Source organism: Zingiber officinale, chromosome 3B (assembly GCF_018446385.1).
Source record: "Zingiber officinale cultivar Zhangliang chromosome 3B, Zo_v1.1, whole genome shotgun sequence".
Classification (NCBI taxonomy): domain Eukaryota; kingdom Viridiplantae; phylum Streptophyta; class Magnoliopsida; order Zingiberales; family Zingiberaceae; genus Zingiber; species Zingiber officinale.
The window spans coordinates 100,419,657-100,491,745 of record NC_055991.1 but is presented as its reverse complement, the minus strand read 5'-3'; the positions used below and the strand labels follow the sequence as shown (position 1 = coordinate 100,491,745).

The following is a 72,089-nucleotide window of genomic DNA, read 5'->3' as shown; positions in this document are numbered from 1 at the left end:
AGGGCTCGGTAGCTCATTCTCCGGACTAGGTCAGAGAGGGCTCGGTAGCTCGTTCTCTAGATCAGGAAGGCTTTAGGTTTAAGGCTGGGTAATTGGATCGGTCTGCTGATCGATCCAGTGAAACACTGGATTATCTGATCGGTCTGTGGACCGATTAGTAACCACACAGAAAGCTTCTGTGAGTTATCTGATCGGTCTGGGGACCGATCAGTAAGAAGGTTGATCGGTCCACAGACCGATCAGGGATCGCAACCAACTCTCTGTGAGAGTTGGGATCAGTCTGGGGACCGATCAGCGTAGGGCCTGATCGGTCCCCTGACCGATCAGATCCACCCTGGACCGATCAGGGTGGAGCCTGATCGGTCCAGGTCTAGCCGTTGAGTCACAACGGCTAGATTTCTTCTTTGTCTTCTTCGCAGGTTCATATAAGAAGGCCACTACAGGGAAGCTGACCTACTTCTTGGTTGTTGCTCTTGCTCCTTCTTGTTCCCTGTAATCAGAGCTTTGCTGAGCTCTCCATTACTGAAGCTTCGTGTGAGCTTCCCTCGGCTGGACTTCAACTGATCAGTTGCTGCTGTTGTTGGCGTGAAGTGGTTGCTTCATCACCAGTCGATGAGAAGGTAAGCAAACTAGTGTTTTTACATTCATATTGTTCTTGGCCTCTTGCTGTATTTCTTGTACACTGATCTTGCTGTTGCAAGAGAGATTGTGGCGAGGTTTCTCCACCCAGAAGGAGTTTTTATTAGCCGGTTTTCTGGGGTCTCATCCACCGACGGATTGATAGGATTCGTCCACCTTACGGACACGCCGAGGAGTAGGAGTATCATCTCTGAACCTCGTTATATCGTCGCGTTTGAGGTTTGATCTTCTCCATTTTCGTTTCTACTCTTTATTTCCGCTGCGCTAACTCAAATTGTAGGAAGAAACGAGAATTTAGGGTCGGCTATTCACACCCCCCTCTCTAGCTGCTATCCGAAGGTCCTAACAAGTGGTATCAGAGCAAGGTCGCTCTTCGTCGGATTAACACCCGGGGGAGCACGAGCTAGAGAATGGATCAACTTGGAGAAGACGTCACGATTCCACCCTTCTACGATCGCGACGACTTCGCATTTTGGAAGGTAAGAATGAAGTATTTTCTTATGACTAACCTAGTAAATTGGAATTGTGTACAAGTAGGTTTTATTCCTCCGGTGGATAAAGAAGGAGAACCTCTCGAAAAGAAGAAGTGGACGAAGGAACAAATCCACTAATCCATAATCAACGACGAGGTAACGAAAATCTTTGAATTTTCATTACCTAATGATATCTTGTGTAAGATAGGTAGATACAACAATGCCAAGGAGTTGTGGAACAACTTGGCTAAGTTCCATGAGGAGAGCTCCAATTCAAGTCATGAAGAGTAGTCAAGTGAGCCAAGTAGCTCACATCATGGAGGTATGGAATTAGAAGTTGAGGGCTACTCAACATCTAAGGAAGAAGAGGAGGAGAGTTCTTCTTCACGACTCGAGCAAGAAGAAGAAGCCTCTACCTTCGGAAGGGATGAAGGAGAGAGCTTATATCCATCCTCAACATTAGGTAACTCAAACAACTTAATTTCAAGTAAATTACATATAATGTGCTTTGAGTGTAGGGAATATGGGCATTACAAAAGTAAATGTCCAAAGAGGATTAGAAAGACTCCACCGGCACCAAAAGTCAAGGAAGTCAGAGTCCCGATACGCAAGGGCAAGGAGCACGTGGTGTGCTTCCAATGCAAGCAAAGGAGACATTATAGGAGTCAATGTCCAAGGGGGAGACAACCTCACAAGGAAAAGAGACCAAGCACATCTATGGCGGGAGCTAAGGCAAACCCTAAGGTATCCTTTAAGGCACATTCTTGCAATTCTAATAAGACACATGCTAGTAGTTTTATTGCAATTGTCAATAATGATAAGCATGAGAACCATAGAAACCGATACATGTGCTTAGGTGTCAAACATGTTAGCATAGATAAGGACAATGCTAGAAATGCCAACCCTAGAGTTAACTCATCTAAGGTTAAGGAAAACCTAGATAGGAATCCCAAAACAACTAGACATATGCCTAGGAATACCTCAAAGAAAAATAGAAAATTAGAGCTTGAGGTATTAAAGAAGGAAAATCAAGTCTTGATGTCAAGACTTGACACTTTAGAAAAGGCTCTTAAGAATTTGGAGAAGTCAACTCTAGGGTCTAAGGGTCAAAAATCAAAGCCCAAGGACATGAGAGGTTTGGGTCACAAACTTAAGTCTCAAGTGGTCAAGCCCACGTATCATAATGTTCCATTCGATTATGGAACAAGACCTAGGGCTAGGAAGACCATCACCAAGGTCACAAGGGGAGTCACCCCTAGAGTTGATCTTGATGTGTCCCAAATGACCAAGGCTTTAAAGCCTAGGAGGGTCATTAGGAGGGTTGCTAGGGAAGTTATCCCTAGTGAATATTTAGTGAACCCAATGAGCTCAAATAGGTATTGGGTTCCTAGGAGCGTGATTCCTTCACGCTAGATGGTTTAGGGTGTGTCAACCTTAATTGGATAGGTAGTTAACCTACTCATGGCAAAAGGTGGCATTTTAGGAATTGTCAAGGTGTAATCAAGCCTTGAAAATGAAATTAAAAAGTATTCCTAAGGTGATTAGGATTGTGCCAACCACATTTGAGGAGTTTTCTAGGCTCAATCTAATTGGCACATAGTGATCTAAAAATCTTTAGTATATGATTTTAGGTCTATTACATTTAGGAATATAGAATTTATGGTAAAATGATCAAATTATCAAAAATGGCAACTAAGGCTAGAATTAGGTATTTTCTATACCTTTATATGTTATTTGACATACATTGTTTGTCATATGCCATGTCATGACATCATATTTAATTTATTATCATTTGAAATGTCATGATAATACTTAGGTTAGTTATATGTCATGCCTTATTTAAGTTTCATACTTTATGCCATGACATCATGACATTGACACTTATTTCCACTTATGATATTATTTTATGACATGTCATCTTCTCTTGCATTTATGACCAATTAAATTGATTTAAGGATAAAAACATAATTTGATATGGAAATCTAATTGTTGTTTAGAAAATGCATGAAAACTTAGCTTAAGATGACCTAAACCCATATCTCACATCAAAATTGACTTGGATGTGTTTAATACACCTTAGATGTGTGTGAGATATTAGGATGATGAGTTAGGATCAAGGTGCATAGTTCTTGTACCTAGTTGAGCCTAATTCGAAATTGAGGATCATAGGGAAAACTTGTGTACAAGTCATGTACATTTAGTCCTAAGATTGTGGTCCTAAATTGAATGGTTTAAAATCATTTCAAAATTGATTTGAAAAACATTGATGAAGCTTTTCTAGTGATAGCATTCATCATTGAGCAAGTTGATACAAAGATGGATTAACCTTGAGCTATTTCAAAGTCTTTCGAACTTTGTATCAAGATTTAAAAATGGAAGTTATTTTCATAGAAAACTATTTTTCCATGATAATATATGTCATGAGGAATGTATCCTCAAAATTTTATAATTTTTGGAATTTTCTGTGATTTTTTAGGGGTTTCTGAATTTCGGGAGAAAAATCAGAAATCCTTATCAGAGAGTTGTCGACCGATCAGAGGGGATCCTGATCGGTCCAGGGAAGTCTGGATCGGTCACTGGACCAATCCAGGGAAGTGTGGATCGGTCTGGTGACCGATCAGAGCGTGCCAAAATGCTGATTTTCGACTGTTGTCTGAAATTTCAGCTATGAAAGTTGGTGCTTTATATTTCTAAAGGGTTGAAACTCTCCAAAGACATTGTTGGTGCAATGGTCAAGGAGGAGTTGACCTTTAGGGGGAGTTTTACCTAATGGTCAAGGGGGAGTTGACCTTTAGGGGGAGTTCTTACTCGTCAAGATTTCTGAGGATGAGTGATATGAGATTATCACTAAGTTGATTGTTGATTTTAGTATCAAGGGGGGAATTAAGGGTTTCAATGAAAGGTATGGGACTTTCATTAGGAAGAAACTCTTGACCTTGATTCAATCTTTTTGATGTGTGTCAAAAAGGGGGAGAATGTCCAGAGAATGTTCAAGGAAGAACATTGGAGTTTGAGGAGAATGTTCGAGGAAGAACATTGGAGAACTATTGGAAAACCTAAGTTAGGTTATCGGGTTAACCTAACTTGATTATGGTTTTTGTCAAACATCAAAAAGGGGGAGATTGTTGGTGCAACCTTAGGTCAAGGTTGACCTGGGTGACCCGACTCAAGTTGACCTGACTCGAGGTATATTTTGATGTTTGACAAGAATGGAGAAGTTGTATTTTGATGTTTGACAAGAATAGGAACTTGGGGGATTGTGGGTGCAACCTTTGGTCAAGGTTGATCTGGTTGACCCGACTTGAGTTGACCTGATTCGGGAAAAGTCCAAGTATGGAGACTTGGCACGGAAAAGTCCAGGGAGACTTGGCACGGAAAAGTCCAAGCAGGGAGCTTGGCACGGGAAAAGTCCAAGTATGGAGACTTGGCACGGAAAAGTCCAAGCAGGGAGCTTGGCACGAGAAAAGTCCAAGCAGGGAGCTTGGCACGGGGAAAAGTCCAAGTATGGAAGCTTGGCATGGTAGGTCAGAGAGGGCTTGGTAGCTCGTTCTCTGGACCGGACGAAGTTGGAGAGGGCTCGGTAGCTCGTTCTCCGGACTAGGTCAGAGAGGGCTCGGTAGCTCGTTCTCTGGACCGGACGAAGTTGGAGAGGGCTCGGTAGCTCGTTCTCTGGACTAGGTCAGAGAGGGCTCGATAGCTCGTTCTCTGGACCGGACGTGGAAGTCGGAGAGGGCTCGATAGCTCGTTCTCTGGACCGGACGTGGAAGTCGGAGAGGGCTCGGTAGCTCGTTCTCCGGACTAGGTCAGAGTGGGCTCGGTAGCTCGTTCTCTAGATCAGGAAGACTTTAGGTTTAAGGCTGGGTAATTGAATCGGTCTGCTGACCGATCTAGTGAAACATTGTATTATCTGATCGGTCTGTAGACCGATCAGTAACCACACAGAAAGCTTCTGTGAGTTATCTGATCGGTCTGGGGACCAATCAGTAAGAAGGCTGATCGGTCCACAGACCGATCAGGGATCGCAACCAACTCTCTGTGAGAGTTGGGATCGGTCTGGGGACCGATCAGCGTAGGGCCTGATCGGTCCCCTGACCGATCAGATCCACCCTGGACCGATCAGGGTGGAGCCTGATCGGTCCAGGTCTAGCCGTTGAGTCACAACGGCTAGATTTCTTCTTTGTCTTCTTCGCAGGTTCATATAAGAAGGCCACTACAGGGAAGCCGACCTACTTCTTGGTTGTTGCTCTTGCTCCTTCTTATTCCCTGCAATCAGAGCTTTGCTGAGCTCTCCATTACTGAAGCTTCGTGTGAACTTCCCTCGGCTGGACTCCAACTGATCAGTTGCTGCTGTTGTTGGCGTGAAGTGGTTGCTTCATCACCAGTCGACGAGAAGGCAAGCAAACTAGTGTTTTTACATTCATATTGTTCTTGGCCTCTTGCTGTATTTCTTGTACACTGATTTTGCTGTTGCAAGAGAGATTGTGGCGAGGTTTCTCCACCCAGAAGGAGTTTTTATTAGCCGATTTTCCGGGGTCTCATCCACCGACGGATTGATAGGATTCGTCCACCTTACGGACACGCCGAGGAGTAGGAGTATCATCTCCGAACCTCGCCACATTGAAGAGTCACAATCGCCTTTGCATTTGCTTGAACCTTCATTTTTTGTTCAACAGTCCACCTTGATGACTCAAGCATTTTTCCATTTTCAGTTGGCGCCATGAATCCCTCCGTGATTGAGAACCACATATCAATTTCGGTCATGAGATAGTGTTCCATGCGGCTCTTCCAATAAGCAAAATTGCTGCCTTCATAGAATGGTGGTCGTGAAGTACTATGTCCCTCCTTTATTGACATCTTGTAGCTCTTTAACTTGTGCTTTCTTGACAATAAATCCTCAAAAGCAAACCAACGCTCTGATACCACTTGTTAGGATCGGTTGAGCTAGAGGGGGGGGGTGAATGGCTCACTTCGTTTTCTTGATCTTTGATTTTGCACAGCGAAAACTTGAAGCCAATGCTAACTCCGGTATTTACTTGGTATCCACCTCCTCAAGGAGGTGACTAGTCCAAGGATCCACGCCACTCACCACACTTCCACTATCCAAAAACCCTCCTTCTCAGAATCACACCGAAGGTGGAGAAACCTTACAATACTTACAATACTTCCTCTCCAAAAGGAAATAGCTCACACTCACTACAATGAAGAAGAAAGAGATTTACAAACTTGAAATAGCTTCTTCCTTGTGGCGTGAGATTTGAAAGCTTGGAGAGATTGAGAGCTTTGATTTCCAACGCTTGAGAGATCTTGAGCACTTCAAGGATTCTTTACACCAGAGCAATAGAACAGTATTTTTCGTTAATCGGTGCTTATTCCTCTTTCTTCCAGCGTTTTAAACATCAAGAAAACTAGTCGTTTCTCACGCTGCCGTCGCCGTGAATCGATTGAGATTATGTCTCAATCGATTCACAAGTATCCGTTGGAAGCCATCGCGTCAAGATCAACGGTGCAGATTCTTTTATTTGACTTGGATCGATTGGGGCAGAGTTTGAATCGATTCAGCCGCTTGCTCATGAAATCGCAGCTTTGTGAATCGATCGGCCGATCGATTCAATACCTTGAATTGATCGGCTGATCGATTCAGAAGGGTTCTGTGCTTCACGCAGATCTTTTTCGATCGATCGGCCGATCGATTGACTTACCTTCAATCGATCGGCTGATCGATTCAAAGGCATTCTACCTCACAGCCATGTCTGAATCGATTCACCAATCGATCTCTGATAGTGAGCCTAACACACATATAATCTTGTGACCTGCAGGAGCTTCTTTTGCCAAGAATCCGGTCCCCGACCTTCTCGGACTTCTCTTGCATCTGGTCTTCTGACCTGCAAGAAACCTTTTTACCAAGAATCCAGTCCTCGACCTTCTTGGACTTCTCTTGCATCTGGTCTTCCGACCTGCAAGACTCTCCTTCTGCAAACTCACAATGCATGTTAGTTCCAACGTATTAACCTAAACTTAAATAATTGTCAACACATTGAAACTTCCAGGGCATGATTGCACCAACAAATAGAGGCAATGCGTCGAGGGGTGAAATCAACATCATCGCTGGAGGGCCGACCGGAGGCGACTCCAATAGGGCAAGGAAGGCGCACACCAGGCAGCTGACGATCCATGCGGTTGGCTGCAGCCAGGAACAGGCAAACGGGCCCGAGATCAGCTTTGGGCCTAGGGACCTCGAAGGAGTTGAAGTCCCGCATGATGACGCCCTCATCATCCGAGCGGTAATAGCTAACTATACTATTCATCGTATCTTTATTGATACAGGCAGCTTGGTCAACATAATCTTCCGGAAGGCCTTCGACCAATTACAAATCGACCGAACCGAGTTGCTGCCAATGACAACCCCCCTCTACGGGTTCACCGGTAATGAAGTTTTGCCGGTTGGACAGGTCCGGCTGGCTATCTCGCTGGGGGAGGAGTCACTCAGAAGAACGCGGACCGCCAACTTCATCGTGGTCGACGCTCCCTCCGCGTACAATGTTATCCTGGGGCGACCGGCTCTCAACGAGTTCCGAGCGGTCGTCTCCACCTTCTGCAGAAGATCAAGTTCCCGGTGGAAGACCAAGTTGGGGAGGTCCGAGGAGATCAGCTTGCCGCTCGGCGATGCTATGTAGAGATGGTCCGAGCCGAGGCTAAATCCGCTCGGAAAGTGCCACGAGTCGAGGTAAACGCTATAACCGAAAATCCACCTTCTCTAGTTTATGAAGAAAAGGAGGAGGTACAGATCCACCCTGCCCGACCAGAGGCCACGACTTTCATAGCATCCGACCTGGAAGCAAGCCAAAAAGAGAAGCTGATCAGATGCCTCTAGAAAAATTACGACGTTTTCGCTTGGTCGACCCACGAGTTGCCAGGAGTCTCGCCGAGCATAGCGCAGCACGAGCTTCACGTCCGACCGGATGCTCAGCCGGTAAAGAAAAGGAAGAGGGACTTCAGTGCTGAACAGAATATCATCATCAGAGCGGAGGTGGAGAAGCTCTTGGAGGCCGACCACATAAGGGAGGTGTAATTCCCGAGCTGGCTCGCAAACATGGTGTTGGTCTCCAAGCCAGGCAACAAATGGAGAGTCTGCATTGACTTCCGGGATTTAAACAAGGCCTGCCCGAAGGATTTCTACCCTCTGTCCCGGATCGATCAACTAGTAGACTCCACAACCGGGTGCGAGATGATATGCATGTTGGATGCTTATCAGGGCTACCATCAAGTGCCGCTCGCCTGAGAAGACCAAGAGAAGGTCAGTTTCGTCACTGCAGATGACACTTACTGTTACAACGTAATGCCGTTCGGGCTGAAGAATGCAGGAGCTACCTACCAGCGGCTGATGGACAAGGTATTCCGGGAGCAAATCGGGCGCAACTTGGAAGTATACGTAAATGATATACTTATCAAATTCTTCCGAGCGACGGACCTTTATGCGGATTTGGAAGAAACTTTCCAGACACTGAGGAGATACGGGGTCAAGCTGAACCCCCAGAAGTGCTTGTTTGGAGTAAAGGGCGGGTGTTTTTTGGGCTATATTGTGACCGAGCGGGGCATAGAGGTGAATCCCAGCAAGGTGAAAGCATTGTAAGATATGCCTCCTCCCCGAAATCTTCGAGAAGTACAGCGCCTCACCGGTCGGATAACGACGCTATCACGATTCATCTCCCGAACGGCCGACCGAAGCCTCCCTTTCTTCAAGATTCTGCGTAAAGCTACCAAGTTTCAATGGGATGAGGAATGCGATCGGGCATTCGAGGAGCTGAAGACTTATCTCAATTCTTTGCCCATGCTGGCCAAACCGGCTGTAGGAGAGCCGCTCCGTATTTACTTATCTTCGACCGAGCATGCTGTGGGCTCGGCATTAGTGAGGCCGAATAGCGAAGAGCAGCCCGTGTACTTCTTAAGCCACATTCTAAAGGATGCTGAATCTCGCTACACTGGTCTCGAGAAATTGGCTTTTGCCTTGATCCTCGCAGCGCGGAGATTGCACTCTTATTTTTTGGCGCATACAATCATCGTGATGACGAACAGCCCGCTGGGAAGGGTGCTCCTGAATCCAGAAGCATCCGGGCGGCTCATCAAGTGGACAACAGAGTTAAGTGAATTCGACATTCAGTATCAACCCCACTCGGCGATTAAGGCGCAGTCTTTGGCAGATTTTGTGACCGAGGTGCAAAATCCCGAGCCCAAAGCTATGTGGAAAGTATTTGTGGACGGATCATCCACTCGGCTCGGAAGCGGAATTGGTATCCTGTTACTTTCCCCTCAAGAAGAGCGGATGCACCTGTCCGTCCGGCTGGACTACCGAGCAACCAATAATGAAGCGGAGTATAAAGCCCTCATAGCCGGCTTGCAGGATGCACGACACGTGGGAGCTAGCCGGGTGATGCTATTCTCAGACTCCCAGTTGGCCGCTCAGCAACTCTCAGGGTCCTTCGAGATAAACAACGCGAGGCTCAGGCTCTACGCGGAGGCCTTCGAAAAGCTCAGGGCCAACTTCGTCGAAGTTGTCATACAGAAGATCCCCCGAGCCGAGAACCAATCTGCTAACCAAGCTCGCTAGTTCGATATCGCCGGTCGTCATCCAGCAACCAATCGAGCAAGTGTCCCTGGTGGCGCACATCGACCGGATGGAAGGCCTCACATTCCCGAGCGATTGGAGGACATCCATAATAGAATTTTTACGATCGGAAGCCACGCCGTCCGATCGGGAGGAAGCCCAGCTATTGAGAAGGAGAGTCGGCCGGTTCACGCTCATCGGGGATCAACTTTATAAGAAGGCATTCTCCCGACCGCTGCTAAAGTGCGTCAGCTCGGAGGACGCAAAGTACATTTTCCAAGAGGTACACCAAGGATCTTGCGGAGGTCATCCGGGCGGTCGGTCTTTGGCTAGGAAGATCTTGCTGACCGGATACTTCTGGCCAACCCTACAGGAAGATGCCGCTCGGACCGTCGCTACCTGCCTTTCTTGTCAGAGGTACCACAACTTCTCCCATAGGCCAACGGAAAAGATGAAGGCGTCTACTGTGTCCTGCCCGTTCGACCAGTGGGGTATGGATATAGTAGGACCTTTCCCCATGGCGACTGGTCAGCGGAGGTTTCTACTGGTGGCAGTCGACTACTTCTCCAAGTGGGTCGAAGTCGAACCACTAGCGAAGATAACCGCGCAGATGGTTAAGAAGTTCATCTGGCAGCATATAATTTGTCGGTTCGGCATCCTTCGTCGGCTCATTTCGGATAATGGCCGGCAGTTTGTCGATCAGCAGCTCGGAGAATGGTGCAAGGGGTATGGCATCGAACAACACTTCACCTCCGTAGCATACCCTCAAAGCAATGGTCAAGCCGAAGTGGCCAATCGAGAGATCCTATGGATACTTCGGGTTCGGCTCAACCACGTGGGAGGAAGCTGGGTGGACGAGCTGCCGGGCGCACTATGGGCTATTCGCACAACCCCAAAGGAGGGAACGGGGGTAACATCGTTCCACTTGGTGTACGGAAGCGAGGCGATCGTCCCAGTCGAGGTCGAAGTAGAGTCCGATCGGATCCAAAGCTACGATGGGGACAATGTCGAGCGAAGGCAGCTAGAGTTGGACCTAGTTGACGAAGCAAGAGCTAAAGCAGTCATCCGGCTGATGGCGTACAGGCAGAGAATGAAGCAGAATTACAACAGGCGTGTAATTCCCAGAGCATTCCAGGTCAGCGATCTTGTATGGAAGAAGGTGAAGTCGGTCGGCGATGTGAGTAAGATGGAAGCTCCCTGGGCGGGACCCTTCAAAGTCGTCGAGAAGCTCCGATCGGGTGCATACTATCTGGAAGACGAGGACGGACGGCGGCTAGAACGACCATGGAGCGCAAACCACCTCCAACCATACCGTGCTGGATGAAAGGTGCACCAGTGTAATTCATTTCATGTATGTTCCGTTCGTATGTATCCTTTGGCTGCAGGATGGAAGACAAGAAAAATTACGAAGAGTCTGAGCGTTATTCGCCGAACGACAAACTACATGAAGATCGTCTAGCGGCGACGTTAAACTCTAGAGTCGAACCGACGACTATAAACCCCCCGGCATGAAGACCGTTGAGCAGTGACGTTAAACTCTAGAGTCAAACTGGCGACTATAAACCCCCCGGCATGAAGACCGTCGAGCGGCGACGTTAAATTCTAGAGTCGATCCGGCGACTATAAACCCCCAGCCTGAAGACCGTCGAGCGACGACGTTAAACTCTAGAGTCGAACCGACGACTATAAACCCCCCGGCATGAAGATCGTCGAGCGACGACGTTAAACTCTAGAGTCGGATCGGCGACTATAAACCCCCCGGCCTAAAGACCGTCGAGCGGCGACGTTAAACTCTAGGGTCGGTTCGGCGACTATAAACCCCCCGGCCTGAAGACCGTCGAGCGGCGACGTTAAACTTCAGAGTCGGACCGGCGACTATAAATCCCCCGGACGGGACAGCGTCACGCAGATAAACTGAGGCCCAACATCTAGGGCCGATGATCAGCAAGCCTTGATCCTAAGGACAGGGAGAAAACAAAGGTGTGCGCTTATCAGCGCCGATCAATGAAAAACTAACGGAAATTCCATGCGGAGTGAAGGTCGCTTGACCGAGCGGCGCAGTTGAGAAAAACACTTCTAACAAAAAACTAACAGAAGTTCCATACGGAATGAAGGTCGTTTGACCGAGCGAGGAAGTTAAGAAATTACATGCGAAAAAAAAGGTCGAGCGACCGGTCGGCACAGTTACAAGGAGCACTCAAACGAAAGGCTAACAGAGCAAAAGTTGGCATTCCCAAGTTACATTTAAAAGTTAGCCGACCGGGGGCAAAGTTACAGATGCAATTCATTAAAATTAAGGTTCAGCCGATCGGGAGAATTACAGAAAATACTTCATTCAAGGTAGTTGAAAACATGTTTCAGGATAGTGGTGAGAAGCGCCGCATGCTCCGTAGCAGGGATGACCACGGATTCGGGGAGCTGACCCTTGGACTTCAGATAGTCCGCCGTGGTGGTGATGGCCAACTCGAAGGCGATGGCCATCCGGTCGCAAACCTTCTCCACAAATTCCGCCGAGCGGATGTATTTTTGCCTCAAGGTGGCGACGCGGCCTGGCTTCGTTTCTTGGTACTCTTTAAAGGCGGCACGGGAAGCATCAAGAGTCTCCTACAAGGCCTTCAAATCGTCCTTAAGTTTGGTCTCCTCCTCCGAGCGGCCTTTCTGCTCTCCTTCTAGCAGCTCGGCCAGCTCTTTCACACGCTGCTCCAGAGCTCGGGCTTCCACATTCTTTTTATCCAAATTAGCGATAACGGTGTTCTTCCGATTGGTGGCGAGCTCAATCTGCGGTCAAAAGTTTTGACCTGCTTGTCAAGCTGGTCCAGCATGTTTGCCTGGTCGGCCGTATTCTTCCTCTCGGCCTCTAACAGGTCCTTGATTTTTGCGAGCTCCTTCTGCAGCTCAGTATAAGAAGGGATTCAAGAAGAAGACAGGCCGCCCGGACTCTTCAGCCTTTTCAGCTCCTCCTCCACCATTGCCAAGCGGTTGGCGACAACAATGTTTTCCACCCATCTCTGATATACACCGGAATGTTAAAAGGCCGACCGGGAAGGCTATATAAAAGAGCAAAAATGAAGCTTACCCTTGTGGACTGCTGCATGTGACTGTCAGCCAGCTTGTCGAGCGGTATCATGGCCACACAGGCCCGGGCGTCCGCCCACATCTCAGCAAGGGACCCCTTGATAGTGATCATATGTTCAGGAGCCGTCGGCTGATCGGACTCGGCCATAAACGCCTCAGTGGGGAGGTGCAGGGTGGCCCTAATAGTGTGGCGCCGGCCCGGAGTCGTGTGAGCGGACGCCGAGGGATCGGAGGTCGGGCTGGACATTGTGGACAGAATGCCCGAGCGGCGAACTCGGTGGGGTACAGGAGGAAGAGAGTTGACTGGCACCGCTTCGAGGGGGTTCGTAGGCCGATCCAATTGGGAGGGGGTCTGGTCAAAGGAGAGCGCCTCGACCGATGGTGCTTTGCCGCGTTGAGATGCAATGACCGTCCGCTCGGACGCTTACACTGCGGAGGTGGCCGAACGGAGAGGCTTCTCAACGTCTTTTCCTGTCGAGCGGGAGCTCGTCCTCCGGATCAGAGTCTTCCTCCCAAACGGTCGGTTCCTTGCTAGAAGTTGCACCGCCAGCCGCATCCACAGGCGAAGCCTGAGCGGTCGACTCCCCTGCATTCGCTTCGCTCTCATTCTCGTGAGAGCTGACCGGAGCAATGCCCAACTGCTCCATTTCCTTGGCCGCTGCCGCCTCGAGCGCGGCTGCTTTCTTCTTCAAAATCCCGAACAGCACAAACTCCATTACGATGTTCGTGCAAGGAAAGGAGAAAGAAATCAGTTAGAACTCAAGGCAAATGTACAAGTGAAGTTCTTACCAAAGCTGCTCGGGTGCGGGGTCCGGCTCGGACTCAAACCAAATATATACATCACTCCTTCAGGTAGGAGCTTGTTGATGTCGAGCTTCAGACCGGCTAGCAGATTCGCTTCTTGAAGGTGGTCTGGTCGTGTCTTATATTTCTTCAGCTCGGGGGAGGTGGGTGGTCTGACCTGCCATTTAGTACGGAAAGGGAGCCGCCCGGGAATACAAAGAAAGAAGAAGTTCTATTTCCAATGTTTGTTAGAAGAGGGGAGTTTATCAAAAAAGACTAAGTTGGGCCGAGCCTGAAACAGATAAGTGTCCGGCTCGGACTGCTTGGGATAGTAGAAATAATAGAAGACTTCCAGGCAGAGGGGAATGTTGTGTATCTTAAATAATACCACAACTCCGCACAGAAGGCGAAAAGTGTTGGGAACCAACTGGGCGAGTGGAATGCCAAAGAAGTTACAAATTTCAACAATGAATGGGTGAAGAGGAAACTGTAGACCGGCTGTAAATTGTTCGCGGAAAAAACAGATAGTGTCGCGCGGAGGGTTGTGTGGCCGAGTGGAAGGAGAAGGTAAAATCAATTCGAAATTAGAGGGGATGTTAAAGGCGTTTATCAAGCTCTCGGCATCCCGCCGATCGAGCCGCGACTCCATGGTAGTATATCATGGGCCAAGAGCGAGGTTCGCGGGCTGGGAAGAGCTAGCCATCGCCGGAGCAGTGGAGGAGGCGGAAATCGGGAGAAAATACAAACGCTTGAGGGAGATGAACGGAACAGTAACCAAAAGACGAGAACGCGGCAAAGAACGTAAAGAAAACACAGAACCAAAGAGAGAAAGACAAAGAACCTTACAGAGAAGATGAGGATCGAAGGAGGAGGGAGAGGGGTCGCCGGAATGCCGGGGAACAGGGTCATCGGAGCGAGGAGCGCAGGGAGAGGCTTCTAAGCACGCGAAGGCAAAGATGTGGCGGTGGAAGGCGGCGAAAGCCTTATAAGGATGGACTCGATCCACTCGAACCGTCGGATGCAGGTCACATAATCCGAGGTCCGCATCCAACCGTCCATTTCAAACCGACGGACGTCGCATCAGGCGTGAGGCGGCGGCCGTACGATGACGTCAGCAGCGCCACGTGGCACTCGGTCATAGGAGGGCATTTAATGAGCCCCATCACGAGGCAGAACCCGCGTGCTCAACCATAAAGGCAGAGATTTGCACGCATTCCGAGAAGATCCCGCGGACATCATCACAAGCCGATTGGACAGCCCTCGGCAATCAGCCGACCGGCGCTATTTGACCCTGTAATGGCCAAGCAGAGGTACGCGCTCGGCCAAATTCATAGTCCAGTCAGTCGGACTCAGCGCCTCCTTCGACTAGACTTGAGGGGAGGCATGTGATCCAGTGGTAAGGACGGGGGACCCTCGTTGGCAGGAGGTCAACGACACGTGGAGGTCAATGGTCAAGAGGGTCAACCCCAAGGTCGGGCCGAGCAGACAGAGGTCATGCCGAGCGAAATGGCAGGCCGGCCAAACATCCGGTCGACCAAACAGCCGGCCATGGGTCTCCCAGGCTGGACAAAAGGCAGCCCGACCAGGGGTCGGGTTTCCGATGCTCAAGGTAAAAGAGTCTCTGGGCCGAGCGGACATGCCGCTCGGCCGAGCCACAGGACAATAAGGCGCAATCCCATCCGAGCACAGTAGCAGGGCTGCCCCGCCCGGTACCGGAGCACTCCCGGAGGCCATGAGCGTCGAGCGGGAACAAAAGGGACACCTGCCGGAGCACTCGGCCCGGGAACAGGCAAGTGGCGCAAAGGGACAAAAGGGACAGCTGGTAACATCATCCTCGAGACACCTGCCGCTAACAAACAGCACGGTCGGCGGCCGGAACGGACAGAGTATCGTACGGTGGAAGTTTCCACTGTCACTTCAGAGATATGCTCGGACGATTGTGGAATGACGTCAGACATGCTTTTCTGACACAACCCTACTGAGATATGTTTAGGGAAGCGTGCACACATCGAGAAGTGTGCCCGCATCTCCCCAGGGTCCTATATAAGGACCTCCAGACTTCGACGAAGGTATGCAATTCTCATCACTGTAGTCACAGTAACGTTGCCTTGTTCTTCTTCTTCTTCACTGCCTGACTTGAGCGTCGGAGGGTCGTCGCCGGGAAACCCCTCCCGGCTCGACTTCTTTGCAGGTTCGCCGGAGATCTACATCACTAGTCGGAGACAGCGGAGAGTGCCACGTCCCTAGTGTTCGTCGACTTAGCGCTCGGACAGGATCAGGAGTAATGATAAGTTAATCAAATCCACTAAAGATATGTTGAACTCAAGATTTGACATGAAAGACATGAGCCTAGTTGATGTGATTCTTGGAATTAAAATTCTTAAAACAACATAAAGTCTTGTTCTTAGTCAGTTCTATTACGTGAACAACATTCTTGAGAAATTCACCAAGGGTGATATTATGTTAGCCCGAGCACCAATAGATACAAGCCAATATTTATCAAAAAATTGAGAAGAAATTATCACTCAGATAGAGTACTCTTGAGTGATTGGAAGTCTGATATACTTGATGAATTATACATGACTAGACTTAGCCTACGTAGTAAGTAAACTTAGTAGATATACGAGTAATCCCAGTGTTGAGCGCTAGAAATGGATAATAAGAGTATTGAGGACTTGAGGTATACTCATGAACATGGACGATACTATACAAGATATCTTGCTGTGATCGAAGGATACAACGATGTGACTTAGATATCTGACATAAAAGACTCTAAGTCTACGAGTAGATATGTATTCACTTTTAGAGGTACAATCATTTCTTAGAAATCTTCTAAGCAAACTGTTATAACAAGATCCACGATGGAATCTGAGTTTGTATCTCTTGACAAATGTGGTGAAGAAGCTAAATAACTATGTCAATTCTTAGAAGATATTTCAAGATGTTAAAAATTAGCACCGATAATTTGCATAAATTGTGATAGTCAATCGGCAATTGGTTAGGCACAGAGTCATCTGTATAATGGTAAGTCTAGACATATATGTCATAAACATAATACCATTAGACAACTACTATCCACGGAAGTTATCACTATTGACCATGTGAAAGCAAAGGATAACTTGGCATATCTGTTAATCAAAGGGTTATACAGAGAGTTAGTTGCAAGCTCATTGCGAGAGATGAGCTTGATGCCGATGGAAAATGTTGGTGCAAAGGAAATCCAACCTATGCAGATTAGAGATCTCAAGAACTAGGTACAAAGGAACAACCTATTGTACCGATAAAGTTACTCACTATGGGAGAACAACCCAATAAACTAGTAAAGGATGGAGGTTGAGCACACGACTTTTAATGATCTAGTAGAGTAATGATGAATACTCTTAAGAGATCATCTATATGAGAAAGAAGTGTGACCGCTTCGAAGAGAATTAGAGACACAATTCTTAGAGCTTCTCATAGAACCAGACATGTTCATGGCCAAGAATGAACACACTCATGAAAACTAAGTTGTATCAAGAAGAGTCATTGGTAAGATATGTCAATGCTTATACAGACGGAAGAACAGTTCAAGGATATCATGTCTACTATTAGTCAGTATGTAAACAGATCTTCATAAAAGAAAGTTCAAAGGGTAAAATCTACATATCCTATGTAAGTACCCTGTGGTAGTTTTGATATAATCAACCAAATCAAGTTATGTCTTGTTGTGTTTTAACCCTTGTGTCTAAGTGTGCAGGAACTTAGGAGCACAGAAAGTTGAGCGAAAGACGCAGATAGCGAGAAGGACAGCATGGGAGAGAGTCGACGGGCTCGGTGTATCTGAGGGACGAGATGCTGCAGAAGAGTACACTGGTGGATGGGAATAAGGCACGTTACATTTTCAAGGGATGAGAAGTTGAAGCAGAAAGTTGCTCGAGAAGGACGAAAAATGGGTTTGGATGAGCCCTATTCCAGATGGCCGAAATCACTCAAACGAGCAGAGCCGGAGCGGAAGATCTGGAGGAAAAGTCAATCGGAGGTTGACTGTGCTCCGGGCTCCTAAACCACCGGGACCCAAGGTGCCCCAGGCGCGCGCCTTAGTCAAGTTGGAATAGCTCGGTTGAGCGCCTAGACCAGAAACTTTATCGAAACGTAACGTGACGTGATTCATTACAAAAGGGATAAAATTTTATCCCCTCCAGGCACCCCAATCAGGGATATAAATACAACCCTAATCGTAGTAGTTAGAATTAATCACTTATAATCAATCTCTTTGTCTGTTCTATTACTATATATGTGAGTTGTCAACGTTGTAAGAGACTTTTCCGCCGGAATAAGACTTTAATAGTGAGCTTCAATTGCCTTGGATTAACAATCATCTTATTGCAAACCAAGTAACCTCTCTGTGTCTCTTCTTTCTTTCTAATCAATTTGTTAATTTTTTTTATACAAGTGTTAGTTTTAATAAAGTTGTAAGGTTTGAGAAAGGTTTTTGTTTGTTTCATTTTTGTGCAGGGCTATTCACCCCTTTCTAGTCGGACGCTAGGGGACCAACATCCTATACTTGACTCAACTGTTAAATATTATCATATACCCTATTTTCTATTCATGTGGAGAAGAAGAGACTCTATTGAGCATGAGTTTCTAGACTCACATTGGGAGTCTCTTGGCTTTATTGTTTGTTTAAATTATGACACATGCATTGATGTTATGGACATATGCATGGAGAGAGACTCTCTCTCATGCGTAGCTGTGCAGGGGCCGAGGGGGGGTGGTATAAATCCAGATCTCAAATATGCACTGAACCAAGTTGACTCGTGTGTGAGTACAACCTATGTGCGTCGAATGTCGGATCGATTGAGGTAAAATTTATCCAAAAGAATGAACCAACGTTTTGCTATTTGTTCAAGAGTGTAACAGAAGTATTAATATGAAATTAATGGTTATTCCATAATGTCTCGACATTAATGGCATATTAAACTCATTAATGGTAATTTCGTAATATCTCGGTATTAATGACGATATTAAACCAATTAATAATGATTCTATAAGATCTTGACATTAATGAAGATATTAAACTCATTAATGACGACATTAAATCTAACGTTAAATGATCATAATTTGGTCATTCATTGCAGGCAAAGTGAGAGCTCCTATATAAGGAGGCTAGATCTTGAGCAAAGAGAAAAGTAGCGGAAGATAAGCGAAAGCGAGAGCAATAGCAAAAGAATTCCTCCATCATCGTTCTCCGATTCTTTTCTCTCAGTCTTGCATCCACTTAGCTAAACTACTCGTGATAGCACTCAGGTGTATTCTCAGTTCGCCACGAATGACCAGTGTTTGGTTGTGTGTGTGGTTCTGCCGTTGTATCCTAGAAAATAGACAACCTGAGAGAATCTCGAAGCACAGTCGGAGGTGGGGTGAATCTGTTTCAAGAAAACTGCGTTGAGTGTAGGCCTCGATCTTTCTAGACGAATTCCTTTCCTGATTCGACTATGCACTACATCAACTCTACGACTCAGATCACCAGAAGCTTGGCAGAGCCAGCCCTATTGCAGTCTGAGATTATCCGCTCAGGTCATCACAATGGATAAGTTATAATTGATTTTATGTAATTTTAATTCAATAATTTTTTCCCAAAATCTCAAACAGATTGTCCAACAGATTATACTCAAGAGGTTCTGATCCTGATTTGAAGTGATTATGGGATTCCTAAGGTCATCAATGAATTTTGATCATAATTCACTGATGACCCTATAATGTCTATAGTGTCCAGAATTTCAAAATCATGACATGGTTTGAATTTGGGGAGCCTTAGAAACTCTTGGGTAGTGTTGTTGAGTAAATATAACAAACTTAGGCCCTTTAATGAATTTGGGTCAAATTATCTCAAGGTTATGAAGATTTCAAAAATCCATAGCTCTCAAGCTATGTTACGGAATCCCGATCTAAGGGCATAGTTATATTCAAGAGGCTCTCGGGAGTATAATTGGTTTGAAGTGATTTTGAGCTTCCTAAGATCATCAATGACTTTTGGCCAAAACTCATTGATGACCTATAGTATCCAAAATTTTAAAATATTAATATGGTTTTAACTAGGATCATTTTAAAAATCTTCGGATGGTATTGGTGAGTAAGTGAGATAGGTCTAGACCCTTCAATGAACATATGTTAAATTGTCTTAAAGGTGTGAAGATTTCAAAAATCCACATTTCTCAATTTATATTATGGAATCCAGGTCTAAAAGCATGGTTGCACTTAGGAAGTTCTTAGAAGTGTAATGGTCCTGATTTAAAATGATTCTAAGGTTCTTAAGATCATCAGTGAGTTTTAGTCAAAATTTGTTGATAGCCCTAAAGTGTTTAGAATTTCAAAATCTCTAAACCACAAGAGTCTTGAGAAATCTTTGGTGATGTTAGTAAGACAAGCATAAGCCCTATAATGAGCTTATATCAAATTATTTCAAAGTTGTAAAGATTTTTAAAACTCACATGAAATCCACACTCAGATGATGTAAGGAGTATAATTTGGTTCCGAGTGTTTTTGAGGTACCTAACACCGTCAACAAGTTTTGGCCAAAACTAGTTGATGGTCTAGAGTATCTAGAATTTTAAAATATTGGCATGGTCTGAACTAGGGGAGTCCTAGAAACCTTTTGATGGTATTGATGAGTAAGTAACACAAACCTAGGCCCTTTAATGAGTTTGTGTTAAATTGTCTCAAGTTGTAAAAATTTTAAAAATTTACATCTCTTAATTTAGGTTGTGGGACCTTAAAAACAAATATTGGGTGCATTTTTTTGATACTATCGAAAGTTAACTATATCCTTTAGTAAATTATCAAAAATGTTTTTGATTCAAGATTATTATTTGATAATATAAGGTTATCAATAAAAATCTTATTTGGTTTAGGTAAGAAGTGATTCTCGTATAATGACGCATGCCAACAAGTCAACAAATAGGGTAGTCTCTCGGAAAAGTGAGGTTTTCTTGATTCCGGGGTAAACGGGATCCAATCGCAGTTGGTTGTCGAGAGTGAGCAGTGGGCGAACGTTGAGAGTAAGCAGAGAGGGCGAGTAACAGTCGGTCGTCGAGCATGAGTGAGGGCAGTAGCGGCTAAGGTGGCAGCAGCAGCGACTGGCACATGATCAAGAGTGTGAGGGACAAGGACAACTTTTTTTTTTTTACTTAGATTTTTTAATTAAAATATAGATTAATTGAATTAATCAACTTCTAGTTATAGTTGAGATAAATAAAATACATCTGATCAAAAGCATAATAAAATTATCCCAAAAAATTCTAAAATAATAAAAGAATTCTAAAATATTATTCAAATTTATTTACTCATTTATTTATATCACCATATTATATATATATATATATATATATATATATATATATATATATATATATATATATATATATATATATATATATATATATATATATATATATAAACTAAGTTATACACTAAAATCTCCAAACAAATAAACTTTTCTTATATTATATAAGATTGAATCAAATAATATTAAGTTATATTTTATTCTCTATAATTTTAATTATGTGATTATCTAGTAACTTAATCAAACACTCTAATTATCTTGATATTTATTGGCGTGAGATTGAGAATTATCTACGGAGATTCACCCACAATCTTCATAAATTTATTCCACCAACTTAGCCACTAGTGCTGGCAGTAATTAATGTCAAGCGTTCAATCGTTACTAGTCACTTGTAAGATGGTGATCGCAGAGATGATGACCATGTCTACTTACGGCCAATAACCACATGAACAATTGTAATAGCTCGAAGGAGAGAACTCAAGGAGCTCGGGGAGGAAAGCTCGGACCAGGGAGCTCATAGTAGAAATTTAGAGGAGACTAGCTTGTTAGGTCGGCCTAAGATGTCAATGGGCTAAGCTAACTCAAAAGGTCCTTTTAACTCAATTCTCTAGAACACCCAAGTGTGATATGCTAATGTGGAGTGGGACCATATATATAGACATGCCATACTGACTGACATATGGTAAGATGGATACTAAAGACATCGCTATTAATTGAGGAATAAAATAATTTAATACTCTTCTTTCTCAAATTACTTCCCAAGTTATCTTTTAGGTCGTCAAACGTGCAAATGTCAGATGTCAACCGAATTGCAAGGATCCTTCAACTCTGGCGTGACTAATCTTTTTGTTTTGGAATTTTTCTAATTATCAGGGGTGGTTAATTTAATATGTTTTGAGATAATAATCAACTTTAATTAAAGAGGACAATTGCTCTTGTATATGTTTCTGCTTTCATCCAAAATTGTCAACTTTTTTTTATGTCAACGTCTCTCGTGCTTGAAATTTTCTGAAAATAAGGATGTTTCCCAAAAACTAACCTTTTAATTGCCACGACCAGCTATTTTTACAATTTACAGAAGCTCATCACAAACGCAATCCCTTCCCTTGAGGGACTACCCTTCCCTCATTGGGTAAATCTGTCATTTACTTACCATCACAGCTAAGCCCTAAAGTAACTGAAAATAAACAAGTACACGTGCATAGTTTATATGATAATTTTGGTAGTTAGAATGTGTAGAACTGCTTAAATACATATGTTCGGTTGTATGCTAACATAATAGGCTCAAAACAACTAGTTATAGCTTAGATTTAATAAGGAAAGAGCTTGATTTATAAGCTCTCGTCTCAAAATCTTCCCTGCTGGCGACTTTGGAACTGAACTGATGAATACAGCCCGTCTAACTTCCTTATATGGTTCAACCTACACGAGAGCAAAGTATTGTACACAATCGTTGACGTTTGCTTCATAGTGATAATGAGATTATTCTATGTGAAAACAAAACAAAACAAAATGTTGTAGAATGCTAGAAAATGAGTTATTCAATTCAGCTTTCATTATGATATGGTAACCTGAGCTATCAGATATAGGACCCTAGCTAGCATGACTGAATTAACTATAATGAATGAATTTACTTGATCCAACACAAGGAACAAAGATGTACCTGTTTTCTGACAAAATCTATAACTTCTTCCTCAGTTATAGTGCTTCCAGGTTGTCTAACCACAAATGCCAAGGGTATCTGTCCAGCTTCTTCATCTGGATACCTGCCGAGTGACAAAAAAAGCTGACTAGCGGGCAAGAGGGATTCAAATAGCAAATGGATAGGAAAAGCTGAATAGCGGGCAAAAGGGAAGAAGGATTTAACATAGTGACATTTAATACCCTAAAGGCATTAGTTGACTGTGAAGCAACAACAATAAGAGTATTAAAAGAGGTGGCTGAAGATCACCCAAGAAATGCTTGTTTATGTATGATGCAATTGGGATATCATTAATTATATAAATAATTTACATGTTAATAAAATCAGTCTTCAATAAGTGTTAGCTTATTCAGTTACTGAGTAATTTTATTGTCTAATGTATGCATAAAGGTCCCTATTTAAAGTTTAAGGCGGTCTAAATTGTCTAACAATAGACTCATGGCTGAGTTCTGGTTTTTCAGATGTCTTTTTAACCTCACTTCCATCACTGTCATGTTTTCCTAAAAAGTCAATATCTCAGTCCAACCAATCCAACCAAGACAATTAGTCAGCAAACGGTCACTTCTCAAACAATTTGTTTATGGTACCCACAACTATAGGATCCAATTTCCACCATCCCAATTTGAATTTTATCAGGCAGTTTCTCTATACATGCACATATTCCTACCATAGCAAAGCTAGTTGAAGTTTGGTGCCAGTCCACACAACCACTAAAAGTCAGGCTACAAACATGGATCCTATTTGGTGTTTGTAACAATGCTTGTCCAGTAATACTATTGCAAGTCATACAAGTAACGCACCCTCAACAAACCTTAGAGATAAAGACCTATCAATATGCAACAGAATCGACTTGAATATGGGCATTGGAAATTTCAAATTGACCTTAGCCATGTCCATCAAGAAAAAGAGCTCCTGCTAATAAGCTGTTAGTACAGAAACATGTACAGACAAAACTAAACATGTCAAGTTTATTTTGATGATCAAGGTTGAGCTTTGTGTTAGGCACTGACAACCAGCACAAAGCAATGTCAAAAATCTTACATAGATCTTAACATATTAGGCTTACATATAATTCAATGGTTGATGAAATTCATATGGCTAACCCCAAAAATTGGAACTTGTGACTTGTATTATAGGAAAAGATCCATGAAACCAACTCTACACAAGTAATTGTGGGTGTCCATGTCATGAGCAATATTTCTTGTTATAATGGATTCTGACTTATTAGACTATTCAAGAAAAGTGTAGTGATAACAATAAAGAAGTCAGGCAACTCACCCTTGATCTCATCTCTTCATTATATCCTCTTTATTCTATCATGTTATCCTTCTAAACCATAAGAATAAATATTTACAAGCTTCCCATGCTTGCAAAAGTGAGAAGCCACTTTCAATATTTAAATTAATCAACTCAGCCCCAAAAGTGAGCAAAAATCCAAAGATTACTTGATGATAGAGACAATTTATATGAAAAAAAATAAAATGTATTTCACTAGTATCACGTATGGAGTGGACAACCCTCCTAATATCAAAATAAACAATAATTTTCAAAGGCAATCTCCCTATTAATCCTGAGTTCTATATATAGATATAAATAGGTCCTTATTTGTAAATAGGTGGTCGATATCAATGAAAATTATAACTATATTTCTTTACTTATTTCTTCTAGAATATGTATCGATAGCATTCGAATTTATTGCCGAGCTAATCCAATTTGACCAAATACTTTTAATTGAACTTCATTCGACTTTACTTTTCAATTATACTTGAGGAAAGAATATCTGATGATATTCAAATTTATCCCTGATCATTCTAAGTCACGGGAATCTTTTCTTAAATAATTATATTCTCAACTGCTATAATACCTACAGTGATACTACAGGATCGCAAGCCCAGTTATTCTGAAAATCATTTTAATATTTCCCAGCAACCACACGCTACAGTATTCTGCTACAGCAGTCATATTATAGAAATTGTTACAGTGCTACACTAATACTACCGTAAAAATGCAGTAGGGAGCCATCCCGGACAATCCTAGTTCTCGAATAGTATAGTACTCCAGTAGGACTACAGTGGTACAGTGTACTACAGTAGATAACTACAGTGTTCTGAAAATCGAATGCTGCAGCTACAAGAGTACAGTCGGCAGAACTACTGTATTTTGCGAAACCGTCGTTCTAATCTTCAGAGCAATCCGATTTCTCAAATGCTACAGTGTTACTGTACAGAAGAGATACAGTATGTTTGAAATCAAATTAATCTCTAACGCTGACATTTCCGTATACAATAGTCCGTTACATTAAAATAAAATTACGATGCCAATCTATCCTGCCGAGCAATGTAATTAAATTTTACCGAGCAATATTATTAAATTCTTCCTAGCAATCCAATTAAATTCTATCAAATAATATTATCAAGTTCCACTAAGCAATATAATTAAGTTCGACCAAGCGTCAGAGGCTCTGAGTTCTTGGTTAACAATACGTGACGATCAATAAATAAAAAAAAAGATAATGATTACTGGATCTTGTCCCCTAACCACTCCTCAAGCAAATAGCTAGTGGACTACGAGGAGGTTCACTTCAAAGGGTCATATATAGAGTGGAAGGAGATAAGTCCATGGGGGTTTGGTTCTCTGATTCCTACAAGTGAAGATGACTCCTTTCCATGAGCTTTCTACTACATCTTTTTTCTTCTTGTTCTTCTTTTTATTCGATCGGTGACTGACTTGAATGTTGGAGGAGCCGTATCGACAAGCCGGCCCTGGCTCTAATTGGTGTTATATCTTAGGGCCTTAAATCTCGCGAGTCAGAAAGCAAATCTAACTTTCTGGAGAGGAGGAGCCTGAGCTGAAGGAAAAAAGAAACCATCAAAATGGCGTTTGATCCTGTCTGAAATATGAGTCGGATGAAGGCCGGATGAAGTGTCGCGGGCATTGATGGGGAGGAGACTGTGATGCTGCGGTCGCACGGATTTTAGAGAAGTGTGCGAGTGAGCGTACCTGCGCAAGGGAGAGGACGTCCCTTTTTATATGACAGTGCGTACCTTCTGAATACTGGCCTTTGCCAAAAGGTGTCGGGTGTCAGGACTTTGTCAGGTGGTGGACACGTGGTCTTCTCCTATAGACTGGAGGAAGGTTCTATTTGCAGATGACCCCAACCGTTGGAATATTCCTTGACATAAAGTAGCTATTCTCTGATAGGTGGTTACGATTCCCTGACCTGTTGTCGCGTAGCACCTTCTATCCTACCCGAGTGTGATTGAGGCAGCCCTGGTCGATCCGCTAAGTGTTGATGAACAGACTGGATGGATGGGGGGTGCGATCAGAGTCCCTTTCTTCCTGCTTTTATGATTTAGACCCGACCGAGAATGACAAGTCTGTTTACGCGAGCTAGCTTGAGGAAATCCGACCAGTGAAGACAGGTCAGGCTTCGCCTTAATCACGCGTAATACCGCAGACCTGGTTTCCTGACCGGTAAACCCCGCCCTAGCTTTATACGCTGGAGGGCCCCAGGTGGTCCTACTCCGTATGTTAATTGTCACGTCCCCTTGACTTCTGATTATCACATCTCCTTGACTTCTGACTGTCACATCTCCATGACTTACTGCTGTCACATTTCCTTGACTTCTGACTATCACGTCTCCTTGACTTACGACTGTCACGTTTCCTTGACTTCTGACTGTTACGTCCCCTTGACTTCTGACGACCGGACCCTACCGTTATGCACCGCGTTGTTTGTGGAAAATCTTACAAAAAGCTATGATTAAGATGAGTGGGAGGAGGGGAGAAGAAGAACGGCGAAGGCATCAACCATCACTTGCGCATGAGCAAAAACTTTGAGGTTGAGGTGTCGAAGGTTGAAGGAAAGGACTATAAAAACTACTATGATGATCCTCCCAAATCATCCAACTGAAGCATCTTCAGATCTATGAGTTGCTCATCACGTCGGATTTCAAAAACTTTAATCCACCACTATTATAGAGATTTGTTGACTTCTAAAGGTAATCAATTCCATTTTCTATATTTTTGATCAATATGTTTTTCGATCCTACGTGATTTCTCCTTGCGAGTATCTATTCGAGTGTTAGCAACGACAAAGGCTCCTTTGCGGCAACACCTTCTGACTTCATCTAATTGCTCCATGAGACCCACAGCTTGTTGGAGATCTAGATCCTCGTCCCTTTCTCCGTCGCCACTATCGCATCTACTCCTTCGTTTCTACCCCCATCTTTCATCTAAATCCAGCATCGCAAAATGCTTCTTTCCTTCAAAACATTTTTCCTTGAAGTGGGAAAGGATAACATAGGGCTTGGACAGTGAAGACAACATAATCAAATCCTCCCACCTAAGATCGGCTGATAGACCGACGAATAGATCAAAGAAGGGAGAGAGAACCCCCATCACGTCTTCATGTTGATTTCTATCTTTTTTCTCACATTTAACAAGCCTATTAAATCTTTCTTCCAACCGATACAGTATATAATGCGAAACTAACATGGACAAGGCTAGATAACTTCGTTTTGACTGAGAATAATTTTGGTTAGGAGATGCGGCTGCTCCCCAGTTGTTTAATGAATTAATGCTTTGTTTGCAATTTATGGGAGCCATTTTTCATGAATGCACGTCAAGCACCTTGCCGAGCACAGTTTGCAACTATAGAATCCACCTCACGCAACCATTTTCAAAGGTGGGACCCGATCAATTCAAAGGAATGGCAAGTTCAAAAGCTTCGGTTGCTTTCAATCCTTGCCGAACACCATTATCAAAGTGTTGAGCATTCCATGCATGCAAGGGTGGGTCTCGTTTAATCAAAAAATTATGAGATGGGCAAGAAGTATGACTGAGCTGGAGCAAAATTTGCAACTTGGAGCTTCCATTGGTAATGAATCTTCACTGGCAAGATAAGCTCTCTACTTGGATCGTGGACTTCCTGTACTATTTCGAAGACTGCATATGGTCACAAATGCATTGTGTCATGGAATTGGCGTTTGTTGAACAATTTGGAGTTTTCATTGGCAATCTCAAGGAGTTTTCACTGACAAGATAAGTCCCTACGTCTCATGGTTACACTCACCTTTTATTGTTCGATTTGCTGTACTAATTTAATGAATTCCTATATCACTTGATGATTTATCTATTTACTGATTTATTAAATTTGGATTACACATAGTTTTTACCTGCTATATTATCTTTTCCTTATAGGATCGGTCCTTTATGATTGTTTGTTCATTGAAATTCCTAGAAATAAATTTTTTGGTGAAGGGACAATTATGCATTTATTAGGAAAAATAAACTTTAGCTCAATCACATGATTCAATTCGAAAGGTAGCCTTGGTGTGCAACTACTCATTTTTATTATTTCCAACTCCGAGGGATCATACCTATTCCCGATTGGGGTAAGATTGAGCTTCTATTATTTATGACATTCTTAACATTCTGGCGCTCTATTGGTGTTATGACATTGTCAAAGGCAAAACAGAAGTTTTATGGATTATTGTCGAAATATTTCTATTAACTTTCTTACTTTTTCAATAATCTGTCTAACATTGTTTCAAGATGTGTGTTGCATGTTATCATTATTAAATCAGCTAGATATATTTTAATAGCCTCCGAGCAAACTATAACAACTTAACTGTCAGGTAAAGTAGTGCCTCCAGACCAATTATAACAGTCAGTTCAGATATAGGACTTTCCGTCTCTAAACAAACTATTATAGCCATGGGCTAGGTATATTCTCACTGCTTCCGAGTAAACTATAATGACCTAAGAGCCAGATATCTTACTTCACCTTTGGGCCATAATAGCCTATAGCTATACTATCTCACATCCTACGGGCTTCACATTCTCCGGACAAACTATAACAGTTTAAGAGCTAGCTATATTCGCACTGTCTCTAAACAACTATAACAACTTATGAGCTAGATAATCTATTGTTGCCTCCAGGGCCAATTTATAATAGCCAATGTGCTAAGTATAGGATTTTCCGCCTCCGAATAAACTAGAACAACCCCTATATCATGATAGCCTCTGAATTGTATCATTCTCTTATAGCCTCGAAGCTATAGTAGTATCTTATGACAGTTTTTGGGATATGATTTCCTATGACCACCTCTAGGCTACGATCTTTTCTCACAGCTTCCGGGCTCAACCTTTCTCACAGCCTCTGATCTATAGTATTTTATAGAAGTATCATAGCTATGTTACTCTACAATCGTCTCATTATTCAACTCAACAATATCTCTCGTGGGATTGGTTTTCTAGTCTCATTATTCAGTTCGATAATATTACCGAGCAGGAATGAATTTTTTGTCATCTTGGATTTCTTAGTAATATCCCCCAAGGGGGATTGAAATTCTTATCTTATTTAACTTTGCAGTATTTGATTTCCTGCTATCATTGACATATCCCGAGGTGGGATCAGATTTTTGTTCTTCTCAATATTACTACTTGTCCTTGTAACAAGGAATCGAATTCCTCTTCTTGATCCGAGCATTAGTCTTTCGGTCTTCATGATATTCTCATTATTATCTCCAGGCAGGATTGGTCTTCTTATTATTATCTCGAATTGGGTTTCTCTTGTTCTTGACATTCTTATTATTCCCGATTGGGATTATCAGACTTCATATTTTGTTTTTGGTCTTTGTTTCAAAATAGTGCTTCTGTTGGGTATTGCTACCATGCTTATTTTATGCTTATCTCATTTTTCTATTGGATACTGAACATATCATTTAATTTGTTCCAAGAAGTCTTCATTATATAAAGAAGAAGAATTTCTCTATGTAAAAAGAAAAAATCAAGTGTGACATATGAATAAATTTTTTTACAATTATTGGAATATTAATCCATGTTCTTAGTCTTGGCACATGATGACACCCGGGCTCTCTTTAAATTAATCTTATTCGACTTAGTATTTTTAATCGAATTTCATTCGACTTCGCTCTTCAGTCCAACTTGATAAAGGGGCATCTGATGGTATTCAAATTTATCCCCGATTATCCCAAGTCGCTAGGATCTCCTCCCGAATAATCATATTCTCAACTGCTATAGTAGCTATCATGACACTACAGTATCATGGAGCTGCAATGATTTTAATATATATATATATATATATATATATATATATATATACTGAGCAACCAAAAACTATATTATGTTACAATACGAGCACTGCTATAGTAATTACTATCGTGCTACAACAACAGTGCTGCAAGAATTGCCATAGTGACTGGTAATGCTACAGTATGGAGACAGGATTTCTAGAATCATTCCTGAGCAATCCGGTTATCGACTGCTATTAATAGACAGGAATTCTATAATAATTGCTACATTAATGCTGAAGCTACAGTGGTTCTTGAAACCGTCCCAAATAATGAGTTCCCAAATGCTACAGGCCTACAGTAATTACTATAGAATTGCAAAACTACCGTGTTTCTCGAAACCGTTGTTCTAATATTAATCTTTTGAACACTCACATTCTCGTATGCTACGGTACACATGACTACAATCAGCTACAGTAAAATAAAGTTACCATGTCAATCCATTCTACCAAGCAATATAATTAAATTATGCCGAGCAATATTATTAAATTTTCCTGAGCAATACAATTAAATTCTGCCAAGCAATATTATCAAGTTCCGACGAGCAATATAAATAAGTTTCACCAAGTAATATTATCAAGTTCCACTGAGCAATGTTATTACATTCTACTTAGCAATATTATCAAGTTCTGCCAAATAACATAACTAAGTTCTGTCGAGCATCAGAGGTTCTGAAGTTTCTAGTTAACTATACGTGATGATCGATGAATGGAGAAGCAGGTAACGATTGTCAGATCTAGTCCTCTAACCATTCCTCAAGGAAATAGCTAATGAACTACGGGGAGATTCCCTTCAGAGGGCAATATAAAGAGTGGAAGGAGGTAAGTGCAAGGGGGTTTGGTTCTCTGATTCCTACAAATGAAGGTGACTCCTTTCCTTGAACTTTCTACTGCATCTTTTTTCTTCTAGTTCGTCTTCTTATTCAATTGGTATTATTCAATTGGTAACGGACTTGAGCGTCGAAGAGGCCGTGTCGATAAGCTGACCCTAGCTCTAATTGGTGTTATATCTCAGGGCCTCAAATCTCACAAGTTGGGAAGCAAATCTAGCTTTCTGAAGAGGAGAAGCCTGAGCCGAAGGAAAAAGAGGCCATCATGTATAAATGATATTCTTCTCATGTGGCATAGGTTGATGATGTGGCATGGAGATCGTATCAATATCCCCTCCTTTGAAAGAAGTCTTGTCCTCAATGTGAAATGATGAAAATTGTGCAACGAGCAAATCATAATTTCCCCAACTAGCTTCTTCAAGAGGCCTATCTTGCCATTAGATTAAGAGTTCCAATGATGGCAGCCCACCTTCATTTATCCAGCGATAATTTAGCACGGTGGCAGGTGTTAATAACAACTCCTAGTTGAAATTAATAGGAAACAACGATGGTTGCAAAACTATGTGTTGGCAATAAGCACAGTGTAGTAGAGAAACATGGAAAACTGGATAAACTATGGAGGAATGTTGAAGAGAAAGCTCATACGCAACTGGTCGAATTTTCTTGGATATAGTATACAACCCAAAGAACCATGGTGACAATTTTTCATACCTATGCTTGGCAAAAAACTGTTGTTTATAAGGTTGGAGACATGAAAACCAAATCTCCAACTTGAAATTACATATCACGTCGTTTGGTGTTGGCATATGACTGCATACGAGACTAAGCCTTGAGAAGATTTTCCTTCAATATGCGTAACATAGCATCTCTGTTGGGGTGTATACTATAAGCCTAACTTTTGCATGAACATCTATTTTGAAATATTTTGAAATGAGAATCACTTTGATCAAATGTTTGCATTTTATATTTATATATATGTCGATGAAGTTGTCCATTTAATTTATATTGTAGATAACATGTGTGTGGTGTCACACAGAAGATCATGTTATCGGTTCCTTATAAATTATAAATAATAACTCACAACCAAAATAGATTGGGACAAACCATTGGAGCGGTTGTAGTGTAATTTGGTATTAGTCTGTCTTGACTATAAAATTACACTAGTACACTATGTATGTATTGAGCAGGACCATTTGAGATTGTTTGATTTATACTGACTATATAAAAGAACAGAACCTCTGTTATTATAGATGTGCGTCCTCTTAATCCCTATATAATAACAAGCACGTATACTTAGTATTTATTTCTTTAACTTATCAATGGGTGAGATTTATTCGTTAAATCAATAGGCCCGATGAGTTGGGAGATAGTATTATTTATATGGTGTGTTGTTGATTATAGAAGGAATCTGTGTCCTAATTATTTAGGTTGATGATATCCCCTTGAGGAACTCATAAGGATTATCATGTAAACCCTACAGGTGAACTTAGTCCAGCATGATAATAAAGTTGAGTGATACTACTCTTGGAATCGAATGTTAATTAATTGAGTTGTCAGTAACTCATTTAATTAATGTACATATGATATCTTAAACACGGGGATATTAGCGCACTCATGATAAGAAGGAGCTCGTATTGTAATATGGGATTGGTGCGGTAGTTCAATAATAACCCTTTAGTGGTATGGATTATTATTGATAGACTTGAGTTGGGTGTTCGGGCCGAACACAGGAAGCTCAAGCCCATCAGGAGGCCTAAACCAATTTCACCTCTAGGTCCCTGTAGCCTCTATATAAAGTCTCGCATCCACCCATCCACAATTTGGTTTGGTTTAACTTAACTTGATTTGGTTTAACTTAACTTGGTTTGGTTTAACTTGATTTAGTTTAACTTAACTTGGTTTGGTTTAACTTGATTTAGTTTAACTTAACTTGATTTGGTTTAGTTTAACTTAACTTGATTTGGTTTAGTTTAACTTAACTTGGTTTGATTTAACTTGGTTATAGAAAGAGAGATTTTTTCTTAATAGAATTCTGTTAATTTTTTCTTTCTTTATAACCGACGGCAAAGGTTATGCCCCATAAAATCTAATTTTCCCACAATTCTCTTCTCACCTCCTAGGGTCGGCGGCACACATCTTTCCCCTTGTGGTCGGCGCCCCTCATCTCCTCCCTCCTTGTGGTCGCCGCCCCTCCCCCCTTCCTTCTTGCTTAGGGTCGGCACCCCTTCTCCCTTGGTGGGCGGCGGCTTGAAGAAGAGGAAGAAGAGAAGAGAAGGAAGAAGATTAGAAGGTGCTCCATCCTAGAGCCTCCTTTTGTAGCTGGCAGTTTGGAAACCGAGAAGAGAAGGAGGGTGGTGTTGTCTTGGTAGATCGTCGCACACATGACGTCCAAGAAAATGAGAGAAATACGGCAGAAGATCAAGAGGTCTTTAGCTACGAAGAAAGGTACAACTAGTTCTTTAATTCCGTTACGTAATTAGCTAATTTTCCTTGTATCGATTTTGAATACCAACACAAGAGGCCAGCGATCTTGTACATCGATCAAGGTGTGTTTTAATCCGTCAAGAACTTGCTTGATTGATTAAACACATGGCTGATTGAACATGCGGGTTGCTAGGAATAGTTCTGTTCTTGTACAAGGAAATTGAAACAGAACGGAATTCCAGCGCCTTCAATCTCGTGTTAATAACTGGTCTTCAAGATTTTAGCATATTAATATACTTATGTTATAAGGAATTTATATCTAAATTACAATACTTTACAGGTTTTTAGACAAAATTCATTTCTATCATGAAATGTTAAGGCATATAACTTGAAATAAAAAAATTAAGATTTCTTTTTAAATCTCTCGAAACACTGATTCCTCAAATAAATTTTGAAGAATTGGCTTCGTACTATATGATACAACCACGAACCTGGCTTTGATACCACTGTTGGGTTCGGAGCGCAGCGGAAGACAAATTGAATCATGGATCTTTTCGTGGTACATATAGTTTTACACAAAAATAATATAAAAACATACCTCGAGTTCTCAATACGCTTGAATGATATTACAGACGGATAAGAGCTCCACATGTGACACCTCTAGCGATACCCACGCGCACTAGATCATGAACTTATACAATCCATTAGGTGCTAGCCTTTTGGATCAACAAGGCTTTTGAAGCACTACCGATCTCTTCCTGATGAAAGAAAGTGAAGAAGTTGACCAGAGAGAAATGAAGAGAAGGAATTCTACTCTTGAATCTTTCCGAGGATGCTATTTATAGCATCGAAGGAATACGAAGAGTTAAGGCCTCAATTAATTCATCATTTATGATCTTCATTAATTAGGAAGATGAAGAGTTATAACCTTCATAAATTCTTCATTTATGACTTTCATTATGGTGACTCTTCAACTTCTTCATTAATTATCATTATGATGACTCTTCGAATTCTCCATTAATTATCATGATTATGGTTATTCGAATTTTCTCTTCTTTGTATCAAATAAATCCATATTTGATCTTGATCTCGACTAGCTTCCGATACCATTTTTCATGTCTATGTGTTATGCGTGTGCCCCTCTAGATTTTATACACGAAAGTAGTGTAAATCCATATACAGACTAAGGTAAACCATCTAGCAATAGTTTTAATTCATCCAACGCGATAAAATTAATATCAGCCATAACCTGTAAACCACCATGAAGCGATTACTGTGTAATTCAATCTTTTCATCTAAGCCTACATCCCAATTAATTCGGTACACTATGCATCATTACCAAATTAATTGTTTTACTTGATTTCCAAGATATAATAGACTCTTCTTGAATGATAAATCATTCCTCCCATGGCCATGGATTTCGAGTCACTAATATCTCTATCAAGCAGTCAGGATGTCAACTCCTAATACAAAAGAGCGATGAATCCTCTATTGACTCAACACTATTTTTTTTTACGCTTTGTCATATACCCAACTACCATATTAATCACAATCCGATTAAAAACTACTTTTAACAGCGTCAAAGCACATAACTCCACACATAGAATAAGTAAAGGTCTCAAGTCAAAAGATCAGTTACACTTATTCATAAGAGAAATGACCAATGATACATAAGTTTCATTAACAAATTCCTTATTAGTCATAAGTTCTATATATGGATATAAATAGGTGGTACTTATCGATAGAAGTTATAATCATCTTCCTTATTTGTAAATAGGTGGTAGTTATTCATGGAAGTTATTGTTGGATTCGGAGCACAGCGGAAGACATAGACTGAATCATGGATCTTTTCGTGGTACATATAGTTTTACACAAAAATAATATAAAAACATAGCTCGAGTCCTCGATAGGCTTAAATGATATTACAGACAGATAAGAGTCCCACATGTGACTCCTCTAGCGGTATCAACACGCACTAGATCATGAACTTGATACGATCCGTTAGGTGCCAGCCTCTTGGATCGACAAAGCCTTGGAAGCACTACCGATCTCTTCCTGATGGAAGAAAGCGAAAAAGAAGCTGACGAGAGAGAAATAGAGAGAAAGAATTCTACTCTTGAATCTTTCCGAGGATGACTACTTATAGCCTCCAAGGAATACGAAGAGTTAAGGTTTCAATTAATTCATCATTTATGATTTTCATTAATTAGGAAGATGAAGAGTTATAGTCTTCATAAATTCTTCAATTATGACTTTCATTATGATGACTCTTCAACTTCTCCATTAATCATCATGATTATGAATATTCGAATTCTCTCTTCTTTGTATCAAATAAATTCATATTTGATCTTGATCTCGACTAGCTATGTAAATACCATTGTTCATGTCTACGTGCTATACGTGCGATCCTCTAGGTTTTATACACGAAGGCAGTGTAAATCCATACACAGATTAAGATAATCGTCTATCAACAGTTTTAGCTATCCAACGCAATAAAATTAATATCAGCCATAAGCTATAAACCACCATGAACCGATTACTGTGTAATTCAATTTCTTCATCTACGCCTACATCCCAATTAATTCGGTACATTATGCATCATTATCAAATTAATTGTTTTCCTTGATTTCCAAGATATAATAGACTCCTCTTGAATGATAAATCATTCCTCCCATGGCCATGGATTTCGAGTCACTAATATCTCTACCAAGCGGCCAGGATGTCAACTCATAATCCAAGAGAGCGATAGATCCTCTATTGACTCAATACTATTCTCTCTACATTTTGTCATATACCTAACTACCGTATTAATCACAATCCAATTAAAGACTAATTTTAACAGCGTCAAAGCGCATAACTCCACGCATAGAATAAATGAAGGTCTCAAGTCAAAAAATCAGTTATACTCGTTCATAAGAGGAATGACCAATGATGCTTAATATGTGGTTTCCTCTTAAGCGGATCGTGTCCAGTGTACCTCTAAACTCAAGGCACCCCCAAGTACAACTTAGATATCCATCCCTTGGTCTATCTCGACTTAGTTATACTCAGTGTTGATCTAGATATCTATGTCCCCTCTAAATATCTATCCGATCAAGGACTATTTTCATATTAATATACCCATTAATTTATGGGACTTTATCATTAATCATATACGTACAGAAAAATAAATAATTAATGATAAATACTTATCTTTATAAAATAATTATCCACAAAATACATAAAGAATGTTTTGACACGTAAATGCACACTAACAGTTATAACCATCTTCCTTATGCTTTTTTGCTTCTTTTAGAATATGTCATCTTATGTGGCACTATAGTTGATGATGTGACATAGGTTGATTGTGGCACCATAGCTGATGATGTGACATAGGTTGATGGTGTGTAGACTGAAGATGGGACTTGGAGATCATATCATTCAATCATTTCAATCTCTTTAGTCAAATTTACTTTTCTAGCAAAAATCAAAGTTGCAAGACTCAATTTGGGAACTTAGACTGTCCTTTAAACCATCCACTCTAATTAATTTGTCTCATCAAAACAAAAAATCTATTGTCTCCTTTATACATGCTAATACATCTCACTCTATGTCTTTCATTCTATCATCTTTTGGGGCTAGCGCGTAATTATTATCATATATTAATATTTTTGATTTTATTCTTTCAACTAACTTCATCCTCATCTTTGATACACCAATTTCAACATGCTCATACATCTCACTCTATGTTTTTCATTCTATTATCTATAGGTGCTAAGACGTAGTTACTCTTGCTTATTAATATTTTTTATTTTTATCCTTTCAACTAAATCCATGTATCCATCAAAATATTGTCATCTTTGGCATACCAATTTCTTGTTCGTGTCACTTCCTAACGATTAAAAAACTCTGATACATAACATATAAATTATGCAGGATCATATGAATGTCTTATGCATATTTTATTAGATCCAAAGGGACACACAACGAACACACACTCCAAAAGATCATTTAAACTACTCATTCTTTTATCTTATAACTAATATTTTCATGCTGAATAATAGATCACCTAAACTCTTGCTTACATATTTCCTATTTATCCATCTTAACTCCTTGATTATTTTTGAATTATTAAATCACATTTCATATGATCAGTTTTAGTTCTACATAAACCTTGTCTTGTAAAGTCTCTCTATAATTCAAACTTGGAATTTAACCTTGTCTCAAGGTTTATGTTGAATATGATGGATCTTCTCGTAAAGGATAGTCTGTCGTACGAAGCTCTCGTCAATGTAAGATCCTAAAAAAGAATCAGATCACATTGGGTCGATTATATGAAATCTTACTCTATATTGTAAAAGATTGTTTCCTCCACTTGAACCCGTGACCACGAAGTCACACGGCATTAACTTTACCATTTCATCAAGGTTCCCTTTCATGATTGGATCTTCTACTACAGATAAAAAAACAATTAGAGATTTAAAGAAAAACCTTCAATATAAATTTACTTATTGCAGTTTAATAGTTATAGGAAGATCACCTCTCCTATTACACTAGTGACTACATTATCAAGCATCTCTTTATCACATTAATATAATTACTAGATATTTCTTTATTTACTAAATTACATCATAATAATTGTTTGGGATTTTATAATCAGCTTCTAAGTAAAATCATATACAAGTCCTTTTCTCTATATTTCTTTTATCAATTGTCTTATTAAATAAATGGCAGATATGGTTAAACTTCCAAACATGAAATCAAAATGGCTCTGGATATGTTTGTTACTTCTCTCATTCCCTCTTCTAAGTCTTTCTGAAAGTCTGATATATGACAACAACTCGATTCCTTTATAAATGAAACAAAATTGTACATATCTCTATGCTAAGTTTTCCTAGATACCTTGGGAATCTTTCTAATCCTCAAAACTTTATTGAAGGACTTAGTTAACCAAATTATACCTTAATTTCTTAAATTCTTCAAAATTTAATGTTTCCAAACCTACATTTTTACTTATGTTGATTCATATATTTGAATAATTAATCATATGGAATTATACACAGTAAAAATATTCACAAAATCAAGATATACATACGGAACAACAGCTGCATCAACAATTTTTGGGTGAGAAAGAAGTATTTGCTCCAATTCAGTGGGAGGAACCTGAATATTAGTACATAAAAAATTACAAATATTCAAATAGATGTCAATGACATTAAGAATGAGAAATCAGAATTTAAGGTTGCACACCTGATATGCTTTATATTTGATTAACTCGTTTAACCTATATACAACGTAGAGGAAACCTTCATGGTCAAAATAACATAGATCACCGGTCTTTAACCAACCTTCAGGGTCCAATGTGGAGGCAGTTGCCTCAGCATCACCAACATAACCTTAACCAATATATTTTGCAAATTAAAACAATAGGCGTATATAGCTTTTCTCATGCAAAAAATGCACAAACATCATTTGAAAATTCAGTTAGCAAGTACACCTTGCCAAGTTAACATGTAAATAAATTTTTCCTTTCACCCATCCAGATAAAATGTAAAATCATTAAATCCAGCACAAGCCATAGAAGTATTTGGATAACAGTATAGTAATGAAGAGATGTCTAAAGTACTAGTAGCAAAGTTAACATACCAAGATACAAGATTCATATGTTCCAAATTTTGGACTTAGTTTGAAACAATTTTGTAGGTATAGCTGAACAATAAAAATGAACAATTGTAGGATGAATGTTTAACAAAATTATAATGCGATTTTTTGATTGAGGTGTTTGGTCAAACTGTGAAAAAAGGATGGAGAAGTTAAGAGAAATGTTTCACATAGAATTCAAGCGGTTGAAATGGAGGAAGTGTCAAGTGTTCTTTGTGACAGTAAAGTAATTTTAAAACATAAAAGAAGTTCTACAAAACAACAGTTAGACCTGTTATGTTATATATGTGGAATGTTAGTCAATGACTCAATCACACGAGCAGAAAATGAAAATCGCAGAGATGAGAATGTTAAAGTAGATGTGCATATTATGAGAATTGACAAGATAAGAAATGAGAATATTAGGAAGAAAAAGAAGATTGCGCATATTAAGAGAAAACTCTAAAAAAATATATTTGAGATGGTACAAACATATATTTAGATACCAACAAATGTTGTAATTAGATGATGTGAAATTATAATAAATACAAATATTAAACGAGGAAGAGAAAAATCAAAGAAGATTTGGTTATAAACAATAAAAAAATATAATTTATTTAAATATAGATGATATAGAAGGGGGCAGAGTCCAATGGCGTAGAAAGATCTACATAGCCAACTCCACCTAGTGGGATAAAGTTTGTTGTTGTTGTATACAGTTTTAACTTTATTTTAAATTACTAATAATTTTTTTTTCTTTATATTATTATAACACTTTGATTCAATTAAATAGCTAATATAACATTTATAATATTATAATCATTCACATGTATAATGTGTTCATATCACATTTCTAGTGTCAATTTGATCTCATTCCATTGTTGAACAATGTGATCAAATTTGTTACATGGCTCCTTTGAAAGTTTAAACAGGTTTAAGCCACTTTATTTGCTCATTTACCTATTTGACGGTTAAGTGTTTCAAAATTAAGATATTTGAAAGCAATATAAACCACAATAAAATAAGAAAGAAACACCAAAATGAGCTTTATTAGAGGGATAACTAGAGATAAAATATATCTAAATTTGATGACTAGTTAATAACCATCCCATTCTTCTCTCTTTTTTGGTTTCCCTTTCTTTGGTCATTCTTGACAGATTAATGCTCCATTTTTTTTCCACAAATATAATAAATCATGCTCTCTTAACTATGGTCAGTTTGACACCAATTAATCAAATATCAAAGTGACCATTTTTAACTGGATCATGCCTACTTGCAAAGTTGCAGGAAAATGGCATTCATACCTATTTCATCAACCTTAGCATCATCAGGCAATATTTGTCGCAGCAATTAATCTTTATCCTTCCACTGAACATTGTACAAGGCTATATCACTAATAAAGTTCCATCCCAGAATTTGTATCATCAAAAAAATAATCTGCTATGTGATCAACCATAGTTGTTTGAAACCAATTTGATTAAAAGTGAATATAAAAGAGTCCTTGGAATTCACAATTGTCATACTACCAATTTAAATGTTTGGATTTATGTATGAATATTTTGCTTTCAACTTCCATGTTCAACACAATTACAAGAATAGTTCTTTGGACCTAGGCAGCAAACATGAAGATTACCTATGGATTACAAAGCCTTTGTCCACTCGAAATTAGATTCTTACTTCTAGTGGTATGACTGAACTAGTGGCGGCTTGCATCCAGAGTTGGTTTGAGTAGAACGATAGAGGTGCATCTCAAGACTTACGACTTTTTAGGATTCGGGCCATAAAAATTGATGGACAAGTGTGGTTTGGAAGTCATGCATCTAGCCTCAGCATGTCTCCATGCTATGACTTTTGGCACAGGAACATCTCAAGACACAGGATACACTACCGCATGTACAGAACAAGGTCTGAGTGCTTTGTGGAGCAGCAGAGGAGACCTTGGACTAGTTAGTCTTCCGATGCCAAACTAGTAGCTTGTTATGGTACAAGGTGCGGAACTGGCTTGGGATGAGGCAGGAGATGAGCACACATTGGAGGGTCATATGCATCTTCAAGCAATAGCTTTGAAGTACTCAGCTTTGACCAAGGCATGACACTTAACTATGTCATGGATGGCTAGAAGCATATTCCTGTTTGACACTGAGCATATTAACATAGACAAGATACTTATTAAGATATAGGCACATGTTTTTAGATCCCTAAACATTTATTCACATTTGACTCCTGGTCAGAATGTTCACATTTTTAGAATGGGCACTGATATGCCTAACAGAAGATGTCCATTCTTCTCTAATATATATTTTCATTTATTCATTAAAAAAATTACAAATACATTTAATATCATAATAAAATTCTTAAGTATGATGATTTCAAGAATTTATAAAGCATACTTTCCAAGTCCTGCCTCTTGTATCTTTTAGATGTAGCAATTCCTTCCTAATTTTCTAAAATAGTTATGCCAATATGAATTTAATTTTCAAGACTTCTGGGCATTTTAAAAGTTTATTTTCATAGATCTTTTATTTAGGAGTATAAATTAGAGTTTTTATTTAATAATTATCTTGGTTAGAGAATAAAAGATTTATTTCAAATTTGATGGAGTGAAGTATATATAGTTATTATTCCTTAAATATTATTAGTATATCTCCAATTTTGATTAGGTTCGTGTTAAAGATCTTCTACAACAACAATAACATCCAAGTCTTATCTCATTAGGTGGGGTCGACTATATGGATCCTTCTACGCCATTAGACTATATCCCCTACTATATCATCATTTATATTTAAATAAGTTTTACTCTATTTTATTATTGCTAACCAAATCTTTTTTTAATCTTTCTCTTCTTCATTTGATATGCACATTTGTCATGATTTCACATCGCCTAACTGGAACATTTATTGGTGTCTAATTACATATTGGTGTCATCTTAACGTATCTCCCGGAGTTTTCTCTTAATAGATGCAACCCCGACTTTCTCTTTAATATTTTTATTTCTTATCCTATCTATTTTTATATATTTGCACATCCACTGTAACATTTTTATCTCCGTAACTCTCATCTTCTATTCATATGCTTGAGTCATAATCCAACATTCAACTTCATATATCATAGCAGATCTAACTGTCATTTTGTAAAAAAATTCTTTAAGTCTTAGAAGTATTTTACGATCAAAAAGAGCATTTGACACTCTCTTCTATTTCAACTATCCTGTTTATATTATATGTAAAACATCTCTCTTAATTTCTCCATCCTTTTATAAAAATAATTTTAAATACTTAAGACTCTCAATTTTAGATGAGTCTCTCTTAAAAATTATCTCATTACATCTAATATTACTAAATTGAAATTTCATATATTCTGTCTTTACTTTAGTAAGCCTAAAACCTTTCACTTCTAATGTTTCCCGTCAAGATTTGAGTTTAGCATTTATTCTTTCACGTCTCATCTACCACAATAATATCATCTACAAACAATATGCATTACGGTATCATATCTTCGATGTGTCCGATGAGTTCGTCCATGACTAGTGTAAACAAATAGGAACTTAGAACTAATTCTTAATGTAACCCTATCTTTATGAGAAACGCTTCAATTAATCCGTCTGAAATCTTCATTCTTGTCATTACATCCTTACATATACTTAATTAGTTTAATATACGCTATACTAACACTTCTCTTTTCTAAAATTCTCTATAAAAGTTCTCTTGAGACTCTATTATAGGTTGACGAATAATATATATACGTCTTGCTTCTATACTTGATACTTTTCAATTAGTTGTCAGAGAAGATGTTTATTGTCGGCTTCCAAACATAAATCTAAATTAATTTTCAGTCATCGTGGTATCCTTCCTTAATATTTTTTTATTACTCTTTTCTAAAATTTTATAGTATGACTCATTAGTTTAATACCCCTATACTTTATATAATTTTGTATGTCTTCTTTATTTTTATATAAGAAAACTAGAGTATTTACCCTCCACTAATCGAATTTTTTTTTAGTTTCCAATTTTGGTTGAATAATTTTACAAGTCATTTAATACCTTATTACCCTAAATACTTCCATACCTCTATCAAAATATCATCTGGTCCAACTATTTTTTTTATTTTACATCCCATTTAAAGTTTGTTTTACTTTTGAAGTTTGAATTCTACAATAAAAATTTAAATTTCTATACTCATTTTATGTACTTAAATTACCTAAGTTGATTATTTAAACATTCATTAAAAAGTTGATGAAAATGTTGATGCAATTAGCCTCCACCGTTTTGATATTTGACAATATGCTTTGTCTAGTTAAGTTTGATCAAGAGTTGATTCAAACAAGTTAAAGAGGTCAAATATAACTAGATATTTGGAAGTAAGTAAGAAGTCCTGATAAGTCAGGGTTAACCTAGGAAAAGAGAAAGTTTAGTAGGTTAAGGTTGACCGGATGAATAGCAAACGGAAAATCCAAGCAGGTCAAGGTTGACTGAATGTCTGACAAAGTGAAAGTCCATACAGGTCAACGATGATGGCAAGTGGCAAGTCCAAGCAAGTCAAGATGACTGAATGCTTGGCAAAGGAAAAATTCTAAGTGAGACCAATAGGTCAAATTTGGACAACCAAACAAGGATTCAATTGACCGGACTATATGGTTGACTGAACATGGGTTCAATCTACCAGATTACTGAGTTGTCAAAAATGTTGATGTGAAAGGTTGATGCAATAGCTGATGTGGACAAGGATAAGAATGAATCTAGATAATGTGGATGAAGATACGACTTAATCCAAATAAGATAAGACTATATCCAAATAAGGTAAAAACATATCCAATAAGGTTGAACCGATCTAGTAATGAATTTAGATGGAAAGTTGGCGTGGATAAGATCAGTCAACCGGATCTATTGATTGATTGGCCGAAAAACCGGATGTTTCGTATGTAGGCCTTGGACATAGCACCTTTGGGGGTATGAACCGAGTAAAAAATCGTTGTGTCTTTTGATCTGTGTTCTTTATTTAGTTTATATTTCTGCTACTAGACTAACTCTGTAGATAAGAATGAACACACGACAAAAAGAACGACAAAAAGCGAGAGCAATATTCAACCCCCCCCCCCCTCTCTATCCTTCTCAACGATCCTACAATTAATATTAAAGTCAGGTTGGCTCTTGATTGAACTAATCGCTAAGGAAGCAAGTAAACTAAAGGTATGGATTTAAAGTTTAAATTTCACATAATTTGTTTAAGCCAAAGAGGACACTACAAAAATAAGTGTCCTACTATTAAGATTTGATCTGCACAACCAACGACAAAGGAGGAATCGATATTAGAGTCTAGAAAAGCAAAGAGCACATCATGTGCTTCAAGTGTAAGCAAACTGCTCATTACAAAAATCAATGCCCACAAACGAAGTCCAAAAATCTAGGGGGAACTATCCAGATTAGTAAATTTAAAATTTATGAAAATGCATATTAGTTATTGATCCTGTCCGAAGGCTGAATCAATGAACGCTGGGCACGGAGCGCTCTTCGACTACTGACGTGGCTCTTCAACTGCTAGAACGAAGCTCCGGCGAACCTGCACAGAAGTCGAGCCGGGAAGGGGGTTCCCGGCGGCGACCCTCCGACGCTCAAGTCAGGTGAGCAACGATGAAAAAGGTGGCTCTCAAAGTCTCAGAATGCGTACCTCCGGCGAAATCTGAGGCTTTTTATATAGAGTTGTGAAGGGTTAGGGCACGCATATCGAGGTGCATATGTGTCCTCTGTCCTTTCCTCGGTATGCAGTTGTCAGAAAGCTCACCTGACCCATACCGCTACAGTCAAAGCATGTCCTCGATGGGACAGCAGAATCCCCTGTCACAAGATTTGGAGCATGGCCTACACGTAAAACATACCTGCTGTCAGAAAAAGACCTCCCTTGTCCTTTTCCCCTTTGCTCCAGATCTAGCGTCCGGGCGGACAACTCCCTCAACATCCGGCCGGACATATGCGGTGGTTTACTTGGGGAGATTCTCCATCACATGCTTTATGGGGACTATTAGCAGTGTTACCTTATGGCCTTGGCCGAGCGTGGGGTCCGCTCGGCCCACGACCTTTTCCCCTAAGCGCCGGAACTCTGCTTTCGACAGGGCGCCTTTAACCATCAGCTGTATATCGTCCGGTCGGCAAGCCGATCGGATCCATCCCTCTCCGGACGTTCGATTCCATCGGCCGGTCGGACGTCCGATCGGACCCATCCCTTTCCGGACGGACGACTACCACTATGTTTTCCACGTGGCGTTGACTTCTCATGGCGGGGCCCCCTGCTCTTACTACCGGATCACTTGCCTCTCCTTCAAGTCTAGTCGAAGGAGGCGAATTGTCCGACTGGCTGGACTGCGAATCTAGCCGGGCATCTCCTCCGTGCTAGTATCCTCCGATCGGCCTACCGCAGAGATGGCCTTGAACAAATCAACAATGGCATTCGCCGGATCTCCTCGGGTTTTGCGCCAATCTCCGACATTAAGGTTGAGCATGCTTTCATTAAATGCTCCGAATGGTAGAATGCCACGTGGCGCAATGCCATCAGCCTACGGCGGCGGCGGCATGGTGTTTTGATGCGATCGAAGCGATTCGAAATGAACGGCGAGATGCACGCTTTGATTCCCGTGACCTGGATCCAACGGTGGAGGCTGGCCGGCCTCCGCCCTATAAAGCCTTCGTTTCCTTCTCTCCCTCATTTGCTTCCGCGTTCTCGACCACTGCCTCCAGTGCTTTGGAGCTCCGGCGATCTTGTTTCTGCCCTCCGACGCTCTCCGGCGGCTTTTTCGCGATCCCTTTCCTCGCAGTAAGATTTTACATCTTTCCTTCCTCCTTTCCGGTGTTTCCTCAGCGTTTTTTCCTCAGTTTCGATCCTTGAAACCTCCTTTCGTTTTTCTCCTACCTTTTTGCCTTTTGATTCCTTCCGATCGGCCCATGGCTAGTTCTTCAAATCCCGAAGACCAGTCGCTCGGCCCATGGTACACCACCATGCAGTCTCGATTCGAACAGCGGGACTTTGATATTTTGACTGACAATTTCGAAATCCCAGAGGATTTCGAAATTCGTTTAGCCGGTCCTTCCGCTCGGCCTCATAGGCCGCCGCGCGGAGCTTTCTGTGTCTTCCGAGACCAGTTTACCGCCGGTCTTCGCTTCCCTGTGCATCCTTTCATCATAGATGTCTGCAATTTTTTCGGTGTGCCGCTCGGCAGTCTAGTACCCAATACCTTCCGTCTCCTTTGCGGTGTTGTCGTTTTGTTTAAGATTCACAACATCCCCCTCCGACCGGAGGTCTTCTTTTATTTCTATTACCCCAAGCAAGCCGAGCCGGGCACCTTCATGTTCCAAGCTCGACCCGGCTTGGTCTTTTTCAACAAACTCCCTTCTTCCAATAAACATTGGAAGGATTATTTTTTCTACATCCGCATGCCCGATCAGGCCACCTTCCCGACAAAGTGGCAAGTCAACTTGCCCCCTACTCCCGAGCTGAAGAAGTTCAAGACCCGACCGGACTACCTCCACGCTGCAAACATACTAGCCGGTCTGCGACTCGACATCAATAAGCTCCTTCATGAAGGAGTGATGTATATCTTCGGTCTGAGTCCTATACGGACTCCTCTTCCGGCCAGCTTCGGTAAGAACTTTACTTGGACATTTGCTTTGATCGCTAACTGATTTCCTTTCTTTCTTTTGCAGCGGACATCGTCATGGATTCGGTGATGGCCGGCGTTTTGAAGAGAAAGGCGGCCGCTCTGGAAGCCGCGGCGGCCAGAGAAATGGAAGCTTTGGGTATCCATCCGGTCGGATCCCACGAAGGTGAGAGCGGGACTCAGGCTGAGTCGGCCGCTCAGGCCTCTCAACAAAATGTGGCCAGTGGAGCCACCCCTCCCCAAGAACGAACTGCACCCGAGGAAGGTTCCGCTCGGGAGGAGGAGCAGCCTCTACAAAAGAGGCGCCGAGTGGAGACTCCTCTGCCCTCGGCCACGTCAACGGTCCAACCGTCCGAGCGAGCAACCGCCGCCGCTCGAGGCAAGGCGCCAGAGGTCGAAGCCATTTCGTCCGACCGGACTCCTTCTGAATGGGACGAGCCGGAAGCCCCCATTGAGGCTATTCCGGTCAGCACCCGCCCACCCGCTCGGCATTCGGTCAAGAGCTCAACTATCCATTCGCAGTTTTCTGCGCCGGCTTCTGATCCCGGTCGGACGATCCCTGGTCACGGCCGCACAGTACGGGTCACCCTTCATCTCCCGACTGAAGAATTGCTTCCAGAAGCCGACCGGCCAACCGCGCCCGAGCATACCATCACCTTGAAAGGGCCCCTGGCCGAGATGTGGGCCGACGCTCGGGCGCGCATTGCAATGATCCCCCTCCGGAACTTGGCCAATAGCCATATGCAGGAGTCCACGGGGGTAAGTTTTCTTTTATTAATCTTCACTTGCATTTTTCCGCTCGGCCTTTGACAATTTCGCCTTTTTGCCTCAGCGATGGGTGGAAGAGATAGCCGTCTCCAACCGCCTGGCTATGGTGGACGAGGAGCTGAGGCAACTGAAGGCGGCAGGCGGTCCGTCCGGCTCTCAGGGCCCGTCTTACTCCGAGCTGCAAAAGGAGCTGAAGAAAGCTCAAGATCTGTTGGCGGCCGAGCAAAAGAAAACGGCCGATCAGGCCCACGCCCTGGCCGAGTCCGAGCGACAAGTCAAGTCGCTCGACACAAAATTAACCCTGGCCACCACCCGAAAGAATACGGCCATCTCCGATTTGGAGAAAAAGAACGTGGAGGCTCGGGGCCTGGAGCTTAAGGTAAAAGAGCTGATGGAGCAGCTCGACAGAGAGAAGGTGGGCCGCTCGGCCGACGCGGCAAAGATTCAGAGTCTGAATGAGGTCCTCACTGGCTCCCAGGCGGCCATCCGCTCGCTTGAATTCTCGGAGAAAATCTGCGAGCGGATGTACACAGCCTTCGACTTGGCTATGACCGCGACCACCAACTATCTGAAGTCCAAGGGTCTTCTTCCAGAGTCCACTACCATTCCGGCCGGCGATCAAGTGGCTCTCCTGGAAAGCATTCCCAAGACCCTTTACGATTACATAGAGTAACTTTTGTAATTCAGCCACTCGGCTAGATATGATCCTTTTTGTACTTAGGCCGCCCGGCCTAAAGTTTTAATTTGAATGCAGTGTTTTCCTTTTGCACGCTATCCTTTTAAGTTAGCATGTGTGTCGTCCACTCGCCTATTATCACTCTTCTGGCATTCTAAAGGGAGTGTAGCGAAGTACTTGGAGTTACCTTTCCGCTCGGCTATTTATTTCGAGTGTAGCGAAGTACTTGGAGTTACCTTTCCGCTCGGCTATTTATTTCGAGTGCGTAACCTTCCGCTTAGGTAGCAGAGATCGCTCACTAGAAGCCGACAAATACCTTTGTGCTCTGAGCCGAGCAGGACGTGGAGTCGGTTTTATCGATATTGAAGGCAAGTTTCCGGAGGAATTGCATCCTTCTTATTGGCCTCACCCACACGACGATCTTCCAATCGGGCGTTTATAGACGTCGGCTCGTCTCTCAATATTTAATCGTCGGAGCTCAACGATCTTCCGCTCGGACGTTTATAGACGCCGGCTCGTCTCTCGATCTTTAACGTCGGAGCTCGACGGCGCGGATATTTATAGCCGGTCGGTGCGGCTCTCGATCTTTAACGACGAGGCTCGTCGGCCTTTGAAGGCTAACTCCTTACCAGGCCGAGCGGCCTTGGCCTTCGTGTCATATCCCGTGCTTGAACAATATTTATGCCCGGCCGAACAACAAGGGCTATTTGCTTACAAAGTCTTTGAATATATAAACCTCCCGGCCGATTGGCTAGGGGGCCTTCACTTAGTAAGCCATTCGGCAGATAATGCTCAATGTGTTTTCATCTTTCTGCTTCCTGCATTACAAGGATATAGGCGACTAGCATATACACAAAAACGGATTACATTCGTGCACCTTTCATCCAGCTCGATAAGGCTGGAGATGATTTGCATTCCACGGTCGATCCAGCTGCCGACCTTCCTCATCCTCCAAATAATACGCGCCTGAGCAGAGCTTCTCGATGATTTTGAAGGGACCACGAGCTTCAAGTTCCAACGTCCGACCGGCTTGATTTCTTCCACTGTGTCGCCGACCGAATGATCCGAAATGACGCTTGTAGTTTTGCCTCATCCGCTGACGGTATGCCATCACCGAACGGATGCCTTGGCTCGCCTCGTCAACCAACCAACTCCATGTTCCTTCGCCGCTGCCTTCTTCGTAACATCGACCCGGACGGACTCGACGCCGACTTCAACCGGAATGACCGCCTCACACCAGATGAAAAGGTGTGACGCCTGTTCCTTCCTTAGAGTCGTTCGGATGGCCCATAAACGCCCCATCCGCCAACTCCTCCCAAGTGGTCGAGCCGAGCGACTGGAGAATTTCCGACCACCTCGGCTTGACCGTTGCTTTGGGGGTAAGCCACGGACGTGAAGTGTTGCTCGATGCCGTAGCTTTTGCACCAATCTTCTAGCACCTTCCCTGTGAATTGCCGCCCATTGTCGGAAACCAATCGGCGAGGGATACCGAACCTACAGATGATGTGTTGCCAGATGAATTTTTTGACCATCTGTTCGGTGATCTTGGCTAGTGGTTCGGCCTCTACCCACTTGGAAAAATAATCGACCGCCACCAGCAAAAATTTCCTCTGCCCGGTCGCCATCGGAAATGGACCCACAATATCCATTCCCCATTGATCGAACGGACATGAGACGGTTGATACTTTCATCTCCTCCGCCGGTCGGTGGGAGAAGTTGTGATACTTCTGGCATGAAAGGCATGTAGATACTGTCCGAGCGGCATCTATTTGTAAGGTCGGCCAAAAGTATCCAGCTAGCAGGATCTTCTTAGCTAGTGATCGTCCGCCCGGATGTCCTCCGCACGATCCTTGATGTACCTCTTGGAGGATGTAAGCCGAGTCCTCCGAGCTCATGCATTTCAACAGCGGGCGAGAGAAAGCCTTCTTGTAGAGCTGATCGCCAATGAGTGTGAACCGACCGGCCCTCCTTCTGAGCAGCTGGGCTTCATCCCGATCGGCCGGTGTGGCTCCCGAGCGGAGGAACTCTATGATGGGTGTCCTCCGCTTGAAACGTGAGGCCTCAGATCCGGTCGACACGCGCCATCGCAGATTTTTCAATTGGTTCTGAATGGCGACAGCGCTATTGAGCTCGAGTTGGCTAACTCATCTACGGTTCTCCGATCGGGAATCTTCCGAATAAGCACCTCTGAAAGTAGCTTTGAGTTTTCAAAGGCCTCAGAGTTTAAGCCTAACGCTTGATTTCAAAGGTGCCGAAGTTGCCGAGCGCCAACCGTGAATCCGAAAGTGTCACCCGACCGGCCCCACATGCCGTGCCTGCAATCCGGCTATGAGGGCCTCATACTCGCTTCATTGTTGGTAGCTTTGTAATCTAGCCGGACGGATAGGTGCATCTTTTCTTCTTGAGGTGAGAGCAGCAATATTCCAATCCCACTTCCGAGCCGAGTGGAAGACCCATCCACATATATTCTCCACGTAGCTTCCGGCTCTGGCCTTTGCACTTCGATCACAAAATCAGCCAAGGATTGCGCTTTGATCGCCGAGCGGGGCTGGTATTGGATGTCAAATTCACTTAATTCTATCGTCCACTTGATGAGCCGTCCGGACGCTTCTGGATTCAACAGTACTCTTCCTAGTGGACTGTTCGTCCGGACAATGATGGTGTGAGCCAAGAAATACGGTCGAAGGCGCCGAGCGGCTAGAACCAAAGCAAAGGCCAACTTCTCGAGCCCGGTGTAACGAGATTCAGCATCTTTTAAAATGTGGCTTAGAAAATACACCGGCTGCCCTCACAAGTGCTGAGCCTACAACATGCTCAGTTGAAGACAGATAAATATAAAGTGACTCACCCCCGATCGGCTTGGCTAGTACAGGCAGGGAATTAAGATATGTCTTCAATTCTTCGAATGCTCGGTCGCATTCCTCGTCCCAGTGAAATTTAGTGGCCTTGCGCAAAATTTTGAAGAAAGGGAGGCTCCGGCTTGAGATGAATCCGACAATGCGTTATCCGACCCAACCGCACTTCCTCGGATTTCTGAGGCGGCATGTCTTGTAGAACTTTCACCTTGCTAGGATTTGCTTGATTCCTCGGTCACTATGTACCCCAAGAAACGCCCTCCTTTTGCTCAGGCACTTCGGGATTTAGCTTGACTCCATATTTGGCTCGGAAGGTTTCTTCCATGTCCTTGAAGAGATCGGCCGCCGGACGGATTTGATAAGAATGTCGCCCACATAGACTTTACGCCCGATTTGCTCCCTGAACACTTTGTTCATCAAGCGCCGGGCCCCGGCGTTCTTCAATCCGAACGGCATCACATTATAGCAATATGTGTCGTCATTATAAAGCTTACTTTTTCTTGATCTTCCCAGGCGGCACTTGATGATATCCTTGGTAGGCGTCGAGCATACAAATTAATTCGCAGCCGGTGCTGATCTATCCAAGGCAGGGGATAAAAATCTTTGGGCATGCTTTGTTTAAGTCCGAAAGTCGACGCAGACTCTCCACTTGCCGGCTTGAGACTAGTACTACGTTAGCTACCAACGGAACCGCACCTCGATATATGGCCTGAGTTTTTACCTCCGCCGATGATAGCATTCGCCGCACAAATCTCTTTTCTCGCTTATCGAAGTCCTACATGTAACTCAGGTCGCGCTATGCTCGAAATTCCGTGCGCTCATGTGTCGACTGCACGAAGACATCATGATTTCTCCCGAGGCATGGATCACCCCTCTTTCTTTCTCCTCCGGATCGGACGCAATAAAGGTGGTGGCCTCCGATCGGATCGATGAATCTGCACTTCCTCTTTTCCTCATAAATTAAAGTGGGTGGCTTTTCGGTGATGGCGTTTACCTCGATCCGAGGCGCCTTGGACTCCGCTGGATCATCTCGATGTAGCATCGCCGAGCCGCTAACCGATCTCCCGTACTTCTCCCACCTTGTCTTCAACGGGAACTTCTTCTGGTGGAAGGTTAAGACGACCGCTTGGAATTCGCGGCCCAAAATGATGTTGTAGGACGAGGGAGAGTCGACCACCACAAGCTTATTGTCCCTCCTGAGCGCTCTTCTCCTAGCGAGGTAGCCAGAATCTGTCCGACCTACCGAACTTCTGCCCATAAACCCGTGAGAGGGTCATGGAAGCAACCCCGATCAATTTGCGATCAAACGCCTTCTTGAATATGATGTTGACCGAACTCCCTGTGTCAACAAATATGCGGTGAATAGTGTAATTTGCTATTACCGCTTTAATGAGCAGCGTCATCGTGGGGCACTTCAACTCCTTCTAAGTCCCCGCCCGAAGTGATTTCGGTCCGCTGCTCCGCCTCGCCCGACCGTGGATCCGAGTCGCTTGACGCCCGCTTTCTAACTCGATTGAGTCTCCTCCGATCGCCCACGGCATAACGCTGATCTCGCCCGGAAGTATTGCTCTGCTTTTCCTCTTCCCGAGTGGACGGTGACTTCTCCCGTTCTCACCCGAGCGCGTCGCGCGCGCGCCGTTGCCGTCCGGACCCGGCGGGTCCGGCTTCCCGGGATCGTCGTCATGCACTTCACCGTCACCGCACGCCTGTCCGCGCGCCGGTTCGCCTACCAGCACGCCTCGGTCCCTCGTGTTGTGCGTATCCGTCCGGTGGAAGGAGCAAAACATAGGGTCCACCTCTTCTTTGGCTTGGGCCGAGCGGCATCTACCTCTTGTACTTGGGACCTCACCCGAGGGGAGCGGATTGCTTCACCCTTGGTCCTCTACGGTTGATGAGCGACGCTTGTCGTCGCATGAATAGGTGCCCGGTTGAGTTTTTCCGGCGGCTTGCTTCCACGCTTATGTATTCGCTGGCTCGATGTAGCATGTGATCATAATCTCGGGCGGCTTTCCGAGCGGAAGAAGTCCCCATCCACAAGGCCTTGCGTGAAGGCATTCATCATCGTCTCCGATGGCCGCTGGAATATCCATCGTCCACTTGATCAATCACGGATGTAAGCTCAAGCGATTCTCCCGCCTTCTTGATGGCCAAGTCGACACTTGTCTTCCGATAACGCCGACTGCTTGGAAAATGGTGAAGTCCTTGAAGCTAGTGATGGATCCGTCCGGCAACCTCGAAACCACCGTTGAGCCGATCCAGAAAGAGTGGTAAGAAAGACTCAGACTTTACGCCATCGATATTGATGGAGCGTGACAGTTATCAAACTTACCCATGATCATCCGGTCCGTTGTTCCGTTGTACTCGCCGATCGCTGAGGCACATAGTGCTTGGAGAGGGTCTTGTAGAATGGCCTTCGAGAATTGGCGATTGATCCGCCGGAGATGAGTCCGCCCGGGCTTTCTTCTCATCTCGGCATTTCGTCTCAAGAAGATCCTCTATCTCCCGAAATGGTACGGCGAGGGGTGCGAAATAAGGCCCGATGAAATGCAACGGTGGCTTGAGGTGCTTCTGCTCGACTCAGGCCGCTCGGCTGATGCTTTCTGATTTTGCTCCACAAGTTTAGCGGCCCTTATCTCGACCAGAGCTTCGAGTTCTTCCGTCGAAAGCGCCACCGTGTGTTGTCGTCCAGCCTCATCCATTGTTTCCAGTCGGATGCAGGAGCGTGGCACGTGGCGCTCTCCGGCTCGCTGATGTAGATCTCCTACGGGTGGCGCGATGCTCCGGCGAACCTGCACAGAAGTCGAGCCGGGAAGGGGGTTCCCGGCGGCGACCCTCCGACGCTCAAGTCAGGTAAGCAACGATGAAAAAGGTGGCTACCAAAGTCTCAGAATGCGTACCTCCGGCGAAATCTGAGGCTCTTTATATAGAGTTGTGAAGGGTTAGGGCACGCATATCGAGGTGCATATGTGTCCTCTGTCACAAGATTTGGAGCATGACCTACACGTAAAACATACCTGCTGTCAGAAAAAGACCTCCCTTGTCCTTTTCCCCTTTGCTCCAGATCTAGCGTCCGGGCGGACAACTCCCTCAACATCCGGCCGGACATATGCGGTGGTTTACTTGGGGAGATTCTCCATCACATGCTTTATGGGGACTATTAGCAGTGTTACCTTATGGCCTTGGCCGAGCGTGGGGTCCGCTCGGCCCACGACCTTTTCCCCTAAGCGCCGGAACTCTGCTTTCGACAGGGCGCCTTTAACCATCAGCTGTATATCGTCCGGTCGGCAAGCCGATCGGACCCATCCCTCTCCGGGCGTTCGATTCCATCGGCCGGTCGGACGTCCGATCGGACCCATCCCTTTCCGGACGGACGACTACCACTATATTTTCCACGTGGCGTTGACTTCCCATGGCGGGGCCCCCTGCTCTTACTACCGGATCAGTTATAATTTAGTTAATTATAGTTTAGAACCTGTTAAAAAATAGATAAGTTAGATAATTCATATATAAATCAATTTAATCAAAATTCTAATCTAATTAATCAAGAATTTGATCAAATTATTATGATAGGCCAATAAAAATATTGATTTGGTCAATCAAAATCAAATCAATATAAATGACTTTAGATTTTGACCAAATTGACATTCAAAATTAATAATTTAATTAATGAAGATAATCTTAAATTAGCAAAGTCAAATCTAATTAATTTAAATATTAAAAATCAAAAAATAAGATTTAAAATTTTAAAAATATTTTAAAAATTCAAAAGAAATTTTTTCAAATTTTAAAAAGCCCAGTCAAAGTTTAAAATCTGAATTCAAATGTGAAAAATAAGAAAATAAATTTTCAAATTAAAAAAAATCAAATTTAAATTTTAAAAATTCAAATTATATTTTAAAAATTAAAATTTAATTTTAAAAACCATGAAAACACAAAAAAATCAAATTTTAAAAAGACTAATCCAAATCTCAAAAATTCAAATTTAAATTATAAAAATCAGTTTTCAAAAATTTAAAATTTAAACTTTAAAAATTATTTTAAAATTAAAATTCGAAAACTACAAGTTTGGAAAAACAAAATTAGAACTTACAAACAAAATTAATAATTTTACAAACATTTGAAATATAGACTTGATTTACATATCTAAGTCAAACTTAAAATTCCTAAACCTACCTTTTGATTATGAAACTATTCAATAAATTAATATCCAACAAAATAATAAACCTAGTAAAAATCAATATATGTCAAATGAGTTGGCACATTCGTGAGTTAACACGAAATGTATTAAATCGAGAATTTGATACATTATTAGAAACTTATATTATGACTTATTTAACTTGATTGATTTACTTGCTTGACTTGACAAGCTCATGTATACTTTAATTATTTGCAATATATCATATTTCACATACTATACATTTATATCCAGGTCGTTATTGCTTAGATTAAGTGCATGTCTAGATTGGATAAGATGTATCTTATCTGGTGCACCTAGCTAAATTGAACTAGCCGAAACTAATTCACCACATTCCAAACTAGTTAGACTAGATTTTGTACTGAGTTGATCAATGCGTAATTTCTTATATTAGTTTTGTCAAAGGAAATGGTCGTGGATCCGAACATCGCCACGATCTAGAAGCTGATTTAAGAAAATCTACTTAACTGACCCAAAGCTAAACCAAAATCTAGCCAAGGTCAAACACTCTTCTCAATTCAAACTTAATCTTAATCACCTAAAATTGATAAATGTTAGAAAAACATAAATTGAAAAATATTTTTAAAAAATTCTAAATTTATTTTTTTTAATTATTTCCAAAATATTAATGTCTAATTTAAATTAATTCTTGATTCAGTGTAAGTATATGTGTCTTTTCAAAAAAAAACTATACATCTTGAAAATGATGATTGTTGACCAACATTTAAAATTTAGGTCAACTTTGAACTCTTACACATAGGTACCTATGTTGTCAGGTTAAGAGGGCGACCCTGATGAAAGACTCGATTTTAAAACGAATTTTCAAATTGACACAATATTTTAAAAGTTGTTTGGAAAATAATTTTTAAAATTTTGACAACAATTTTAAAAATATTTTCAAATATGTTTCAAAATTTATATCAGAAAATATATTGAAATTTATTTATTTATTTTTGAAAAAGTGTTTTAACACTACTTTCAAAAAATTATTGAAATTACTCATTAAAAATTACTTCCAAAATTTTTTGAAAATCATATTACGCAAAATTTTAAAAATATTTTGAAAATGAAGATTCTGAAAAAACCTTAATTTTTAAAAATATTTTGAAAGGTAATTTTAAAATGAGAAATTTTTTTGAAAAGTTTATAGTCTTTCAAAAGGGTATGAAAAGTAATTTTGAGTAAGGAAATTGTAGGGACCGAAGAAATTTAGATATCTCAATAATGATATAATATTGTCCATTTTGAGCTTAAACTCTCATGATTTTATTTTTGAGCTCTTTCCAAAATGTCTTATACCAATGGAGATATCTTCTCCTTATAAACCCATGATCTTTTCTATGCGTTTTCAATATGGGACTTTATTTGTAATCTTACAACCCAACAATCCCTCTCAAACAAAGGACCACAAGACCCCTCAAGCAGAAAGCCTATCCATTTGACATTCGTTCCTCGACCTACCAGGTCTTCTTGCCCCTCGATCCAACCGACCTACTAGATCTTCTTGCCTCTCGGTCCACCCAACCTATTAGGACTCCCCGCCTAGTGTCTAGTCCTCTTGATCCGGACATGGGAGCTCCTATTTTCTTTGTTTGAGGTCAATACTCTACTCACATAGCTTGATTAGATCATAACTCTTATACACAGTCGGCGGTTATAAATTCTGACAGTCCGGACTCTAATACCAAGTGTTAAAATAGAAGAAATTTAGATATCTCTACAATGGTATGATATTGTCCACTTTGTGCTTAAACCCTCGTGGTTTTATTTTTGGGCTCTTCCCAAAATGTTTCATACCAATGAAAATATCTTTCTCTTATAAGCCCATGATCTTTTCTTGTTTTCAATGTAAGACTTTGTTTACAACCTTACAACTCCAACGGGAATTTTGTTGGTGCAATATCTAAAGAGATCCTTAAGAGTCATAAAATTAGATAAATTATTCTTTTTTATGTATGTAAAAGTGGGGAGAAAAATAATTTAAATTAGAAACCCTAATTCTTTTGAGTTTGGCATAAGACCTGAGTCTAACTTAAACATATTATCAAACATTAAAATGAAAAAAAAAAAAGACTGTTATGTTAGCTAGAGCCCTAGAGCCAATCATTTGATGATTGTATTTTGGACTTATTGTATCATATTCTATATAAATAAAGGCATTTGGATTTTGATTATTATACTTACCTGTATTGGTGCCAAATAAACTAAGTATAATAATGTCCTTGAGTAGATGGTTCTCACCTATATCAATCGGTTAGTTGAACCGATAGTGAGATGATATAGGGAACACTACTCTAAATCATTCCTAGTCGAGTATTAACATTCAGGGACAATGTTAATGCAATAAGACTAGCATGTAGGTCAACTCGATGACTTGATCTCACAAATCATGGATATGGAGATATCAAGTTGACACATGGATATGCATTGGAGAATGTGACCCGCCATCAGAAAGTATCATGGATCGTTATATGAGTGTCATATACTTTCTCACGTATTAGTATGACTATTAGTCCTTAGACCAAGTCACCATGGATCCCTACATAAGGAATTATGTACTTTGGTTTCGTCAAACGTCACCCGTAATCGGGTGAACTATAAAGGTGATTACTGGGTATATAACGAATTATGTAGAGGATGTGAGTGATGTAGATGGGATCTATCCTCCCATACGAGCGACATCCGGTATTCTTGATGAGTGAGACCACTAAGTGCGGTTACGCCCAAATGAGTCAACATTAGATGTTGAGCTCATTTGATCGAGTGAGTTTACTTAGAGTTCAAGATTTAGATTGATTAGAGGATGACACGGTCTATGCCTCATATTGATCAATCTAGATGTCTAGGATAGAAGGACAATGTCACATATTGTGAGGAGTCACAATTAGTAGTCACAAGGTGATGTTGGATCTCAACATTCTTGTAACTTTGGTAGCAATGATGTATTGCTAGATGCCGCTCATTGCTTATGTTTCTAAAGGGGTTTAGAAACATTGCCAACGCTACAAGAACCTATTGGGTCACACACAAAGAATAAGTGGATGGAGATTAGGTTCATATAATGAACCAATTGGATTAGGTTAATATGATGCACCAAAGATTGGATTCAAATTAGACTTATTGAGTTAGACTTAATTAGATTCAATTGTTGAATGAGTCTAATTTAAATTTGATTCATTGAGTCAATTTATATTAATGAATTGAGATTCATTAAATTGAAATTGACTTGAATCAAAAGTTGGATTTAACTCAACAAGGAAGAAATTTGTCAATTTTGACTTGACCAAATGGAAGTTGAAACATCAAGTTTGACTTGATGCATTGCCACATCATGTAGGTTGACTCATCCTACATGGCATGACACATCCTTGCCACATCATCACCACCTCATAATGGTGTGCCACCTCATGGAGGTTACACACTCATTCCTTTTAATGTGGCCGGCCACATTAAATGAGGGGGTTACATTTGTGTGGCCGGCCACACACTTGATGATGGGTGAATGCAATTGATTTGCATTCATTCTAGCTTCTTCTTCCTTGGATGCTTGCTTCTCCTTGCTGTTGCCGTGGGGTTTTGGAAGGTGTTGAGTTTCATCCAAGAAAAGATAAGAGAGTGTGAAGGACACAAGAAGAGGATACTACTAGTTGAGTATGTGAGAGTCTTCTTGTTTTTCTCTCTTTTCTCCTTTTTCAAATTCTATCCGAGAGCTCTAGAAAGTGCTAGCACACTTGGGGCTCTCTTCTCCATCCTTGAGTGCTAGAGAGCACTCCTTGTTCGTGTGGATATCACTAGAGAAGTATCTACCTTGATACTTTGGAGATCCGACACGTACCTTGGACGAGCGGGAATTTTGCGAGGGCACGCTTCAAAGGTAAAAGCTCTCAACACATAGATCTAGGAGTAGATCTAAAGTTTTGAAACTCGTACTTGTATTTCATTCGGTTTTCCTTTGCACGGATCTACGGCTTTGGGTGATTCGGGGTTTCCGCGACGCGAAAAGCGATTTTCGTGGCCTGAAAAACCCAACATGTTAATGCAATTAGCCTCTAGAATTTTAATGTTTGATAATATATATGTGTCTAGTCAAGTTTAACCAAGAGTTGATCCAAACATGTCAAAGATGACTAGATGTTTGGAAGTGAGTAAGTAAAAAATCCTGATAGGTCAGGGTTAACCTAGGCAAAGGGAAAGTTTAGTCAGGTCAAGGTTGACCGAATGACTAATAAAGAAAAAGTCCAAACAAGTTAAGGGTGATTGGATGCTTAAAAATGGTAAAGTTTAGGCCGGTCAAAATTGACCTGATGTCTAACAAAGAGAGTCCAGTTATGTCAAGGATGATCGAGTGCCTTATAAGTGACAAGTTCAAGCAGGTCAAAGTGGTCGGACGTTTGGCAAAGTGAAAATCTCAAGGGAATGAACCTTAGGTGGTGAGAAGTTTTAAAGGAGTGAACTTCAAACAAAGAAAAAATTCTAAAGGAGTAAACCTTAAGGGGTGCGAAGTGCCGGAGGAGTGAACTCCAAGCAAGTGATACCAGTAGGGCAGATTAAGACGATTTTAACGAACGAGCTATACTATCGATTAAAACATAGGTTCGATCGAGTTGTCAAAAATGTTGACGTGGAAGTTGATGTGGCAAAGGATAAGGATAAGTCTAGATGATGTGGGTGAAGATTGTTAGGATCCTTTGTACGGCTAGAGAGGGGGGGTGTGAATAGCCGACCCCAATCTTTCGCGTTTCTTTCTACAAACTAGGGTTAGCGCAGCGGAAATAAAAACAAGAAACGAAGACAAGAAATCAAACCTCAATACGCGTCGATGTAACGAGGTTCGGAGATGAAACTCCTACTCCTCGGCGTGTCCGTAAGGTGGACGAAGCCTATCAATCCGTCGGTGGATGAGTCCCCGGAGAACCGGCTAATATATACTCCTTGTGGGTGGAGAAACCTCGCCACAATAACTCTTGCAACAGCAAGATAGAAGTACACGAAATACAAAGAAGCACAAGACAATATGAATGTAAAACAAACACGCTTGCCTTCTCGTCGACTGGTTGAAGCAGCAACTTCACGAGACGCCTACAACAGCAGGAACCCAGTCGAAGAAGCTCAAGAGCACAGCAGCAGCTCAGTAGGAAGAAGAGCAAGAACGTAACAAGAAGTAGAGGCTCGATCTCCTTTTTATAACCTGCAGAAGACAACGAAGAAGACTAGCCGTTGTGTCGCAACGGCTAGACCTGGACCGATCGGTCCAGGGTCCTCCTGATCGGTCATGGGGACCGATCAGGCCCTATCTTGATCGGTCCCCGGACCGATCAGCACCGCAGAGTTGCCCAACTCTGCGATCGATCGGCGTGGACCGATCGAGTATGGATCGGTCCACGCCGATCCCTCCTTTCTCTTGCCTTCGCTTTCGATCGGTGCGGGCCGTCAGAAAACCTCGATCGTTATCGATCGGTCACCGGACCGATCGATACCAACAGACGGATCGATCCACGATCGATCGAGTTTGCTTTTGCCCAAACCAAGTTCCAAGTCTTCCAACCAATATCCGGTCAACCTCGACCTATTGATATCTCATGCTTAGCATCCGGTCACCCTCGACTGCTAGACTCCCCACCAAGTGTCGGTCAATCCCTTTGACCCACTTGGGCTTTTCTCTTCGTGTCAAGTATCCGGCCACCTCGACCTACTTGACCTTCTCAACACCGGATGTCGATCACCCTTGATCCATCTGGATTTTCCTGCCTTCACTCACTGTGACTTTCACCTAGCTTCACTCACTAAGGGTTTCACGGCTTCACTCACCAGATTTCCAATCTGCCCTCACAACTTTCCAATGCCTTCACTCACCGGACTTTCCAACCAGCTTCACTCACGAGACTTTCCCATCGCTTCACTCACCGGGACTTCACTTTCACCTATCTTCACTCACTAGGATTTTCACCTTCTTCCTGACTGCTCGGCTTCACTCACCGGACTTTCCGAACTACTCGGACTTTCACCTTCTGCCTAACATCCCAGTTAGGACTTCCCAGTCAAGTATCTGGTCAACCTTGACCTACTTGACTCTTCTTCATTCAACCTGATCAGACCCTGATCAGTATCTCTCCGCATGGACAACTGCACCTGCATTGTCCATGTCTACACGTCTTTCTGTATTGTCAAATATCGAAACCATGACCAAGGTTTACTCTTGGTCAACTAGGTCAACCTTGACCTATTGAAAATTGCACCAACAAAGATAAAGCTTAATCTAATAGTAGATCCAGATAAGACTTAATCCAAATAAAGCTTGATCTAGATAAGGTAAAAACATATCCAAATAAGGCAGAAGATCCAGCGAATGAACTTGGATGGGAAGCAGGCTTGGATAAGATTAGTCAACCAGATCTGATGATCGATTGATCGAAAAACTGATCTAGATCAGCGACGAGAATGGATAAGCTGTGGATAGGTGGACCAGATAGGCTTGTTCAATCAAGCGGAAAAAGAATGTAAAAAGGCTTCGATTAAGAACAACAAGAAATTAATCTACTCTCAAAGATCTCCATTATGTGCTCGCAAGTATTCTCAAAAATATGCTCATGCAATCGAGAAGCACTAGGAGGAGTGTCCAAGACTCAAAAGCATCAAAAATAAAATTTTCATCAGATCTAACTCGATGATGTTGTAATTTAAGGATAAGCTAAATGAAAACTGCTTGTGAGTTTGATTCGCCTAAATCACAACTCAAATTTTTTCTTTTTTTTTAAAAAACTTTTTGACAATCTCGTGGATTGGCCTGCCTAACCCGTGATCCACCTTGAGTTGAGAATTTTCCAGCCAGCCAGGATGGTGGGTCGGCCCGTCCCACCCACCATATAATGGGTTTCTGACGGATCATCTCGTCATGGATTGGCAAGTTTGACAGTACTATACTTGTAGTTTAATACAACAAAAGTTATAGTCAAAACTACCATAATTGTAGTAATTTGTAACATTTTTAATTAAAATTGCTCCAATAATTTGACTAATTATGATTTAGTTTTGATTTAACCAATATTTGAGTAGTTTTAATTTTATTTAGTCAAAACATAAAAAAATGCCCCTTAGTCTTATTATCTTCAAAAGGGAAATCCATTTTACAAAACTAAAAAATGCACCCATTATATTTTTCATTCCCAAAATACTTTTTTTCTAATATTATTGTAACAACTTTGCAAAACTACTCCAACATGGGTAAAAGCTGCTCTAAATTCATTTTGATTACATTATAGTAATTTTAATCAAAACTATTATAACAGCTTTAAATCAAAATTACTATAATTGATTAATTATAATAATTGTGATGAAAATTATTCCGATTAATTTTAATTAAGTTGAATTAATTTTGATAACATTTGAACAGTTGAATTAATAATTTAAGCAGTTTAAGTTTTAGCGTTGACTATAATTATTTAGTAGTTTTAAGATGTCAAAGAAACTTTAATCAAATTTATTTTTAGATAAAATAAAGATTTCCTTTCGATTTTAGTTTTTTTTGTTTTTAATTGTAGTAACTAGTAAGAGACGAGCTAAAGATGCACTGGTGGCGGTACCTTTCATGATTGTGGGGCCACGAAGCCAAAGCTCCCCTCTCTGACCGGGTCCCAGAGACTCCCCAGTGGCGGGGTCCACGATCCTGGCCTCTGTGCTCGCTGAGATCCGCCCTGTAGAACCATTCCTGGGATCGTCCGTTCCCGCAATCCCACCGGATGACTCCGTCAAACCATACCCCTGTCCGATCACCCGAAAAGAAAACCGCCGTCAGTTTCGCTGAAATTCTGTTCAACCGTTTCTTGCTTTAATTTCTTTTTTTTTAATAAAAAAAATGTTTTTGGGATTTAATGTCGGGCAACACGAACCTTGCCCATGATGACGCTTGGGAAGCGGGCGGCAAAGCTCTCCGCTACCTCCCGAACAAGCGGGGCACCACCGCATACCAGAAGCTTCAGGGAGGAGAGATCTCGGCCTACCACAGCGGGCGACTTGGCCATCGCCAGAACCAGAGGCGGCGACACCGGCATGAGGTTCACTCGGTACCGCTCCACCGCCGCGAGAATTGCGCTGAAGTCGAATCGCTCCATCAGCACGGCCGTCTCCCCCAGCGTCACCTCGCGGAGTACCACGGAGTATCCGAACACGTGGAAGAGAGGGACCGTGATGAGAGCCACCGGCGGCCCCGCATCCTTCTCCTTCGCCACTTGCGCCGCGGCGTGGTTGGATGCGATCTGGGCGACGAGGTTGCGGTGGGATAGAGCTACGCCCTTCACCTTCCCCATCGTCCCCGACGAACAGAGGATCGCCGCGGTGTCCGATTGCAGTATCTCTAACGGAGGCAGCGGTGCCGTATTGGGGTCGAAGAAGGACCGGAATCGCGGGGATTCTAGGAGGAGAGTAGGGATATGGGGCGGAAGCTTGGGCGCAGTGGCAGCGGTGGCAAAGGCGACGGAGGGGTTGGAAAGGCGAATTTGGTGGGCAATCTCGGCAGGAGTGCTGAGGGGGTTGGCTGGGGAGACTATGGCGCCGATGGAGAGGAGGGCCAGGTAGAGGACGGGGATGTCGAGCCCGGGAGGGGAGATGAGGAACGCGACGTGGCCCTTGGAAAGACCGGCTCGAGAGCGGAGGGCGGAGGCGAGGTTCCGGATGCGAGAGAGGAGGTCTGGGTAGGAGACGGAGGCTCCGGTGGCGGCGTCGATTAAGGCGGGTTGGTCGGGAAGGGGGGAGGGAAGGAGGGAGAGGGAGAAGGAGGCGGCATTCAAGGGGACGGAATCTGGTGGAAGGGGGACGGGTCGTCGGAGGCTGTGGAATATCTTGGTTTCGCTGCAGAAGCCGCTCCGTGGATCTACGGCCGGTGCCGAACGAGGAATTCCCTCCGACGTCTCCATGGCAAGTGAAGAGGAGGAGGAGGAGTAGCAGGAGGAGGAGGTAGAGGTAGGAGTGAGACGTAGAGATGCAATTGTTGAGAATCGAGATTTCAGAGTTCATGCGACTAAAAAACACAAAAAAAATCAAACACGCAGGATAAAAAGTATGCGGACGTTTAGGAGACATATGGTATGCGGACTTTATTTTTAGCAGGCATGCTGACGTTTTCGGAGACGGGTAGCCGAGTAGGTCACTCTCTTTCATTGAGAATGATGATCTTTACATGTTTTACATATGAAATCATCATTCTCCACTGACGAATGACGATGCAGAATGGTCTTATCTTTTGATCCACGGATGAGAGAAACTAAGCAAGGTACGAAACAGGGTCGAATTAGAAGAGCACGTGATGTAAATGGTCAATCGTGGCCAGTCCTGCTATTAATGCGATTCACGTGAATGGTCAATTGCGTCGGGTGAGCGGTAGGCCTCATCCGAATGAAAATAATAATATTATATCCATCGTAATTCCTGCACACTTATCACGAACTAAGATTATTATATTGTTTTTTGAAAAAATTATAAATTTATAAAATTATTTGATTTATATAATAAAAAATATTAGTTAATTATTAAATAATTAATTAATATATAATAAAAAATTATAAATTAATTAATAAATAATATGCATTTTATAAATTATTGGAAATAATAATATAAAAAAATAGTTATTAATTAACATACCAAAATATTAATAATTATTATAGTATACTTGGTTAGAATGCTTATATCTAATGGTGAAGAAACAGCAAATAAAATAAATTAATCTCACCTTAATAAATTAATTTTTAATATATATATCTACTTGGTTAGAATCTCTACCTTAATAAATTAATTTTTAATATATATAAATTAAAAAAACAAAACAGCGAATAAAATAAAATAAAAACTCACCCATTGCAAGACTGGAACCTTAACCAAATTAGTTAGGATTCCGTCTCAAGAACTGAGTCAATTGGTAATCAGCTCATTGATTTGGTTACGAATTGAGTCCCAGACTTAGCCCGGGATTTTAGACCCAACTCGTGATCGGGTCTAATGAGCGGTACAGATATCTCGTGGGGATTTGAAGAGTTTTTGGGATATAAATTTGGATTTGAATATTTTTTAAAATTTTTAAAATGAGAGTGAATATGGAGATGTTATTCTCATTTTTAAATCGGATTATTAATGTTAGTATGTATTTTAATTAATATTAATATTTATATGTTATTTGATATTTATATTAATATTTTACGAAAAATGTTGAAAATTAAAAATCTTATTTTTTTTTTCAGGTGGATAGACAATGGATATTTAAAATGAAGATTGGGATAGTGATTTAATCCCATGGAGTCAGATAAGGTTTGTCTGATTAAATAAAATAAAAAAATAAATACAAGGATATAATTCAAGAGCGGAGATAAGGATTGTCTGATTTAATCGCTTTTTTTTTTCTGCCACAAAAAAAGAGCGGAGATAGGATGATAAATTTATCTTTGCTTTCACTTCATTATCATCCCTAAGTTTGTATTGATAATTAGCACTTTAAATAATTTGTTTTTCTCCATGTATTATATCAACGCCAATTCAAAATGTAAAAATTTATTATTCTCTTTCTAATAAAAAAAATTTCTTATAATTTTTTATAAATTCTATTTATTATTATTTTATTATATATATATACATAATTTTTATTTAATATTTTATTTACTTATCATCTCTAATTTAATTTATTTATAATTTATAATTAATATATTAATTAACTTAAGATTTTAAATTTAATTTAATTTATAATTTTCATTTAATATTTATTTAACTTATGAATTTTAATTTAATTATAGTTGTATTTTTTTAACTTATAGAATGTATTTATTTTTAAAATAATAATTTACTAATAATTTTATGAAAAATTATATTTATATAAAAGAGAGGAGTAAACTGTGATCTTTAGTAACAATTTTATTAAAAATAATTTATTTTTAAGTTGATTTTATTTTATGATTAATTACGGGCTTCATATCCTAGAGAAAAATAAAACAAGTTTGAGATTTCAAAATTGTTCTTAAACTAAAACTTAAAACCTTACCTCTACGAAAATTTAAATTTTTTTATTCAACTATTTAATTTTACAAACCTATTAAAAAATTTACATTAGAGATGCCCTTAATACGAAAAATTGCATCCTTTTTATTAAAATACTACTCTCTTTTTACATTTTTATCAAATTCACCCTCCTCTTAAAATATTTCAAAATGTCTTGAACTAAATATAATTTAAAATCAAATTTGCTCATAAAATTATCCAAATTTTCTATTAACTGAATTGTTTATTCGACTATATATTTATCTATAAAAGATTGAAATATCAATTTGGAATAATTGATTTATTTTCACTAAATTTGTTTAATTTTCCTATGTGCTAGATAAAAATATCTCAAAATTATATGAATTTATATGCAAGTGATTGGTCTCAATTAGACTTTTTTTAAAGTATATTTTTGTTTCCAAATTATAGTGTAATAAAGTTAACAAAATCAAAACTAATGCTTTTGCTAAAATTATTCAATCTTCGCCTACTATGCCAAAACTAATACAAAGATATACATGTATATATATTTACAAATATTTTTGCACCATTTTGCATGTTTGTCTCTTGTTTGTAAAATATAAATTTTTGGATAAAATGAATATTTTAGAATTTAAAAACTAAACAAATTTCACAAACTAGAGTCACATGGATTTATACAAAGAAACAGCATTTACTTGGTGTAGTAGTAATATATATAGCATGTATTATTTGGAGGAATTTAACCATGTTGCTCCTATCCCAAACGACAATTGTCTTACATCCAAAATGAGATGGAGATACTTCATAATAAAAAATAAATAAACTTCAACAAAGAATAAAAAAAATGCAAAAATTTAATTAATAAATATAATTTCAGCATAGTAGTAGAGTTTATCGGACCTACAGATTAAGGAAGTGCATACATAGTGGCTAATGATAGTGCCATGAAGCTTATTTTGTTGAGAAAGAGAGAAGGTAGAGGTTCTTGAGAGTGATCCACCTGATGATGGAGAGTGGGAGCCCAGAAGTTGTCGAACCGCGTTAAATTGTGGAACACTCTGGTTTAATCCTTTTGTGTTCATTCTTTTCTGTTTCTCTTGCATATACTCTTTTAGAATACTAACATAATAGGAAATGGTATTCACCCCTCTACCACACCAACATCGCACCAAATAAGATCCAACAATTTTCCTATGTTTCTATCCCCTTTCCTAACCTTAGACAAAGAAGAATCATTAAACTTAAAATCATAATTATGCATAGGTAATTTAACATTTAAATTATGCATACACAATTTGGGTTTCAAATTTTACAGAGAAACCTTAGACTTTGAATTAAAATTCAAATTTGAAATTGATTTTTTTCCCTTTACCTTTGGAATTCCTTAATTTGAGCTTCCAACTTTTTTTTATTCTTTTTTGGGCTTCGTGTTTCCTCACTACCTCTTCGTGAATATATGTTTCAATTCTCTTTCTCAGCTACAATTTGAGTTTATATAACTCAAATAAGAATAAGAAAAGGAAAAACAAACACAAAAGAATTTATATGATTCAAATCTTTGGATCCTACCCTATGACCTATAATTCGTAATCACTCTTTGCAATCACCTCTATTTTTTGCCTTCTTGAATATGTCCAAAAAAAAAAAAATCTCTTATAACACTTGTTCTTACAAGCAACATGAGAAGGTACAAGAAATGAAGTGAATACAAGAAATGAATCAATAAACAATTATAAAAACGAAGTTTGCTTTTGATCGATTGTTATTGCTTGCTTTTTGGGGCTCAAGGAAGGCTCTAGAAAGTGCAAATGCATTGAGCTTGATCATGAGCTTTTTAAGTCGGCTCATAAAATATTTAATTCATATTTAAAATTATGGAATTCGAGTCTAACTTAAATATTCAGTAATTTTTAAGCTAAATTTGAACTTAAAATATTTTATTCCATTATTCTCGAACCCCCACGAGTTGAAATCAAATCGAACTCTATTTATTTTTACATAATTTTGATTTGAATATGTTCACATTAAGGTTCAAATAACTTGAACCAAGCTTGAATTAAGCCATTTTGATCTATAATTCGATTTTGCTCAAATCAAGGTTTATATAACTCAATCAAACTTGAATTTCATTTTTAACCAACTTTAGCTAAAATTATTTATATTTTTGAACTTTAAAACAAATTAGAATATCAATTTTTTTTCAAACTCTAATATCAATATTTTAATAATATTCTATTTGACTCAATTTGTTTGCACCCCTATCAAGAACACAACAACATTCACTCTAGAGCTGCCCAAAATCGCCCTTTGAAAGTCTCCCGGAATCAACTCTTATAAGTTCTTGCATTGGTTTGAATGACACTGATCAATTGTCTAATGAAATACTTCAGTCAACTGTTCTATTTTGTTACGTCAAAATTTGACTATTTTTCTCCAATGGCTCATTCCAATAATATATCATCGGTTGACCCAATTGATTGACCTTCAAATAGAATAAAAATATTTTGTTCGTCCCCCCCCCCCCACCCCCCCCCCCAAATAACTGCACAATTGACTACTCAAACCTTGAATTCACTCAAATCATAATTTTGTGATTTTAGATTCAGCATTCAACTAATATTCCTTTACTAATCGATTGTCACTCTAGTTTACCCTTACCTAAGTTGAATTTATGTCATGTCAAAAGACTTCATGTTTCTTTGACTTTTTCTCATCTACATAGTACAAGTCGAGCTCGACTTACTAAGAATTTATTCTTACCTCACATCTACTTAACCTTAACCTACTATGACTTATCATGCCATGAGACTCCTCATCTTCAAGGCTTCACCATGCTAAGTGATTGACTCCTCAACTTCAGGATTTTAATTGCCAAGAAACTCCTTGTCTTTAGGATGTCAGTGACCTAACATACAATTACCATTAATTTAAGACTTTCATTACTAATAGACTCACCATCTTTACGACTTCAACTACCTAACATCCTATCACCATTGACCTCCTCTATCAAGGATTTAGTCCTCACTAATCTACTTCGACTTTCATCACTTGCCAAACACCTAGTCCTCTCTACCTTGATTGGACTTCTTTTGTCAATTCTTGTTGAACTTCTTATCATTTGTCAAACATCCAATATACTTCAACTTGTCTATAATTCTATTACCAACATATGTTAAACTTCTCTAGTGTCAAGTGCCTAGTCTAATTGACCACTTGGACTTCCTATCAATGAAATGTTCGATCAACCTTGAACTACTTGAATTTCTCAACTACCAACACCTATTAATTTTTTACCATTGCCAACACCAACTGCACTATTACATCTGATCATGTCCGAGTGCTGAGTCGATGAACGCTGGGGGCGTGGCGCTCCCGGTGATGACATATAGACCTTCGACTGCTGTGAACCTCCGGCGAGAACCTACAAGCACAAAATCGAGCCGGGAGGGGGTTCCCAGCGACGACCCTCCAATGCTCAAGTCAACTCTGGCGGTAAGATGTTGAGGCAGAATGACGAGAATGAAAACTATAGCTACAGTGATCTAGAATACATACCTCCGTCGAAGCTTGGGGGGGTCCTTATATAAGACTCCCGGGAGGATGCGTGCACGTGTCCCAAAGTGTGCACGCTCCTCAAAGCATACATGAAATGGCCGTGTCAAAAAAGCATGTTTGGCGCCATGCCGCAATCATCCGGGCATATCTTTGACGTGACAGTGGAAACTTCCACCGTACGATTCTCTGTCCGGTCCAGCCGCCAACCATACTGTCTGTCGGCGACACACATCTCGAGAAGGATATCCTCAGCTGCTCCCTTTGTCTCCTTCTGCGCCTTGTCCGTTTTGGGCCGAGCGAGAGAGCCGCTCGGCACCATAAGGCTCGGGCCTGAAGGCATGCCAGACTGAGCGAGAACGCTTTCTTGGTTGAGCTGCAATTCAGCTGAGCGGACAGCCCACTCGGCTGGCAATTTCTCTGTACTTGGCAACTTATGAGCGTCGGAAGCCCGACCGGTGATCGAGCTGTCTTCGCACCAGTCCTGGCGCGATCCTGGCCGAGCGGCCATGAGACTTCTCTTGGCTAGGCGGTCATGAGACCTCTCCTATCGGCCAAACCCGTAGGTTGACCCCTCTGACCTTGACCTCCGCATGTCGTTGACCTTCGTCCATGCGGGTCCTCCTATGCTTACCGTCAGATCACATGCCTCCCCTTCAAGTCTAGTCGAAGGAGGTCTCAAGTCCGACTGACTGGACTATTAGCCTGGTGATCTGACAGCCGCTCTGCTGAAAATGCTTAACCACTCGGGAACCCTGGAGGAGAACCTTGCCGCTCAGCAGCACATTCCCTGGAACTTGAGAGTTTTGGGATCCAACAACAGTCAATGCTAGCGTCTTTATGATTTCCTCGGGATTCACGTAAATCCTCACCATTGAGGGCGAGCATGCGACCATGCCTTAGTAATGGAGCCTATTAAATGTGCCCCTATAAGCGAGTGACTTGTGGCGCTACCGCCGACACCACGCGATCAGACTGTCAGGGCTGACGCGACCCCTGGCCTTTTGAATTCCACGGCAGGATCCGATCTTCGGGCCCTGTGACCTGAATCCAACGGCTCGGAGTAATCGAGCCCAACCTTTATAATGCTCTTATCGCCTTCCTTCGCCGCTACTTGTATTTGTGTTTTCGGGCTCCTGCTCACGTTTGGTGCTCCGACGGCTTCGTTCTTCAGCATTTCGGCGACCCCTCATCTCTTTCTTCGATCACCTTCTTCTCTGTAAGGCTTCTTTACCCTTCGCCTTTCCGTTTTTTTGCGTTTTTCTTCGCACTCTCGCAGAGTTTGCCCCCTTTTGGCACTATTCCAGTCATCTTTCCCGTCGACCCTGCTGTCTCTCCTTCGCTTCGCCCTTGTCTCGGTAATGGCCAGTTCCTCTCGCCAGTCCGACCCCACCCACGGCCTCTGGTATGCTATCATGGAGAGTCAGTTTGATGAAGGGGACGCGCTGAGCCTCGTCCGAACCTTTGAACCTCCTTCTAACCACGAACTAATATTATCTACCCCATCTGATCGGCCACATGACCCGCCGACCGGCACCATTTGTTTTTTTGGGGACCAATTTGTAGCCGGTCTACGCTTTCCCCTACATCCGTTCGTCCGTGAAGTGTGCAATTACTTCCGCCTCCCGCTCGGCCAGCTCGTCCCAAACTCCTTCAGGCTGTTGTGCGGAGTGGTTGTCCTATTTAGGCTGCACGACATCCCCTTAGTCCCCAAGATCTTCCATTATTTCTACTACCCCAAACAGTCTGAGTGGGGCACCTTCCTCTTCCAGTCGCTGATCGGCCTTGTTTTCTTCGACAAAATGCCGACCTCGAACAAACACTGGAAAGAGTACTTCTTTTGCTTGCGTCTTCCCGAGCTGCCATCTTTCCGAACCAAGTGGAAGACTGCCGTACCGCTTCCACCAGAGCTCGGAAAATATAGGAGCCAACCGGACTACCTTCACGCAGCCAACATGCTGGCCGACCAAAAGTTCAACATTCACAAGCTGCTTTGTGAAGGCGTGTTGTATGTGTTCGGGCTGAGTCCGATCCGCTCAGAGCTTCTGAGCAGCATGGGTAAGAGCATTCTTCATCCTTCTTTCCTTTTAATCTAACTGATTTGTTTTCATTTTCTGCAGCTGACATCATGATGTGCGCTCGCGCTACCGAGCGGATGAGGTTGAGGGCGGCCGAGATCGAAGCGACGACTGCTAAGGAGATGGCCGACCTTGGCATTGCGCTGGTCGGCTCCCACGAAGGTGAGAGCGGCGAAGCACCTTCTGCTGCTGGCAGATCGACCACTCGGATTTCTACCACCGAAGCTATGGGCGATGCTACTTCGTCCGCTGGACTTCCTTCTGTTCAAGCCGAGGACACAGAGCGCTCAGCCGAGGATGCTCCTTTGATAATCCGTAAACGGCGCCGGACGGAGATACCCGCCCGGTCGGTCACACCCGCGGAACAGGTATCTGATCGAGTCGGCGTTCCTTCCGCAGGGGTTGACCTGGCTCCGGCCTTGGTCGAAGCAATTTCCTCGGATCGGACTCCCTCACAGCTCGATCTACCGGCAGATCCGATTGACGCGCAACCGGTCAACTCTCTGCCCCCAACCCGTCGACATATTCACCGCTCCGGTATTACCTATGCTCCGCTCGGCCAGTCCTCCGGTCCTTCAGGTTCAGCTCAGTCTGCTCTGAATGACCGCCGAGTGATCAAGGTCGTCCTACACCTACCGACAGAAGAGTTCCTCCTGGCAGCGGACTGACCTACAGTTCCTGAACTTCAGATCACCATTCGGGGGTCGCTCGCCAAAATATGGGAGGATGCAAGGGCCCGTGTTGCCCTGATGACTCCC

General features: G+C 41.5%; 1 protein-coding gene across 2 annotated transcripts; it reads right to left on the bottom strand.

Annotated features, from left to right (window-relative positions):
• Positions 1 to 21,978: 21,978 nt before the first annotated feature.
• On the bottom strand, positions 21,979 to 63,756 carry LOC121967171 (4-coumarate--CoA ligase-like 5). Of its 2 annotated transcripts, XM_042517226.1 has the most exons (6): positions 62,590 to 63,756; positions 62,284 to 62,461; positions 38,175 to 38,320; positions 38,020 to 38,087; positions 22,557 to 22,659; positions 21,979 to 22,315 (listed from the first exon to the last, which is right to left on the bottom strand). In XM_042517226.1, the coding sequence occupies exons 1-6, from the start codon at positions 63,610 to 63,612 to the stop codon at positions 22,187 to 22,189; spliced, it is 1,647 nt and encodes a 548-aa protein (XP_042373160.1). In that variant the 5' UTR covers positions 63,613 to 63,756; the 3' UTR covers positions 21,979 to 22,186. The 2 variants fall into 2 exon arrangements, with proteins under 2 accessions (XP_042373160.1, XP_042373161.1); XM_042517227.1 differs by lacking the exons at positions 21,979 to 22,315; positions 22,557 to 22,659 and adding an exon at positions 30,242 to 30,990 and having other exon boundaries at positions 62,590 to 63,754.
• Positions 63,757 to 72,089: the final 8,333 nt, after the last annotated feature.

Bases quoted from the DNA above. Each gene is read 5' to 3' on its own strand.
- LOC121967171 (XM_042517226.1), bottom strand. From the start codon at position 63,612: ATGGAGACGTCGGAGGGAATTCCTCGTTCGGCACCGGCCGTAGATCCA. The intron at 38,321-62,283 runs GTACCGCCACCA...ATATTGGTTAAG, and splicing joins TGGCCCCACAATCATGAAAG to GTTATGTTGGTGATGCTGAG. The intron at 38,088-38,174 runs GTGTGCAACCTT...ACTAATATTCAG, and splicing joins TCAAATATAAAGCATATCAG to GTTCCTCCCACTGAATTGGA.